This window comes from Nannobrachium achirus (genome assembly GCF_963921795.1).
Source record: "Nannobrachium achirus genome assembly, chromosome: 13".
NCBI lineage: Eukaryota > Metazoa > Chordata > Actinopteri > Myctophiformes > Myctophidae > Nannobrachium > Nannobrachium achirus.
In genome coordinates, this window is record NC_137833.1 from 49,157,418 (window position 1) to 49,229,506 (window position 72,089).

At 42.6% G+C, this 72,089-nt stretch overlaps 3 protein-coding genes across 3 annotated transcripts in view; 2 read left to right on the top strand and 1 right to left on the bottom strand.

The window, feature by feature from the left end:
* Window positions 1-32,000: 32,000 nt before the first annotated feature.
* Window positions 32,001-46,994, top strand: comtd1 (catechol-O-methyltransferase domain containing 1). Its single transcript, XM_080740551.1, has 7 exons — window positions 32,001-32,160; window positions 33,551-33,669; window positions 37,003-37,108; window positions 37,980-38,098; window positions 43,487-43,541; window positions 45,279-45,412; window positions 46,102-46,994. Exons 1-7 carry the CDS (start codon window positions 32,106-32,108, stop codon window positions 46,252-46,254), a joined length of 741 nt encoding a protein of 246 aa, XP_080596677.1. The 5' UTR covers window positions 32,001-32,105; the 3' UTR covers window positions 46,255-46,994.
* A 152-nt stretch (window positions 46,995-47,146) lies between these two features.
* ifit8 (interferon-induced protein with tetratricopeptide repeats 8) lies at window positions 47,147-53,855 on the top strand. Its single transcript, XM_080740552.1, has 5 exons — window positions 47,147-47,422; window positions 48,124-48,591; window positions 50,121-50,424; window positions 51,256-51,483; window positions 53,386-53,855. Exons 1-5 carry the CDS (start codon window positions 47,418-47,420, stop codon window positions 53,731-53,733), a joined length of 1,353 nt encoding a protein of 450 aa, XP_080596678.1. The 5' UTR covers window positions 47,147-47,417; the 3' UTR covers window positions 53,734-53,855.
* Window positions 53,856-65,247: 11,392 nt separating this feature from the next.
* vdac2 (voltage-dependent anion channel 2) overlaps window positions 65,248-72,089 on the bottom strand; it is a 9,715-nt gene continuing 2,873 nt past the window's right edge. The window contains exons 5-9 of the mRNA XM_080740992.1: window positions 71,624-71,676; window positions 69,201-69,428; window positions 68,942-69,092; window positions 67,814-67,871; window positions 65,248-66,294 (exon numbers count right to left, since the gene is read on the bottom strand). Coding sequence (XP_080597118.1) covers window positions 66,203-66,294; window positions 67,814-67,871; window positions 68,942-69,092; window positions 69,201-69,428; window positions 71,624-71,676 — 582 coding nt within the window. The 3' untranslated portion in view covers window positions 65,248-66,202. The remainder of the gene's footprint in view (window positions 66,295-67,813; window positions 67,872-68,941; window positions 69,093-69,200; window positions 69,429-71,623; window positions 71,677-72,089) is intronic.

Sequence of the window (72,089 nt, forward strand, 5' to 3'; positions counted from 1 at the left end):
TTCTCATTATCCAGTGTCCGGGACACTTTGACATTTCGCCAGTCAATCTTTCTGTCCCTGGAGTGGGGCAGATTCTCGTCTCGTGCATTAGTTATCAGATCAAAACATCATGGCATTGACTTTTAACACTGAGAATGATATCTATACCATGTTAAACAACAATAACATATTGTACTATCAATTCCCTCCTGAGATAGCATTTGAAGTGTTAAATGTCAAGGCAGCATAAACAACAAGGGAAGAAAACATGGGTTAAACTTTTTTTTTTAAGGTATTAGAAACAGAACATAATAATTGAACAATTTAAGTCAAAAACATTTCGATAGTTTTTGAAGAGTAGAGTCAAAAGAACTGTATATTTCCAAAGGTATTTAAATCAGAATATCATAATTGAACTTTGTTTTTGTTTTTGTTTTTTAAGTAGAGGTAAAAGATTTTTATTGTCTTAATTATTAATTATTATATATATGTATTTTACAAAGGTTCAATGTGTCGAAGATTGATTGGAAATTATCCATGTCAAGCAAGATAAAAACACATCAGCATCACGCTCCCGGGTGGTTATTACAATTTGGGGCCGATTTTAGTCAAAACAAGACGAACTTGACTCTTTACCATAATTTAGGTTAAAGACAAAAGCATTCAAAATGTATTTAGACAGCATCCGAAAATCAGCCGTTTGGCGGTCATAATTCGTACACCTCCGAGGTTACCTTTAGGTAATCAGTGGTCTTAATTGTCCCTGCAGGTTGGGGACATTTATAGTGAGGTGTCAAACCGGAGCCGCCTTAAAGCCAACTGTCTATTCCTCCTTACTGGCTTTTGTCCGAGTCAAGGTCTTAAAGAAAACTTTACAGCGGGAAAACGTGTGTGATGCAGTTTCATACTCACGAAATACATATGGATTTTTCAATCATCCTTTTTGACATTTCCACTTTGGACAGACATGCAGTGAAGTATGTGTCTGTCAACTCATTCTCAATTATCATCTCAAAATATCTTTATCTGTAAGACAAGGGAAAAGACAGGGACAAATCAATCCATAATGTAAGGCAATAAGGTATTTATATATAGAAATTAAATTGAAATGTTTAGATACATCACCAAAAGAGGACACAAGTTGTGTCAGTTTGTTCTGTTAGGGGAAACAGATTAACCCTGTTGAGGATTGGAATCAACTTCAATAAGGTGAAATATATTTAAATGGGATGAAATGAAAACAAAATGAAATATGAAAATATGAAATCAGAAAATGAAATATGAATTCAGAAAATGAAAATATGAAAGAAATAAAATTAAATGAAAAAATATTAATTCTAAATATTAATTCTCCAAACACATTCCCTCCCGTTTGCCACAGCCAAAAATATTGGGTGTGACAAAAATTGTTTTGTTGATGTTTGGAGGCAATATGGTTAAATGAGAAACAGATGGTCCAGAGGTACAGTAAACCTTGTGGATGGACAGTGATTCTGCTCACTGTCAGAGTTAGTGAGCTTCCAGGCCTGTGAGGGGGGAAGTGTATCATAACAAGATAAGGTTTTCCCAAAACAATAGTTAGCGAGGCCTGCTGAAAGGCTCTCTACTGAAAGTGTCCCAGAGAGAGAGACTTTAAAGAAGTAAAATAATAATAATAAAAATACATAACATAATCATAATGTCATTTTTTTTTTCCATAATGTGTAATCCCGTATAAGCCCAGTAGGGTTGTAATAATTGTGGAATTTGACTGAACGGGTTTGAATGGAGCCCAGCCATCTAAATTGTTTTTGGAACCGTCTCAGCCTGCTTTTACTCAAGTAAAGAGGATAAAGTATTACCAAAAATAAACCAACATGAGAAATTAAAGGTTGAGTAAAGCAGGGCTAGGCCTCTTCCATCCTTAACCCATACTGCAGTTTATGTGTTAAGAATGGTAAAAGTAAATGTTTTTGGTTCATGTCCATAAGGTGTGGTTTGAAAGAACAAGGTTCAGTTGTTACACAGGAAATAGTGTTTTTCACGACAAAACAGGAGGACAGGAGAAAACTGGTTAAAATAAAATTGAAATAAAACAGTCAGTCAGTCAGTCACTGATAATCAGTCAGTTAAGTTGGTAGCGAGTTAGTGGAGTTAGTTCCACTATACCTGTTCTGCCATGTCATTAGTCCGTCCTGTCCCCTAAAATAAAATAAAGCCCACCTGTCATTGATGGGAAGAAAAAAATTATTAAGACATAGAAACATTCAAATAAACCCAAGCGTTGGTTGTTATCAGTACGAGTGTAGTCATAACAAGGGCGAATGAGATCCCCTTTGAGAGAGAGAGGGAGAGACAGTCATATGTGTAAATAATTCCTAGTTTTGCAAACCAGGCATGTGAGTTAGAACACCAACAGAGGGAGAAAAACCCAAGACAGATTCAAATAAGACAGATTCAAATATAACCCCAGCACATTGTTATCAAGCCCTGTATTAGAATGTAAACAGTAGATTATACAGAACAAGAGCGAATGAAACCCATTTTTGAGAGAGAAAGAGAGAGCAAGGTCACACAGAAACTGAATCGGCTCGTGGCCTCTCAAGGTAAAAATAAGAAAAATGAAATAAAAAACAATTCCAGCAATCCCCTCATAGTTTTTTTCCAAAATAAAACAATAATAAACCAAAATGTAAGCATCGGTCAAGCGAGCGCGGGCAAGCAGCAAGCAAGCAGCATAAGCCAAGCACATATTGTACCATATTGTACACAGAAGTAGCACCGCTCACTTTATACTTGGTTTGATTTTCTTGCTTTCATAATAGACAAACCGAAATGTAACCAGGGGAGGAAAATTGGATTAGAGATGATTAGACAGAGATAGATTATCAAAAACATTTAACACACAGGTTTGTCAGTCAGAACTTGATTTTTCTTTTTTTTTTCTTTCCAGAAGTCGTTCTTGGTCAAAAGTAAACAAAATATATAGTACCATTATCTCGGGGCGTCCCAAGGGTCAAGAGTGTTTGTTCTTTTCAGGACATTGTAATCCATGAAAGTCACGTAGCAGATCGACAAGCTCACAACGCGCCCCATCGCGTTGTGAGTGAAAGGCCAGCCAGGTTCGGCTGGGGGGGGGGGGGGCTCTGTCAAGCCCTTCAGCATCTTGAAAACATTGCTTGCGTCCTCTGTTCCTTCCTGATGAGGTTCGAACATCCAGTGGCAAATAATGTCCGATTTCTCCACAGCTCCGCACATATCCATTGACATGTTCCAGGAAAAGTTTTAGGCAGTGTTGATAACTGGGAGTCCCCGATGATCTTCCAGAATGACTTGAGGTCCGGGTTAAAAAGAGGTTCCGGGTTTAGATTGTAACCTTTCATCCGTGTGGGTCCAGGTTTTACACGATAAAAACACTGCTTCTCGGAGCAGGGGGCTTTTTTAGCTTGAATGGTCATGTTTCTTAAAATGTTCTTGGGAGCGCTGAGATAAAAAGCTCCTTTATTCAACATCTCAGAGTCGCCTGAGATGGAAATAAAAAATAAATAAAATAAGATAAGACTGAGACGAAAACGAAGACGTGTAAGCGTAAAGCATGAAGATTTCCGTCAGAACGTTCGGTTCTGGAACATAAAGTGAAATCTCCTAATTAAAATAACCACGCTATTTCTTATGTGATTAAGTGGCTCTAATCAGCCGTATTGGGTTATCGTACTGGCCGAAGAGACATTCCTTCAGAACAAAATATGTTCTGGCCCCAAATAAAAAGATTTCGTCTCAGAACTTCTTGAAACAGCCGTTCTAGAGCATAAAATGAAATCTATATTGAAGTCTCGTACTGATACAAACCCAACCTTAGACAAGCAATCTCCGTGGCCAAACGGCTGCTATGTCCTCAAAACATGTAACAAAAAGCGACAAAAACAATAGACTACAAAACATTAAACAATAAAAACGCAGCTGTGTTAAGAGCTAGCTAGACTCTTAAGACAGCAGGTATAAACGTATGACCTGGGTTCTGTTGAATTAGGACAGTGTGTGAGAATGAAGCCCGCCTCTCAAGTCTCTGTGAGAGAAACTGTCTGTGTCCGGTCCCTGGTGTGGAACGCTGTGCCAGAGCCAACCCTGGCTGCCTCCATTTCGGCTTTCTTCAGACCGTTGTGAGATTTTATCGATATGTTGATGTGGGAGAGAGTCATCATATCCGAATTCCTTTCTCCATATGGGCAAAAATGGTGCAATTGTGGGGCACCTAGAAACAACCGGTTTCATTTCCTCATTGTCTATCTTAGCCATTAAAGCTGTTATCAGTTCATTCCCCAAGCTTTGGAGAGAGGCTTCAAGCTCAAAAATGGTGCAATTGTTCCATTTGTAAAAAGGTTGTTTAGATTTCGGCAGGTGTTTTCTGCCTCCCTGTGCTCGGGGCGTCCCAAGGTAATTTCTCCTCGCGCAGGAGGAAAAAACGTGTGGGAGATAGTCCTTTCCGTGGGAGTCAGGGGAAACGTCTGATAATATCCCCGGCTGGTTGTTAACTGGTTCTAGCAGCGGAAGAGACCAATATCTCCTCGGAGCTAATCCGGCAATCGAATGGACCATTTGATGGAATTTTGGATCATATTCCATATGGATAAACAGTTTTCCCCAATCATAATAAAATACTCCACACAATGAATGAGACCACACCGGAGAATATGCGTTTTTGTGTTGAAGTTTAGTCAGAGTTCAAAGTACTGTACAAGTACAGTATAGAGCATTTTCTCACCCATAGTTTCTCTGAGTACAAAGCATAATGATTCCACATATATAGTTGAATGTGTACAGCATAAAATACATTAGTCACATTATGATTGGACGTTTTAAACATAACAATGGATCATGAGATGGTGTTGTGACTGAGTCTCGTGAACTCAGAAGCAAGGATGTAGAATGTTTTGGTTTCTCATTATCCAGTGTCCGGGACACTTTGACATTTCGCCAGTCAATCTTTCTGTCCCTGGAGTGGGGCAGATTCTCGTCTCGTGCATTAGTTATCAGATCAAAACATCATGGCATTGACTTTTAACACTGAGAATGATATCTATACCATGTTAAACAACAATAACATATTGTACTATCAATCATATAGTTTTGTTTTGGATCAGTTTAAACTTTTCCTGAAAACATAAAAAAAATGACTTAGGCCATTAGTTTATTAAGGTGACAATACTATTTCTTTGAGTCCTATCCCAGCCGGCCCATGTGGTCAGACAGCAGAGCAACACTCTCCTCTTCCTGTCACAGCGCCCCCTGTTGCCCCGGAATACATTGGTGCATGCATGAGAGAACAGTGCTTCTCAAACTCTTTCATGTTGAGGTCCCCCAAATTGATGTATACATCCCCGCCATTAGAAATATGTTTGCCAGACACCCCCCATTTGTATTGTTACAATGTTTAGAAAATGTTATAATTTTTTAACACATTTTGCTGGGGACCCCCTGGAACCCTCTGTAGTACGAGAACCATCGGCATAGAGCAGTGGTTCTCAAAGTGGATTCCAGGGACATGGTGGGTTCCTTTATGGGGGTCTAAATTGACCCATGCAAGTCTGTAACTCTGACAGTGTACAAATGGAACCAAATGGACCCTATAAAGGGTCCATTTGGTTCCATTTGTACACTGTCAGAGTTAAGGAGAGACCTTGAAATTTGAATGTTTGAGAAACACTGGCATAGAGCACAGGGTGTGTGTGCGTGCACACACACACACGTGCACGCGTGTGTGTCTGTCTGTGTGCATGGCGCGGGGGAGGTGGGGAGGGGTGAGAATAATTACTCACTGCTGCCGAGTGACACCCTTAATTAATGAAACTCCTTTGCCTTTAAGTTTTAAAGGCAAACGCAATATTGCGCCCATCACTTTCAGAGCCGTGCCCTGTCCGCGCGCTGGGATAATGTGTTGTAACAACGTGTTACCACAACTTGGTAACTAGACGCAGCAGCTGACTACAGATGAGTGAGCAATGTGCCAATAAAGTGAGGATGGCGGGGAGAAAGAAAAAAAAGAGAGAGAAGCAGGCAGCACTCGGGAGACGAATGAGAGTATTAACGGCAGCGTATGTGTCTTCACAATTAATAAATTCCACTTCGTCGAGCGGTAATCTAATTATGAATTATGCATTATGTCTGCCAGGAGTCATTTGTGCACTTTATTAGCTAAATTGGGGGAAAAGACTCCATGCGCGTCACTGCAGATCTAAAAGGGCACTTTTTGCTGCGCTGGTTTGTGAAGAGCACCGAAGGAGTTACTGACCATATTAACTAATCCTATTTCAAATGCCACAAAAAAAAAAAAGAAGAAGAAGTAAAAAAGAAAAGAAAATGTAATTATGATTTAGTAATTGACAAATTAAGCCTGGGGAAGCTTAACATTATTTTTTTCTATTTTTTTTTGGCAATGACCGTGAGCCATAAAATGTGTTTTTCAAACAGCTGCGTGTCTAAAAGAGGTAATTACCTTCTCGGTAAACATGCATAAAACTTAAGCAAACACAGCCAGCAGCCGGCCGCAGATTAGGGCTAGATGGAGATGTCATTCCCCTTCCTCACAAGCCCACATCTGGCAGATCAATCAGGGATAATACCGCTGGCCTTGGCTCCTCTTAATAAAACAAAATAAAAAGTCTCAGAACAGGGACCTGCAGAGAATGTTAGAGAGGCAGGGTCTGACATTTCTAAAAGGGCCTTTTGGTGAAAATATCGAAAATAGCAGACCTCCAAGCTCACAACGCGTCGCAGCGCGACGCGTTGTGAGCTTGGAGGTCGGCTATTTTCGTTACTTGATACCACGCTAAACTAAGCTTAATCAAGTGAATACTGGAGATGTGGTTTACGGCATGTATTTCTATACGGAGAGGGCAATTCTTTCAACATAAGATGCTGCATTCAAGTTCAGGAGAGTTTGGACAAGGCAATTCTCTTGAATGCTCCGTTCAGGTATGACTTGGAAAGAGGGCATAATTTGCATTTCTTTCACCATAGTGAATACTGCATTCATGGTTCTGGAGAGGGCACTTTTTACAGACGGATAAAAAGGCAGGGGCTCAAGCCCCCTTTGATGTCTATGTGTGCCTGTCTCGGAATGAATTATTTTCTCTGTGCCGAAGTGTACCGTTAACAACTTGACCGGCGTCCGGGTGTTCACACTCAAACTCGGAAAGGAAGTATGCAAAGGAACAGATCCACAAGAATCCGACGCGGCAAAACTTGCACATCTTACAGTAACTATTTATTGCGTGGAGAGAGAGAGAGAGAGTGAAAAAAAACATGTCAGAATGGGAAGCGACTGTAACTTTTTTCAGTACTTGTTTCGGGGGAAGTCTTTCTTGAAAGACGTGACATTATCTTGAAACGAGTGAAGGGAAAAGTAACTGGAAACAAGTGAAGGGTAGGGTAGACACACCGGTGCTTCAAGGAACACACTTCTCTCTTTCTCCCCAGCGAGAAAGGTGACAATTCCAGACTTATTAGACAGACTTCACGGAGCCAACCCTCTGTCATTATATTAAGAGAGAGAGAGAGAGAGAGAGAGAGACCACAGGCTTCAAGTTGAGTGAAACTTTATATTTCCCCTATGTCTGCACTCTTTTCAACACACACTAATGACCTCAATGAGCACCAGAGAGAAATAGAAGGGGGAAAGTGAGAGTGAGAGGTATGTTGCGGTAACCAAATGTAATGCGCAAAATGTGTAACGTGATTATTCGAGAGGGTGACCAACATAGGCCCTCGATGTGCAGGGGCGTCACAAGTGGGACAGAGTTACTAGGGCCAAGGTGGAGGTGCCTGGAATTATATTATGCTTTATCTATTGAAAAATAGCAGATATACTAGCTCACAGCGTGGCACCGAGTGCCGCCTTACGAGCGGCACAGAGTGCCGCGCTGCGAGCTTGTAGATCTGCTATTTTTTCAAAGTCGTGAAAATGTCTGCAAATCTTTTAATATACTGTATGTATTTTTTAAGCAAACATTAGTAACTCAAATTTTGCTCCTGGTCCGTGGCCAAATACATATCATTTTGGGGGTCCTTCACGTGAAAAAGTTTGAGCACCACTGACTTAGAAAGAAACGTAGGTTTTTCAAAAAAACCTTAGAAGGATTTGAAGGATTGAAGATATTCACAATTTTTCAAAAATAGCAGATCTACAAGCTCGCAGCGCGGCACTCGGTGCCGCGCTGTGAGCTTGTATATCGGCTATTTTTCAATGGTTAAAGCACAAAGTGAATCCTTGTACCCATGCAGGGCCCAGAATTTGGTGCGACACCCCTGTGGATGCGAATCACCAGACACATTAAGAGACTCCTGCCCCTGGTCACAGAGTGAAAGGACCAGCTGCTGCCAATTGCTCCACTCCACGACCCGCGGTGGACAAACAGTGTTGATTTCGTCGACTAAAACCGTGGTTTTCAACCTTTTTGCATATTATCAAGGTCCATTATTTATTCGTCGTTTGAGCCACGGACCACCCTTTGATGAGAGACCAAAACTTTGCATTTTTTTCGTATCAATTTTTTTCCACAATTCCATCCTGTATGGATGTGGTGCCATAAGAGAGATAAACAGACGAACGTTGGTCAAAATAACCATTCTTCTAGATTGTGTAGACTTCTTGTAAATTAAGTAATGCAGATAATTAACAAGAATTTAATACACTCTCAAGAATTATAGATCTATAAGGGTCCATTTGGTTACCAACTCTCCATCATTTAGCTGGGGACCACCTGGAACCCCCTCAAGGACCACTGATGGTCCCCGGACCGCTGGTTGAAAACCAATGGGCTAAAACTATGGGGAAACTGACTGAAACTAAATAAAAACAGAGTAACTGAAGTTTTCAAATTAATTGTAGTGGAGTAAAATTGCCTCTGAGATGTAATGGAGTAGAAGTAAAAGTACTGAAAATGGGAAAAAGTAAGGTACAAATAGCTCAAAACTGTACTGTAAGTACAGTACTTGAGTCAAAGTACTTAGTTACTTTACACCAGGGTCCACAGGTTGAACATATTACTATAGTGAAAAACAGCACAAGTTCCAACGCTGTCTGATGAAAGACAGACACAACCTGACACACCCAGGTGCATGCGTTTGTGTGTCCACCAGTGTGTGTGTGTGTGTGTGTGTGTGTGTGTGTGTGCGTGCGTGCGTGCGTGCGTGCGTGCGTGCGTGCGTGCGTGCGTGTGCGAATGTGTCCTCGGCTCGCACACATAATGTTTATGCACATACATGTACACACACACATCATTATCGCATTTGCACTCGCTTGCGCGCACATGTGCACAAATGTGTCTTCGAGCGCACGTGCACATAATGTGTTGTGATTGCGTTTGTGCGTGCGTGCAGAGGTGCACATGTGAGCCTAGCTGCCAGGGCCCTCATTCCCTTTGTGTTAAGGTGTGTGTGTGTGTGTGTGTGTGTGTGTGTGTGTGTGTGTGTGTGTGTGTGTGTGTGTGTGTGTGTGTGTGTGTGTGTGTGTGTGTGTGTGTGTGTGTGTGTGTCGTTTCTCTGTCAGTGACAGTGTTTCACATGGTGGTGGCATCATCATACCTTGCCTCGGAAACAAAGCTAAAATGTCTCTGGTAAATATATCCTCTCCCCTGTGCCTTTTTGGGGTTGTGTGAATGTCACAGATTGGTCGCTGCCGTCACCATATCGACATGATCACGAAAAAAAAAAGTTCCAAAACCAATGTTTACCAGAAAAAAACAAAGTAACCTTTAAAGCAGGGTTCTTCAATGTTTTTCAGGCCAAGGACCCCTTAGTTGAGAGAGAGATAGTTTCATTGTTTGACAGCACAATCATCAGTGTATTTTGGATTCATGTCAATTTGTGTCTTCAGATATTTAACCACTTTAACTGTCAATACTTAATAAACTTTACCTTTCACTCTGTACTTAGTCTGCTCTTTGTCTCCTCTACACCAAAGCTCTTTGCCAAAAATAGCTGATTTACAAGCTCACAACGCCTCGCGCTGCGAGGCGTTGTGAGCTTGTAGATCTGCTATTTTTGGCTAAAGTTCTCAGAATATGGACGCTAGGGTTCAAGTGGTTAATATAAAAAAGGAGGGAAAAAAAGTTTCTATCACTCAAAGATTTTGAGGGCCCCCTGTAGTAACTCTGTGGACCCCCTAGGTGTCCCAGACCACCTGTTGAAGACCCCTGCTTTAAAGCCAAGGAGAATACAGATTATTGGCACCAATATTATCTGAAATAATCAGTGACGAGTTGTGTCTAATGAAAGAATTAACGTTCAAATATGTGTTGCAACTTGCAAGCGGTACGGAATCAACGGCAAGGCCTCTGCCTGCGCGCAGTCGATCATCTGAATACTGAAGTTGTAACTGTGAAAGTACTGATTCCTTCAAAATGTCTTTTCAAACTTTATGACTGTTCTCTCTCTGTGCCCTGACCAAAAACAGAACACGGGCGACAGGTGCCAGTTTAAGACATGCCTCTCTTTATGTGCGAATCTCCTCAATTTCCCCTGACATTGAGAGAGAGAGAGAGACAGACAGACAGAGAGACAGGGACAGGGACAGAGAAAGACAGACAGAGAGAGAGAGAGAGAGAGAGGGAGGGAGGGAGACAGACACAGAGAGAGAGAGAGAAAGAGATGGGGAGTATGTTTTAGGAGGATGGCTGTCAAACAGTCACTGTCAGTGGTGACAGTGTTTGATGCAGTGGTGTGGGCGCGGGTCTGTCTGCCTGCCTGCCTGCCTGCCTGCCTGTCTGTCTGTCTGTCTGTCTGTCTGGCAGTGTGACTGCTATCAAAGACACACTCACAGCAGAGACAGGCGCCGGGGCGGAAAACAGGGGGAGATCCACACATTCTCTCATTTACACCTGGCAATATGAAGTTTGTGAAATGTGGATGAATTTCGATGAATCCCATCATTCTCAAACACCGGCCTTGAAGTAATAAACATGTTATATGGTGACGTGACAGCGCGGGGAGTGCAACGCACATCGCTGCTGAAACACTTAACTCGGGTCATTGGGTTAGGTTTAACCACCTTTTAGCTTTTCTTAAAGAACATATTAGATCTACAGTGCAAGTTCACAACGCATCACATGGTGAGTTTGTAGATGTGAGGGTTCATGTGGGTGACTGTTCGAGAGTCGAACAGCAATTCGGGTGGACCAAGGGTCAGAAAGATCACGAATATGTCAACCTGCGGGTCTGAGAGGGCAAGCAGTGTTCGGGCGATTGCATGCATAGGCTTCCTCGATTGGCAAACCAAAAACCGTCGGCGTCATGTCTTGGCGAAGCGACAAGTCACATTTGTGTCGCTAAGCCAGTATAGATCCCCGATTGGCCAACCCGCCCCATCGGCGAAACTGATTCACTCCACTTCATTTCAAAGGTGGACAAGTTGCGGTGAAGTTGCTCACCAGAAGTACACTGTGGCCTACTTCCGCATTTTTGTTTCCCAAAAGTGGAAGATTCATACCTCTATTTGGAAGACTCAGGATACTCAGCATATGACAGTCTGTCTTTATTAATCATTCTTTATCATCTTTAATAAAAACATCTGTATCAATTAATCAATCATTTACCACTATGGAATGTAGCGATATTAATCCTTACAATAAATGGAGGGTCTGGCAAATCAAAAGCAGAGTGAAGCTGAAAAAAAGAAATCATTTTATAGGCCAAATACATTTGCAATGGTCATCATCACAATCAATTTGACAGGGTTATATTGAAAGAAAATACTGTAGTATCAGTCATCTTTATGTATGGTCTGGTTGAGGATCATACAGAGTGTCATGGCTTGGTTTCCTGCCTTTCATCTCGTCTATAGGACATAAAGATCCCCGGGATAGAAAGACAGACAGACAGACAGACAGACAGCAGTGGCCCACCGTTCCCACGCCACACCCCTGCACTGATCCAGAGATGGATCAGTCTGACTGTGTCCAGATGACCAGATCACCCCCTGGACGCTGGAAGAGCAGAGAAATGGGGGGATTTCTCTAGTCTTTCCATTACCCCATAATGGACCTCCTGGACCATGCCCTGGGCCCAGGCCCGTGCACACAGACATCAAAGGGGGCTTGAGCCCCTGCCCTTTTATCCATCTGTAAAAAGTGCCCTCTCAAGACTAGGGATGCGGTATCGGTACTCGTGGTATCGGTACTCGACCCGATACAACCCTATTTTGCTGTACTCGTACTCGCCAGATACTTCTCACGGCAGCGCCCGATACTCTGCTGGGGCGTCACAAGGGGGAGAAAAGTGGGACTGAGTTACTAGGGCTCAAGGTGAAAGCCAGGGCCTTAATTATTTTATACTTTTGCTATTGAAAAATAGCAGATATGCAAGCTCACAGTGCCGCACTGCGAACGAGGCACCAGTGCTCCAACGATACAGCTGCGACCACTTAAAGGCATCAGCATCACGGCATGCCTTGTTGCGCTAAACTTACCTCTAAAGTTGAATCTCTTTCATATATCCTTCACCACCTCACGCAAATTGCAAAGTATAGGCTACTGTAGGTAAGTTAAACTTCCCACTAGAAAGCTGTGTGTGTGTGTTTGTTTGTTTGTTTGTCTCTGTCGCTCTTGTCTTGCAAGCTCGCTCTCTCGGTGAAGTGTGTGTCTGTCTGCAGGGACGTGCAGAGAAATTTTAGAGAGGCAGGGGCTGATATTTCTAGAAGGCCTTTTGGTGGACAATTCTTTTGAATGCAGCCTTCAGTTATGGTATGGAAAGGGCCCGGGGACATTTGCATTTTTTACCATAGTAAAAAAATGCATTCATGGACACTTTTTACAGACTGATCTGGGAGGGGCTCAAGCCCCCGTTGATGTCAAATTGTCAATGTGTGTACGTGCCTGCCTGCCAGTGTAGCACAGCTGAAAAAAGAGATTGATTGAAGAGAATAGAGATTCTGTGGGCTTCGCCACCTAGTGGTGGAAGAAATTACCTCTGGGAACTCAGATTGCTGTGGGCTAAATCAATGAATGCATTTCTGAGAATACCAGAAAAAAATAATAATTTGACATTATGTTATAGTTGCGGAAATTGGATAATATATTTTTTTAGAGGAAAAAAAAAAGCGTAATTTAAATACATTTTGTATTATTAATTGTACTCGTATCGGTACTCGGTATCGGCGAGTACTCAACATGAAGTACTTGTACTCGTACTCGGTCAGCAAAAAAGTGGTATCGGGACATCCCTACTCAAGACCATGAATGTGTTTACTATGGTGAAAGAAATGCAAATGCCCTCTTTCCATGCCATACCTGAAGGAAAGAATTGCCTTCTCTGTGTAGAAATCAAGCATCGAAAATAGACAACCTCAAAGCTCACAACGCGTCGCGGTGGAGGTCGGCTATTTTCGATATTTTCACCAAAAGGCCCTTTTAAAAATTTCTAACATTCTCTGCACGTCCCTGCCTGGGCCAGTGGTGGAAGGTAACTATAAGTACATTTACTTAAGTACAACTTTGAGTATTTAAATCTTTTACTACAATTGTTTGGCAGCTTTAGTTACTAGTTACTTTACAGATTTTGATTATTAAGACAAATCATACATTAACCAACTACGTTAGCCATATTTTGTATTTCAGCTATTTGAAAATTGCAGATCTACAAGCTCACAACGTGTTGCAGAGCGACGAGTTGAGAGCTATATTAGCGAATTTATGCAACGCTACAGCGACGGCAGATGACAACAGCAACCGGAAATGATCAGCGCTCGATAGATCAACCTGCCGCTGTAGCAGCCGTCTGTACAACGCCAGTGGGTCCCTTTCCACGTTGCACCTAAAACGTCTGCTCCATAGACGTGTTGCCATGGGAACCAAAGTGTTCGGTGAAAGAGGTGGGACCCCGTCGTCGACGGCTCTTTGCTTAATGATTTGGACCGCAACGGCGATTGCGTCATAGCAGCCGTATAGTCCCGCCTCACATCGCGGGAGTAGAAACAGGCTCCTTAAATTCCCCACTGTTGTGGTATTGGTACTTTTACTTATAGTAAGGAGAACATAAGAAAATCTGCAAAGTAAATCGTTACCAAGAAACTTCTTCACCAATGTGTTTCTAAAGGTGTGTACTAATGTGTACTAAAAGTTTGAAATTCAACTCCCGGAGGAAACCTCATAAAAAAAATTATTTGTGTTTGTGTCCCATTAACTTTACTATACAGGAAAAAAATACAAAAAATAAATCTGCTTTAAGTAACATGTGAGGGGTCAAACTAGGGGTTTTTCATGATGCTGAATCCATTGCAAGCATTTGTTTTGCACGAAAAACATTCCATGGGCTACAAATGGCCCCCACAAAACGGTGAAAAGTGATGATTCGTCACTAAACCATCGTTTTGTGGTTCCGATTTTAGCCCAAGGAATGTTTTTCGTGCAAAACAACATCATGAAAAACCCCTAGTTTGACCCCTCACATGCTACTTAAAGCAGATTTTTTTTTTTTTTTTCCTGTAAATTAGTAAATGAATGGGACACAAACACAAATCAGTTTTTTTATGAGGTTTCCCCCGGGAGTTGAATTTCAACCTTTTAGTACATATTATTACACACCTTTAGAAACACATTTGGTGAAGAAATTTCTTGGTAACGATTTACTTCGCAGATTGGTCAAATATCTTATAAAATCCCCTTACTATTAAGTAAAACATGCGAGTATACTTTTTTCCCACCACCGCCCTGGGCTGCTCCCTCCGTCCTGTCTGGCAGGTAAACATAGTGCACACGCTCTGATCAGCCAACCCAGATGGGATCCACACATGTCTGTCTGTCTGTCTGGATGTCTGTCTGTCTGTCTGTCAGCTGAGGACACACAGCTGACTGCACACAGACACATCCTCTCTCTCTCGGTGCTCATCGTTTTGGCTTTGGAAAAAACTGCACTAAACTATGGAAGTTCATCATGCATAAAACATTAAAGATGTACATCCAAAAGGGCCGCGGGGCTGTCTGTTTATTGGCACTCGCGGCTCCATAAAGCATTTCCGTCCCCCGCGGGTTGATGAGACGCACAAAAGCTCTGCTAGGACTGTTGGGTGACGTTTAACGCGGGGAATATAAAACCATAAAACACAATAATAAACATAAGCGGAGCAAATAAATCGGATTCATAATAACCCCGAGGTGGGATTTATGTAAGTGAAGATAGAGTCTTTGTGGTAAATGATGGCGTGAGCTGCATCAAGGCACCACCGAGACACTAATATAGTCTTATAAACACACCAGCAGCAGCCGGTAAGTAGCTTCATCTCTCCTCTTCGGCTGGCCTAAGTGCTTAAGTAATGTATTGCTTTCATAAGAGCGTGCAACTTCGCAGCGTCCTCCTCCTCCTTCGGTTCGGAGACGTTGTCTAAATCCTTTGGGCAGCGTGATTAAATCCATTCAGAACGGGTATACATTGTGTATTATTATTTTATGTTTTAACTATTGAAAAATAGCAGATATACAGGGGACGGAAATGGGGACGTGAAAATTAGAATTTTGACCCGATTCTAGTGTCTTTTGAATCCTTCTAAGGTTTTTTGAAAAACCCATGTTTCTTATGTCAGCAATCTGGCCAGCCATCGTCAAAGAAAAGGTCCTTTTTCACTTAACTGGAGCTCAGTTAGTCTGTTCTTGAGAGACTACTATGTCAGTGGTTTTCAAACCTTTTCAAGTGAAGGACCCACAAAAGGACATGTATTTGGCCACGGACCCCCATCTCAAAATATTTAGTTCCAGGGACCACCCAGAAGCAAAATTTGAGTTACAAACGTTAGCTTTAAAAATACATAAGATTTGCACACATTTTCACAACTTTTTCCAAAAATAGCAGATCTACATGCTCGCAGCGCGGCACTCGGTGCCGCGCTGTGAGCTTGTATATCTGCTATTTTTCAATTGTTAAAGCGGTCAATAATCCTAGGCCTAAATGGGTTAAGAATAAAATACAGAGAGAGCACGTTTCGCCGCGGAAAAATGCATTCAAATCACGGCGTGAAAAGTGCTGCAACCGTGTCTTTGCAGAAGTGTTGCCGCCACAGAGGGCTCCCGCGACGAAGGCCCAGGACCTCCCGAGGCATCCATCACGAACGCACGCCGTCCCCTCGGCTCACAGGCTAATGTATCACCTCTAGATTACAGTAATATCTGCCTGATGGATGCTTTTCTCTTTTTTTTCCTGAGCAGAGAAACTTGCCCGCATCCCAGACAGGAGCCTCAATCACAGGCGAGCGGTGGTGAGGAGGAGATGCGGCCCATGCACCTGGAGGACCATTACTGTTCCACCTCTGTTCTCCTGTACTATACTGTACACTACCTCCGTCTAGTAGTTCGTGCATTCATGCCTCTTTCACCGACTGTGTGCTGTGTGTGTGTGTGTGTGTGTGTGTGTGTGTGTGTGTGTGTGTGTGTGTGTGTGTGTGTGTGTGTGTGTGTGTGTGTGTGTGGAACGTGCATGATCAAGTTTTCATGTTTTTTTTGTGTGTGTGTGTGTGTGCAGATTTAGTGTAAGACTAGTCGATCTAGTGGAACCATTTGCGCGTATAAGCCTGTATATGCATTTATGATATTATGTGTGGAGTACAGTATGTCCGCCATCATTTGTCTTTGTATTTGTATGTTGTTTTTATGTTGCTATGGACCAAGTGTCCTTAAGAAAGTTTGATTGATTAATTGATTGATGGATCTAGGAGCTTCGATGTGATTGTTTTGCCGTTTAATTAATTTGGGGGGAAAGTGGAAGTGAAAGTGGTTTAATGTGAGTGTAGGTTTCATACATGGTGAACCAAAGAAAAGAGCTTGGGCCCGATTCATCAAGCACTTTACAGCCAAATTACGCACATATTTTGATCTTACCGTCATTTAGGACAATTCCCAAGTTGGGGTCAGATCCAGCAATGTTTTATTTGGTGGGGAGACAGAAATATAAGACAGATTTAGTCACTTTATTTACACTATATTTACGACCAGATTGATGAATTGGGGCCCAATGTGTCTAAATAATGACTACACGGGATCCATTGGAACACAGGTACTTTCCTCTTTTTTTTGGACACATAAAAATACACACACATGCCGTCGTTGTCGGGTGGAAAGCTTGTATGTCCAAAACCGTTCGTTTTGTATTTATCATCTAAAAAATTAACTAAACTAGTGAAAACACGAGGCGTTGTGTGCTTGTAGATCGGCTGTTTTCACTATTTTTGTGCGACGGCCTTGTATAATGAAGCAGGGCTTTACTTTGCGAAAGAACATATACATTTGAAACTTGGAGATACGAGGTTTCCACCCGACAACGACGATGCAGTGCAAGGTTTCCAGCAGACAGTGACGATGCATTCTAGTCACAGGTCTCTCTCTCTCTCTCCACTGGGAGGCTGTGCGTCCGGCCCCATCCCGGGGCGATGCCATGCAGGCAGACAGGCCTCTGGTCAACTTTACTGCCTTCATGTGTCCTGATGAATGGCTGCACGGCTGCCTTATCAGGTCCCCCTGCCTGGCAGCTTCAAGAGGCTCCCTGGAGCCCTGCACTGCCTGCAGCCACTGCTGGAAAGTAACTACCGGAGGTACATTTATTTAAGTACTGGACTTAAAGGACAACTTTAGTTTTTTACAACAAGGGTTCATATTTTAGATAGTAATTAAAGAATATAATAGATGAGTATTAAAATTATTTCATTTACTTCTTTCTATTGTTTTAGAGATTCTTATTTCAGTGGTTGGGGGCATGGGTACAAGTGGCTAAATATGTCATTTTACACAGAATAAGCCCATTCCCAAGATACAACGCAACCTTTCATGGTTGGATGTGACTTATGGGGGCTAGAGGTGTTACTGTAAATAGCAATAAAGAAACTGCTGGCTTATTGTGTCTAAAAAGACATATTTAGCCACTTGTATGCATGCCCCAATGCGTACGCATGCCCCACATTTTAACACGGTAAACGCGATAAAACAATAGAACGAAGCAAATGAAAACATTTTAATACTCACTTTTTCTTTTCTCTAATTACAATCTAAAATATGAACCCTTGTTGTAAAAAAAAAACAAAGTTATCCTTTAAGTATGATTTTGATGTATTTGTACTAGGGATGCCCCGATCAGGGTTTTTTTGCTCCCGATCCGATACCGATCAAATATTATTGCTTCCGATTCGATCCCGATCTTTCCCGATCCGATCTTTTGGCAAGGCATTAAGAAGAAAAAAAAAATTCTATTCATTCTATCACTTGGTTCTCAACCTTTTCAGGCCGTGACCCCCAAAATAATCATATTTTAACTGGGGACCCCCGACCCTGAAGAGTTGAGGAAGTATATTTTGTATAACACGGTTCTATTGTGAAAATAGCAGATCTACATGCTCACAACGCCTCGCAACGCGAGGAGTTGTGAGCATGTAGATCGGCTATTTTCACAATTTCTGGCTGTAATATTTGACAATTTGGCCAATGTTTAATTTGTCATTTTAGAGGTATTAAAAAGTCCTTAATTTTTCACTTTCGAAATGTGCAGATACCCTCTATACACTTAAACTTTATGTTGATTTGTTTACTGTTGAGAGAGAAAACAATGTTGCACATTAAGTTAATCATCTGGGGACCCCCCAAAAATAATTTGAGGACCCCCCTGGGGGTCCCGACCCACAGGTTGAGAACCACTGAGCTAGTTGACAGTGCAGAGAGACATAATTGCCTTCCTTTGATCCATTAGCAAGGGGCCAATTACTACTTATTGGCATCAGCTGCCAGCTGTACACAGAGTCTGACACAATCACCTTCCCTCTGCAGTGCTCTGTCTGTCTCATTTCTCCAAAAGCCCTTGAATATGATTGAAAATGATTAAGGATTACTGTGATTATGGTAAGCTTACGTTTCATATCGCATTCACCTTACCTGTAACTTTCAGTACTCCCAGAAAATATTTTTTTGAAAAAAAAAAAAAAAAAAAAAAAAAAACTTTTTTTTCCCCGATTTTTTTCCCCCGATCTCCGATCTTATAAAAACGGCCATATCGGCGGCCGATCCGATCACGTGATCGGGATCGGGCAACACTAATTTGTACTCACAACGTCGCTGCGCGACGCATTGTGAGCTTGTAGATCTGCAATTGTCAAAAGATTTTTATACATTTGAAAACTTGAAATGGGACATTCTGCATAATGAGTACTTGTACGTTTAGCACTATAAGTACAGTTTGATACCAATACTTTTGTACTTTTACTTTGAATTTGTGACTTTTACTTTAAGACTTTTAAGTAAAACATTTGCGTTCTCACACACACACACACACACACACACACACACACACACACACACACACACACACACACACACACACACACACACACACACACACACACACACACACACACACACACACACACACACACACACACACACACACACACACACACACACACACACACACAGTGGTGGAAAAAGTATCAATACTGCAATTTAGAAGTCCATGAATTCAATTACTCAATTCCTTGAGTAAAAGTACAAAAGTATTGGTATCAAAATGTACTTAAAAGTACCAAAAGTAGAAGGTAAACTCATTATGCAGAAATGTTTCAAATGTCAAAAAATAAATAAATAAATACTAATAAAGTAAAAATACCTCAAAACTGTACTTCAGTACATGACTCGAGTACATGTTACTTTACACCACAGCCTCTGTCTGCATGTTGCTCTCTCTCTCATCATTGCTCTCCACACACAAACACACGCCGTGCACAGTGTTACACACCCAGACACTCAGGTACCAACCCAGGTACAGTGTGTACAACTCACAAAACTACACGATGAGCACAGGAAAACATGAGGGAAAAAAAAAAAAAAAGAGGCAGAAAAACCCAATGCACCGGCTATAAGCGCAGCAGCATACAAAACTCTGCAGAGCACCAAATTTGCACACACATACAGCGAGCGTGCAACACACACAACACAAACAGACGCAAGTCAGCTAGCAAATCCATCATCTTTATTTCCCCCCGATGTGCTCCCATTTTTCTCGCGGCTTGCACGGAGCTCAGAAAAATATTTATTTTCCGCTGATATATAAATATATATTTTTTCTTTTCCTTTTTCTGAGAGAGAGGGGAAACACAAAAGAAAATCACACCTCTCTCTTTCTCCCTGGCTCATGCCAAAATAATCAATGCTTTCCAGAGGGGGGAGAGACTTGGTGGTGCGACGTAGCGTTGGAGGAGGGGGGGAAAGGAGGAGAGGCAAGGAGGATGTAGACAGCCCTGCAGGGGCTCTAGGTTGTAGATAATAAGTGAGGAGCAGTCCTCGGGTATGTTTTACAGCTATCAGAACTCATCATATTTGACATGCATTCTGGTGTTTACACAGTCTCTCTCTCTCCGCCGTAAAATCCTCTCCGGCTATATAGAAGAGGAATGGGGGGGGGACGGGGGGACGGGAGACGAGTGCACACACACAGGGGCGTCACAAGGGGGGGGGAAAGTGGGACTGAGTTACTAGGGCCCAAGGAGGTGGAGGGGGCCTGGAATTATTTTGTGCTTTAGCTATTGAAAAATAGCAGATGTACAAGCTCACAGCGCGGCACCGAGTGCCGCGCTGCGAGCTTGTAGATCTGCTATTTTTGAAAAGTCGTGAAAATGTGTGCTAATCTTTGAATATATGTATTTTTTTAAGCGAACGTTTGTAACTCAAATTTTGCTTCTCGGGGGGTCCCTGGAGCTAAATATTTAGAGATGGGGGTCCGTGGCCAAATACATAGCATTTTGGGGGTCCTTCACATGAAAAGGTTTGAGCACCACTGACATAGAAACATAGGTTTAAAAAAAAGAACTTAGAAAGGATTTGAAACATTCAAAGACTTCATGATTTTTCAAAAATAGCAGATCTACAAGCTCGCTGTGAGCTTGTATATCTGCTATTTTTCAATAGTTAAAGCACAAAACAATGCGTAATAATGCGTTCCCAGTTCCACCTATGAAGAACATTCATGGGGGGCCCGCAGTCAATCCTTGTACCCAGGGCCCAGAATTTGGTGCGACGCCCCTGCACGCAAACACTCGAAAAGGGAAGCTGGTCGTTTGCCTTCACTTTCTCCCCCCCTCTCTTTCTCTCCCTCTCTGTTCCGTGTCCCATCTCTTATCTGCGGCACAATTGGTGGTGTTAGCACCTGTCAGCTGACTGACTTCTTGTTCCCAGTGGCTTATGAAAAAATCATAGCTGTTGGGCTTCAGAGGATGCCTTTTCCCATCAATACGAATTCACCATGGTCTTCATGCAACATTAGGCCAGGGCCCCCGTTTTCGTACGGAGTAAGCCGCACGCTTTTCTCCATCTCCGATGCGCGAGAAAGGAAAATGAAAAAAGGGAAAAAGAGTCCTTTTTAGAATGTTACGTTCGATCACGGGGCGGAACCGAGGAGTCGCCCACGGAAAGGGACCAAAAACATGTTTTGGTCGCTTTGTTTGCCGCGTTCCAAAAAGCACATTGCTTATCGGTTCCCCAGGTATTGTGAATTTGCGATGGCTCTGCTGTGGGTTTGTGTGATTAGGTACATCCTCTTCCAGCTGCGGAACATATAATGCAATAAATATGCACACGCTGCTATTCTTGCTATAGCATCCCAAACGACACATGAACACCTCCAGAAGCATAGTTCTGTTGCACATGATTTCTTGGGGCCGGGGGATGTCAAGTACATGTACTGTATTTCATGTGAAGAAGCTGAATCAACCGAAACCAAGTGAAGGTGTTAGTGGTTCAGCAATCATATTGTCACTGTCGGACAGATACCTTCCATCTCCAAATTTCAAATTTGTATGTTTTTCCGTAAAGTAATGCCCTGGTTCATCACACAAGACTATTGCAGATCTTGTAGATCGGCTATTTTCACTAGTTTAGATCATTTTTAAAACGATAAATACAAAACGATCGGTTTTGGACATACAAGGATTCCACCCGACAACGACGATATAGGACTATATATTTATAGGAATAAAAAAAAAAACCCAGTCCAGGCCATGACCATGTTGACTGTTTCAAATCCTCCATGGTGCCTCTGGCTTGACATGGCTTTCCATTTAGTCGGGGGCTCCTGTTCAGTATGGAGCGGAACTGGGTGGAACCGCCATCCCTATGAAACTCCATGTGTACGAGACGCGGTTGTTTACACCTTCCCCGAGACCAAACAATAAGGGTTTAGCAGTGACTACACACATGGGGGGAATGGCATTAAGGACTTAATTGAGGAAATCTAAATAAAGGAAAAACAGAAAAACTTGGTCCGTCGTTCCCCTAAAAAGAAAAACGAGAACCTACAATTGCAAAACAATGGAGTGCTGTCAGTCTCTCTGACGCAGCATCGGATCCAGCCAGCTAATAATAATACAATGTCATTGTGGAAAAAAAAAAAAAACACAAGCTCTCTCGTGCCGTTACAGTGTGTCTAGTGGGGCTGGGGGGGGGGGCCTTGTACTCTCTCCCTCTCTCATCTCTCCCAGCCCTTTGAAAACACGTTGAAAGTCAATTATCTACACCACTTCTCCCTGACATCATTGTGCTAATACAAGCTGCTTTTGACCTTATGTTTGTGTGTGTGTGTGTGTGTGTGGATAGGAGCGCGGCGGTGTCTCACCCTGATTGGATTAACTTCAGATGCGGTGCGTGTCTGGCTCTATTACACTGGATGCTCTGTGATATCTAACCCCCCCGAGCCAAACCTCGTCCCCTGCAGCCAGCCCTCGACGTGCCACTGGCCGACCCCCACCCCCACCTCCCCTCCTCTACACTTTCCTGAAGGCTACCATCCCCTCACGACACCCTTCACACGTACTCGCGTACGCAGCACTGTCGGAGACACACAGGGGCGTCACGCCAAATTCTGGGCCCTGGTTACAAGGATTCACTGCGGGGGCCCCCCATGAATGTAAACTATTGAAAAATAGCAGATATACAAGCTCACAGAGCGGCGCCGAGTGCCGCGCTGCGAGCTTGTATATCTGCTATTTTTGAAAAATCGTGAAAATGTGTGCAAGAAACCTATGTTTCCATGTCAGTGGTGCTCAAACTTTTTCATGTCGACCCCCAAGATGATATGTATTTGGCCACGGAACCCCCCCATCTCAAAATATTTCGTTCCAGGGACCCCCCAGAAGCAAAATTTGAGTTGCAAATGTTCGCTTAAAAAAATACATGTATTCAAAGATTTTCACACATTTTCACGACTTTTCAAAAATAGCAGATCTACAAGCTCGCAGCGCGGCACTCGGTGCCGCGCTGTGAGCTTGTATATCTGCTATTTTTCAATAGCTAAAGTTACTAGGGCCCCTCCACCTTGGGCCCTAGTAACTCAGTCCCACTTTCCCCCCCTTTGTGACGCCCCTGGAGACACACACACACACACACACACACACACAACCCGTCCCCAAGGCTGCCAACAGTCATACACCATGTGTTTTCTCGTCATTGACGCGGTGCCTGGAGGAAGCCTCCATCTCTCCGCATCTCCTCCACCCAGCAGCCTCCGTCTCTCTCTCTCTCTCTCCATGCACCCTCCTCCACCCTCCGGCCCCGGGTCCGGAGGGGTCATCATATCTCAGAGAGAGAACATACTGTATAATTGACTCTATTAACATAGTCCCATTGACCCTATGGGGTCATACGTTAACGTTATCATTAGTGCTCGCCGTGTGGCCGCCGCCGGCCTTTGTGCGGCGCGAGAGTGACGGAGATGCGACAAATTTCAACAATAGAATTTCTATTGTCACATCACAGGTTTACAGTTGTAAAATAAGTGAAATAATTTTTTTGTGCAAGCTCCACATGAGTATAGATCAGGGTTCTTCAACGTTTTTAGGCCAAGGACCCCATTTTTTGACAGCACGATTAAGAGTGTATTTTGGATTCATGTTAATGTGTGTTTTCAGATATTTAACCACTTGAACAGTCAATACTTTGCCGAAAATAGCTGATCTACAATCTCACAACGCCTCGCGCTGCGAGGCGTTGTGAGCTTGTAGATCTGCTATTTTTGGCTAAAGTTCTCAGAATATGGACGCTAGGGTTCAAGTGGTTAATATAAGAAAGGGCGAAAAAACAAGTTCCTAGCAGATTTGGAGGACCCCCTGAAGTAACTCTGAGGACCCGCTAGGGGTCCTGGACCCCCTGTTGAAGCCCCCTGGTTTAGATATAAGGCTAAAAAAAAGGGTCTGTCCTCATTGTGGGCTGGCCAAAACTCCAGGCAAAAGGGGAGACAACATGTTTTCAGACGAGGAGATAAGATGGTTGAAAGGTATTTCTGATATTGCTGAGGCCACCCCGCAAGACAGGGCATATTTTTACCTTTGTGTGAAGACTACTCCAGACTGACAGCCACTGTCAGGAGTTGAGGCTACCTTGAAATTAGTCGAAAGATCAAAATGACGTACAGTTGACATTCCTTCCCGCTATTTTGTCATGTCGACATCGTCGCGCAACAAAGTGTGAATTAGCCTGATTTTATATTAGTTGTGTGGCAGGTGTCGCGTATACCCAAAATAGACGATCTACAAGTTCACGCAACTTCTGCAGAGCCACACGCCAGTGTCACAGGGAAGACAGCGGCTGTCTCGCTGCCTTCAAAATCCAGGGTTCAGCCGCTAATTGTTTCTGAGGATATGACATTTTGTATTTTTTTCTATCTCTCTCTTCCTCGTGGCGTTGACGTCTCGTCGTATATATATCACCCAAGGTTTTGCACCGTGGCTTCCCGTGCCCCACAGGAAACCCTTTTGATCCTTTCTGAGGACTGTCGACGCATCGCTGCGACTGTATGGAAATTGAGATCTGTATTTATCTCCGCGCCGAGGCTAAATAGAACAGATGTCTGAGCGATTTGAAAGTCAAACAACCGCCTCTGCCAATCAAGCCTAATTCAATTTTTTCTCTCTCCTGCCATGCCCTGTTCTGTTCAGCGGGAGTAGTATACAAAGCGGGGATGATAATAAATTGGATTGGCTTATCCCATCCCGTTCACCTCCGAAATATAAGCACTATAGTCCAACACAGCAGACGATAAATCCAGATTTCCATGATTGAAAAATTGGGTTTTATAGGAGATATTCCGCTATACATGTACCAGTATATCCTAGTGGCCTAGATATCGTCTCTGTGTGTGTGTGTGTGTGTGTGTGTGTGTGTGTGTGTGTGTGTGTGTGTGTGTGTGTGTGTGTGTGTGTGTGTGTGTGTGAGAGAGAGACACAGAGAGAGAATATCGTCACTGTCGGGCAGAAACCTTGTATCTCCAAGTTTCAAATGTGTAAAGCCCTGGTTCATCACATAAGACTATTGCACAATATATATATATATATATATATATATATATATATATATATATATATATATATATACCGCACCGCCTCGCGGTGCGAGGCGTTGTGTGCTTGTAGATCGGCTATTTTCACTAGTTTAGATCATTTTTACAACCATAAATACAAAACGATCGGTTTTGGACATACAAGGATTCCACCCGACAACGACGATATCATGCAGACTTTCCCAGGAATGAACAAGCCTTCATTTTGGTCCTGCACAGCTACAGTATAAACCGTAAACGTGGTGAGTTTGGTCGAATCAGTGTCAGTGCGGGGCTCCAGCCGGGCAACGTTTGAAATACAGCCGTGCACGGACGCGTCTTTGCAGGAGGAGCCCCCCGAAACAGACGTGTCAATTTGGTTTAGGGAGCTTGTCACGCGGGAGGACAAATCGCACACAGTGCCAATCCAATGACAAGACAGGTCTTGTCAATTTTCTTGACGCGGCCGGGGCTCTCCGGCGCGGTTAGCATCACTCAGTGGTGGAAAAAGTAACGTTATCTTTTTACTTAAGTAAAAGTATAAACACTGCAGTGCAATGTAGAAATACTCTGTTACGAGGAAAAGTCTCGCATTCCGAATTTACAAGAGTAAAAGTACAAATGTATCGGTATCAAAATGTACTTAAAGCACCAAAAGTAGAAAGTGCTCATTTATTCAGGATGTTCTATTTCACAAGTTTTCAATTTATGAAAAAATCTTTAGAAAATAGCAGATCCACAAGCTCACAATGTGACACATTGTGATCTTGTAGATCTGCTATTTTCAAATTGGCCGGAATGTATATAGGGCTGATGTGGTTAATGTATGTTTTGTAATAATAATCAAAAAAGTAACTAGTAAAGCTTTCAAATAATTGCGGTGAATTAAAAGTATAACATTTACCTCTGAGACGGAGTGGAGTAGAAGTAAAAGTATTGAAAATGGGGAACACCTAATAATATAAATACCGCAGATTTGTACTTGAGTACAAGTACTTAGTAACACTAGGACCTAAATATGTGACTGCAGACGTGAGGCCCCACTGGCTGCTGTCGTTACCGCGACGCATAACAAGCAGGCAACCTGGTGACAAACACAATAACAATGTCACCACCCATGTGGTACCGCGGGAGCGGCACACGCGCGAACCCTCGAGTACCGACGATGGCTCAGGTCCCTCTAAAACAGTATCTATAATATCTATAATCATATTTTAACTGGGGACCCCCCACCCCGACAAGCACTAAGAGTTATACAAAATTCCATTTTGTTTAACACGGTTCTATTGTGAAAATAGACGATCTACATGCTCACAACGCCTCGCAACGCGAGGCGTTGTGAGCATGTAGAACGGCTATTTTCACAATTTCTTCCTCTAATATTTGACAATTTGGCCAATGTTTAATTTGTCATTTTAGAGGTATTTAAAAGTTCTTAAATTGTCACTTTAAAAACGTGCAGATACTGTACCCTCTATACACTTACTGTATGTTGGTCATACAAACATGTTAACATACTGTATGTTGGTCTGCTTACTGTTGAGTGAGAAATGAATGTTAACATTAAGCTAAACATCTAGGGACCCCCCAAAATAATTTGGGGACCCCTCTGGGGGTCCCGACCCCTACGTTGAGAACCACTGTTCTGGGTATGGTAGAACTTTATTTGTCCCCAAAGGTGCAGTTGATTGTACTGCATTGACATAATAGAAACTGTAAAAAAGAAACCAAGACATTAACATGCCACAAAATACAAGAAGGCCATGGTGGTAGCATGTGAAGACCTTGTTTTGTTGTGTGCCATGGAGACAACTGCTGGCTCGGGAAAGGCAAAAGATTAGCTTGACAATACTGCCACTTGCTGGTCAATGGCTGCTATTGAACGACAACCTCAAGGGAAAATGCTACAGTGGAAGTGTTTCTTCATGATAATTGTGCATAAAGCCCAACTCATTTATCTGATCCAGATATGATGATTTAGTTCATTTCAAAACTTGTGTTTTTCACTTTATATTTGAAATGCTGACAACAAAGCTGACAGAAGTATATAGGCCTATATGCTAGGAAGGCTACTTATATTTAATCTATGGATAAGATATAAAAGCTTCTTGCAGACTGGCAATCCTAGTTTTGGTTCTGTGTGCATACGTGGATGCGTGCGTGCGTGCGTGCGTGAGCGTGCGCGAGAAAGTTCCCTGCTGTACTCAAAACAGGAACCTCAATCATCAAAACAGGAACCTCTTGAATTATTTCGTTTCATACTGTATCATCAGTTGTATGTGCCTTTCAGTTTTGTTTTCTCGTCGCCAGCGCCGCACAGACTTTACCTCAGAGAGAGAGAGAGCGTGTGTGTGTGTGTGTGTGTGTGCGTGTGTGTGTGTGTGTGTGTGTGTTTGTGTGTGTGAACGCGTATCATTGCGTCGCTCTGACAGTCAAGGCCGGGAGGAGGAAGAGGATAGTGCATGCAGATGGCAACAAACATTTTTTCATCCCTTAAACAGACACAAAAAGCAGCCGAGGGACCGGGGCCTGTCTGTAGGACGCGCCGAGGAAGAGCAGGTACTTGGCACGAGTAGCAGAAACAATTAGCGTCACGTAAGCAGAGGCCCCCGAAGCAGCAGGGAGGAGGGAGGGAGCGAGCGAGAGAGAGAGAGAGAGAGAGAGAGAGAGAGAGAGAGAGAGAATGGTGGCAGGGGCGTCACACAAGGGGTAGGAAAGTGGGACTGAGTTACCAGGGCCCAAAGTGTAGGGGCCCTAGTAACTTTAGCTATTGAAAAATAGCAGATATACAAGCTCACAGCACGAAAAGTCGTGAAAATGCGCGCAAATCTTTGAATATATGTATTTTTTTTAGTGAACATTTGTAACTCAAATTTTGCTTCTGGAGGGTCCCTGGAACTAAATATTTTGAGATGGGGGGTCCTTCACATGAAAAAGTTTGAGCATCACTGACATGGAAACATAGGTTTCTTGGCACACATTTTCACGATTTTTCAAAAATAGCAGATCTACAAGCTCGCAGCGCGGCACTCGGTGCCGCGCTGTGAGCTTGCATATCTGCTATTTTTCAATAGTTAACATTCATGGGGGGCCCGCAGTGAATCCTTGTACCCAGGGCCCAGAATTTGGTGTGACGCCCCTGAATGGTGGCATCTTATTTTCACAGAGACGACCAAAGCGGAGACGCCTGCACACTCTGAAGCCTAATTTATACTCTGTAGTGACAACAAGAGCTGATCTTCAAGCAACGCGTCGCGATTAAGCTTATAGGGATACTGTAGTTCACCCCCAAAATGACTTTTTATTTCTATCGATTACTCACCCCATGGAGAATCTTTGTGTATCCATAGGGAACAAAGCAGGCGCTTTGTGTCTCCATAGGGAACCACTGCTGGTCATGAACTTATTGGCTTAGGAATGTGAGAAAAACTAAACTATATCCATGAATTCAAGTCTCCATGGGGAGAGTATGTAATCGAGGAAGTGAAAAAAAAAAGTTTTTTTTTGGGTTAACACCTTGACGTCCGAAATAGAATGGTGGTTGGTAGATTAGCCGTGACATTTCTATTATTGTATTGTGATCTGAGACATAATATTATGTTTATAAACATGACCCCGCAGCCCCTCCATCTTGAACAGCGCCGCTGTTTTTTCTTTTTTTTTCCCCCCCAGGCCAGTAACTCACCATGATTTTCTCGATTTCCGTTGGGATAGAATGGGGGTTTTGGCCGATCGTCGATGTCCCCGTGCGTTTCGCGTGCGCGATCCTTTCACGTAAATGTCCCCGCAAATAGTCCATGTGTGACTGAAGAACAGAACTGAAAAGTTTCGCTAGCATAGCCCCAAGCATGGCTGCAGGAGGAGCTCGAGTGTGTAGACAGTAAACGGATGGGTGGAAGGTGCCTTGGAGAAGGAGAGGCGCTGACGTCACCTCTGCTTCATGCACGGTCTGCATGAGCTATCAGTGCACGAGTGGTGACTAGGGAAGGTTAGACGATCGCCGATTTTCGGATCAAAAGCTTTTATTCCGGTTTTAAAGACAAAGTCCGGGAATGTACGACGTGGCTGAGAGTCCCTGGGGGGATGTGCGATATAGTACGGTTTTAACATTAAGGGGCTCCCCTTGGCTTAGAAGGTGTTAACTATTTCTTTGAGGCATCGTCTTCCCTTCCTCAATTCATACACAGTCACTTAGTATATCGTCGTTGTCGGGTGGAATCCTTATCCGTATGTCCAGAACCGATTGTTTTGTATTTATCGTTTTAAAAATGATCTAAACTAGTGAAAATAGCCGATCTACAAGCACACAGCGCTGCGAGGCGTAGTGTGCTTGCTTGTAGATCAGCTATTTTCACTAGTTTTGTGCAATAGTCTTGTGTGATGAACCAGGGCTTTACTTTAGGGAGAAACTTTGAGATACGAGGTTTCTGCCCAACAGTGACGATATGTATGTCATGTGTGTGTGTAGATTTTATTTTGTGTTTTCATGGCTGTTTCTTTTTTACTTGTAATTGTAGGCAGTGGGGTTTTGTTTGTATCCACACATACTTGATTCACCACTCACACCGTATGCACTTAATTGACACTCTACACTACAGGCTCAAAATATGTCGCATTGTGATATGAAGTATTTTTTAAAAGAAAGTACTCCAGTACTTCAATGTGTGTTTGTTTGTTGTCTTTTGACAGTAGGCTGATGAAATTGAAAGATCATGTAATGGTGTAGAAGTGAATATGAGTATTGTTGAACGCCAAATATATCAGCCCGACTTGTGAAATCCTGTAACTCTTCATAACATAGCATGTAACAAGAATTCTCCTATAGTATTGTACAAAAAACTGAAATGTGCGAAGAAAATTCACAAATTTTGGTTTTGTTTGCTGTCCAAACAAAGCCATATAGACACCAGTTGGGACATTTCAAAATCTGGAATATCCACTCCTGTGAACGGACTAATGTAAATCACCATGTGATCCAAGTCTGCCTTATCTCTCTTGTGTTGTTAACTTGTATGTGCTCTATCAGCACAGCTTGACTCGACTCGATGTTATCATGCACTGGCCAATTAAAGTAAGGAATGGTTTAACCACTAAATTATCTGGAGTTTAATTCATACGCTTCCAAAACAGTGCAAAATAGCAGATCTACAAAACTCACAATGTGTCACCCCACTCGCATAGTTGGCCAAGACACTCTATTCTCACTGTTGTAAGGCAAAGTATAAAATAGGGTGTACGTGCTTAAAGGTACATTAATGTACATTATAGTATGTCATTGAGAAATGAAACTTTTTTTGTAATTCTCTCAATCACCCCTACACGCATGAATTATGGTTTTCCAAGTTATTGTTCCTTTGTTATTTTAAATAAAAAGTGGTTAATAATGGTCACAAGGTTGATATTAGCAACAGGCCAGGTCTCACAGCTGCGTGTGGATACAGCTTGCTATCATCTATTGGAATTCACATGAGGAAAGCGTTCTTAGGAAACTTTCATATTTCACAATGTACTCATGGTGTGCATTGATTACTTGCACAATATCGGAGAGCCAGAACATTCCACACTGATCAAAGCATTGGCTAAATAAAGTGTTCTTGGTTGCACAATAGATGTCAGTGTAGATTTGTGTTTTCTGAAGACATATTATTGCAGAATTATGAATTATAATTTAAAAGGACTTGTGCAAACAACACGACACTACTGCAACAACAACAACTCTTCCTTGTATGGAGAGATCAGCTCAATTTAACCAATTCTAGATCATTCATTCACAGTGAAAAAATAAATAATAAACACATTAAAGGCAGGTGCCTCTTATAGAAAATAGACGATTCACAAGCTGTGCCATGTTGTGAACTTGTAGATGGGGTATTGTGCGGTGTGGAATACAACAAAGACATATACTGTATATCAGGGATCTTCAACGTTTTCAGGCCAAGGACCCTTTAGTAGAGAGAGAGATGAAGCAGGGACCCCCATAACCTTTTCATAGATTCCATATAGTTTCATAGTTTGAAAGCACAATCATCGTGTATTTTGGATCCATGTCAATCTGTGTTTTCATATATTCAACCACTTGAACCGTCAATAAAAAAACTTGGCCTTTCACTCTGCACTTAGTCTGCACTTTTTTCCCTCTACACCAAACCCCTTTGCCGAAAATAGCCGATCTACAAACTCACAACACCTCGTAGCGCGAGGCGTTGTGAGCTTGTAGATCTGCTGTTTTTGGCTAAAGTTCTCAGGATGTGGATGCTAGGGTTCAAGTGGTTAATATAAAGATTTGGAGGACCCCCTGTAGTAACTCGGAGGACCCCCTAGGGGTCCCGGACCCCCTGTTGAAGACCCCTGATATATACTATGCATAAACCCGGATTGGTAATACAGAAAATACCTCCATTATTGAATAATTATTCCATAGAAATAATGAAAGCACCAGCTACATATCATGAGAATCACATCTATGTCAAACTGTTTCCATTCATTATGCAGCATTGTTGTGCGACACAACTATTGGGGAATAGAAATGGTGAATCATTTCATGATATTAATGTGAGACCTAGGTTCCTTGAGCGGGGTTCCAAATGGACCCTTACAGTTTTGTAACTCTGAGAGTGTACAAATGTAACCAAGTGGATCCGTTTGGGTCCTGTACAGTGCACATTGCTCCCAGACGTTCAGTCAAAACAAACAAAGATTGGACTTTCCTACTGTACCTTCCTTGTATAAATACAACTGGCAGTTTGATTTAAGCTTCAAAGGGCAGATAGATAGATTTTAGGTTTCAAGCATTCTCTAAGCAAAGTATATACTTGATCGTACAAAATATGGCTGCAGATATAAAAATGTTGTTCTGCATTGGACTTGTTTTCACATTAACAGGTAAGTGGTCTCATGTTGAAGGTCTCATCAAGGATCTTATATTTTGCTTACGCTGTTTACTGCAAGTTCAAAATTCACTTGAACTAAACAGTGGGAGCGTAATACAAGCGGTGTGGACTACTGGACTTTATTGTTTTCTTCTTTGTGTATATCTTTTGTTTGTCCTGCAAGACACTAGATACTGTACTACAGTGCAGTGGTTCTCAAAGTGTGGTCCGGGGACCCCAAGATGTCCTTGAGGGGGTTCCAGGGGGTCCACAGCCAAATGGGAAACCGTTAACCACGCTGATTCTGCTATACTTGGGCAATATGAAAATAGGACAAGCTCACAACATGTTACAACGAAACCTGTTGTTGGTGAGCTTGTAGATGTCTTTGTATACTGTTTTCGAAACATTTGAAAAATTGAGGAAAAACTCAAATCTTCTCTTATGGGGCACCAGGCACAAAATATTTTCAGAAAGGGGTCTGCGGCCATTTGGCCAAATACATATGAATTTGGGTCCTTGACATGAAAATGTTTTTCGAGCTGCTGCTACGGTGGATGCATGCATACTGTACATGCACTATGTCTCTTAAACCACTTGTTCTCAAAGTGGGTACCCCCAGGGGTCCTTGAGTGAGTTCCAAGGGGTCCCCAGATAAATGACTGATAGTTAGGAACCAAATTAATGGACCCTTATTTGGCTGTAACTCAGTTATGGTGGTCCATGGTCTAATGTAGGGGTTCTCAAAGTGTGGTCCAGGGACCCCTAGGGCCCATACACAACAGCTAATTTCTAAAGAAATATTGATACTCTTTGAAAATGTTTGAACATTTTTAAGATTTTTAACACCACAAATCTTGTATGGGGGTCCTTGGCACAACAGTTTTTCAGGTGGAGGGGGGGGGGGGGTCTGTGGCCAAAAACAAAATTAATTTAGGAGTGCTTGACATGAAAATATTTGAGAAGCTCCATCTTAAACCAGTGGCTCTCAACCTTTTCAGGCTGTGACCCCCAAAGTAATCATATTTTAACTGGCGACCGCCACGAGCACTAAGAGTTGAGGAATTACATTTTGTATAACACGGTTCGAGGCGTTGTGAGCATGTAGATCGGCTATTTTCACAATTTCTGCCTCTAATATTTGACAATTTGGTTTAATTTAGAAATGTGTAGATACCTTCTATACAAAACGTTATGTTGGTCTGTTTACTGTTGAGTGAGAAAACAATATTGCACATTAAGTTAATCATCTGGGGACCCCCCAAAATGGTCCTCAACCCACAGGTTGAGGACCACTGTCTTAAACAACAGGTGTCTTACCTGGTAATGTAGAACAAAGGCATCAGTGGGGGCAGTGGTGAAGGTAATGGTCGCTGTGTGGTTGTGCTCTCTTTGTGGGTCAGGCGTGGGCAGGTCTGGCCTCATCGGGAAGAGCCACAGCGGAGGCAAAGATGACCCGGTGCTGCAGTACGTGGTCAACAACTCCCTGAGAGAGCATCCCGTCCTGACCAAACTGAAACAGGTGAGAATGGACATGAACAATGGCAACATTCAGAGCCCTTTGCTACCGCGGATAAGACAAGTGGTGGAAAAAAGTACTCAAATGTTTTAGGACAACTTCAGTTTTTTACAACAAGGGTTCATATTTTAGATTGTAATTAGAGAAAAGAAAAAATGAGTGTTAAAATGTTTTCATTTACTACTTTCTATTATTATTTTTTTTGCCATTTTAGTATTTTGATTTCAGTGGGTGGAGGCATGCGTACAAGTGGCTATGTATTTTTAAACACAATAAGCCGGCAATTTACTATTTACACCAGCCCCCATAAGTCACATCTGCTCATGAAAGATTGCGGTGAATCTTGGGAATGGGCTTCATAATCAGAAGCCCCAACCTGGGGGCATGCATGCAAATCAAAATAATTAAAATCACTAAAATGCCGGAAAGAAGTAAATGAAAACATTTTAACACTCATCTTTTCTTTTCTCTAATGACTATCTAAAATATGAACCCTTGTTGTAAAGAAACTATTAAGTGAAAGTATCAACACTGCAATGTAGAAATACTCTGTTACAATTGGTCTGGAATTCAAAATGTACTTGAATAAAAGTACAAAAGTAGTCTATGGGTATCAAAAATGAAGTACCAAAAGTAGAAAGTACTCATGCAGAATGTCCCATTTCACAAGTTTCCAACTGGGTATTAAAAATAAATCCTTATAGATCGGCTATTTTCAAATGGCAGAAATGTATAAAAGGCTGAAGTGGTTAATGTATGTATGTTTTGTAATAATAATCAAAATCTACAAAGTAACTAGTTACTAACATTTTTAACTAATTGTAGTGGAGTAAAAAGTAGGCCTACAATAAGTATAAGCATTGGAAATAGGAAATACCTCAATGTTGTACTTTAATTTTTCTCTAGTACTTTAATTACACCACTGGAGTGTCGTTTGGTGGGTAGCAATAGGCTCTATGCATATACGCCATTTTGTTCTACTTCCGGGTGTCTTTCGACTTCCTTCACAGGTGTTACTGATGATACTAATGAAGGGTCTGTTTGATTTATTGTACAGTGGTTCTTTAATTTCAAGGACCCCCATAACTCTGTACAAATGGAATCAACAAATGGAATCAAATGGACCCTTGTTGGTCCATTTGCTTCCATTTGTACACTGTCAAGAGTTACACACCTGTATGGGGACATTTGGAACCCACTCAAGGACACTTTGAGACCCACTGGTGTAGCAGAGTGTTTCCAGTGAGCCAACATGCGCAATATCAGCACCCTGACTCTGTTTGACCAGAATGGAACAGACCCTTCATTAGTATCATCGGTAACACCTGTGAAGGAAGTCGAAAGACACCCGGAAGTAGAACAAAATGGCGTATATGCATAGAGCCTATTGCCACGCCCTAGCATTCACATTTAACCAGAAATTCAGTTCAAAGCTTAATTTAGCTGAGCCTGGGAGGGACAAATAATTAGTATGACACTCTTCATGAAATCCCTCTATTGGGCATGTTATTATAAGTAAATAGGTCTATATATATATATATATATATATATATATATATATCATTTTAGCAGATCTACAAACTCGTCAACATTTTTTAAGTGGTTAAATTATTGGAGCTTTCTCTATCTCTATCTGCTCTCTATGGCTTGGATTGCCTGGGTAACAGTTATTCTGGGTTTAAGTGTTGCACATTTTCACCACTGGAGTGCAGCACAGTGCCATTGTAAGCTATAGTAGCCCAGTAGGCTACATTGACGTTCGTAGTTGGATGCAATTTTTATGTCTGTAACTTTATCTGTGTTCTACTTCTTAATCAATTATACACTAATTAAGGTTGCATTCCAAATGTCAGGGTGCTAAAATGGCTGATATAGGCCTATATATGTAGGCCTATATTATAAGATAGGCCTAGCCTACTACAACTAAATCACTACCAATGCCCTCGAGTCATTGCACATTGTAGCACTGCACTGTGTAGCCTAGCTAGCCTACTACTCACCCAATAATGAATTGTTTCGAGTCGACTATCTATGAAAACTTTCCCCGGTGAACACACATGGGCAGCTGGGTGTAGGGGCACACAAAGACAGGTGTGATTAATTAGGCATAGTTTTGAGGAAAATGACATTTTTGCCAATAAGTCAGCTCCTTGTGAGACTGCAGTCCACCTCTGGTAAAATGATCTAAAATCGCCTGGAAAGGCGGTTCCCGCCCCTTTTATGGTAGTGTTAAACACACACACACACACACACACACACACACACACACACACACACACAAAAACAACAAGACAGTAGCCTAGACACTAGTGTTTAATAATCATAATAATTATCGTTTGGATCAGTTTAAACATTTTCCTGAAAACCTTAAAAAATGACTTAGGCCATTAGTTTATTAAAGATATTGTAAACAAATTGGGCCCCTTTCTTACTTCCTTCACAGGTGTTACCAATGATAGGCGGTTTATGGCTCTCTTCCATTCTGGTCAAACAGAGTCAGGGTGCTGTCTGATATTGTGCATGTTGGCTCACTGGAAACACTCTGCTACACCAGTCAGTGGGTCTCTAAAGTGTCCTTGAGGGGGTTTCAAATGGCCCCAGTCTTGTAACTCTGAGAGTGTACGAATGGAACCAAATGGACCGGTACAGGTCCATTTGGTTCCATTTGTACACTCTCAGAGTTATGGTGGTCCATGGTCCTTGAAATCAAAATGTTTAAGAACCACTGTGCTACACTAAATGGAACAGTCTTAATCAGAATCATTGGTAACACCTGTGAAAGAAGGAGGCCACAATTTCTTTACAATAGAGGGTATGCGTGTGTCATCGTCATCATACCCGGAAGTTATGCGAGAGCGCCTTGGTTTACGAGGCTAGGAGCGCCTACTGAGAGGCAAAAAACTACTTTCTGGAATTCTGGCCTAGACAGCCCATACATCCAAACAGAAAAGTCCTATCTGATTGCATTAAATCACTTCATTCACTTCATGCATGCGCATACCCTCTATATGGCTGCTGTGCACAGAGCTGTGTTAAGCAGGTCGAGTTGGCAAAGAAATTTAAATTGTTTAGCCCTATAATTTAGGCTACTGACACAGGTTTTGTGGCAATTTGTGGCAATTGTAGAAATATGAGTCCTTAAATGTCAAAACAATAAATAACAAATAAACAGGAAGATTATGACACTAGTTTGGCAGGCAGAAAGGCAGATCCATGAGTTTCATGAATCTGTCTCATTTCTCACTGGTGTAATTTGAGATGGTCTGCAGAACCACCTATAATTGGGATTATTGGGCCTATTATAAACCTGTCTCTTGCTATGTTGTTCCATTTCAGAGAACGCTTGAGGACGAATGGAGTAGAATGCTTGTTGCCAGTGAACAAGCCCAGCTTATGGCAAATCTCATGAAACTGATCAATGCCAGTAAAGCCATCGAAATAGGTGAGAATATATACGCCAAACGCCATGAGCTCAACATGAAACGATATGGAGGAAAGGTAACCTCGCCTACCAGTCTTTCTGGGGGAAAGCCTGTTGTTCGTTCACAACAGACCGTTTGGTTTCCGCCTAAAGCGCGGAAACCACTAGAAGAAGCGGCGTTGCTTTGATTTAGTTCCCCTTGTCTGTTTCCCCAATCACTATTAAAATGCTCGAGAAGCCTAGTGCAGTCTTGCCAGTCGCTATGAGTTGGACTAAAAGATCACATACCAAACGAATTTATCGAAAGCAAAACTACGCCGCATCAAGGAGTTTATTAGGTAGGCCCTAAAACTATGTCCTTGGGTGCAGGGGAATATTTTGGGTTAAAACTGAATCCGGTTGATAGTTCCGGCCAAAGTGTAGTCCGTCTAGGACTACAACATGACGTAAAGTGGTTTCCGCTCCCGACCGGATCAAACCTCGTAAAGTGAAGTGATCCCAGACTAGAGGAAAGGTACCCCGGAGGAAATTCAAATACCGTATTTTCCGGACTATAAGGCGCACTTAAAAGCCTTTAATTTTCTCAAAAAACTACAGTGCGCCTTATAGTCCAGTGCGCCTTATATATGGATCATTCATTGACATTGACATTCCCTTTAGCACAGCTCCATCTGTTTGATGCATAACGCAACGGTAGCGTCTATTATGTGCGCCTTATAGTCAGGTGCGCCTTATATATGAAAACAGTTTGAAAATAGACCATTCATTGACAGTGCGCCTTATAGTCAGGTGCGCCTTATAGTCCAGAAAATACTGTACTTCAAATGCCACACAGCTTTTACATGATAAAATAACAATCAGTGAGTGAACTAAATGTGTTTGTATGCTGCAGGGATGTACACTGGATATAATGCACTAAACATGGCACTGGCCATGCCAGAAAATGGACGTGTTGTGGCCTGTGAAATAGAAGAAACATATGTGGACATCGCCAAACCATTCTTTAAAGAGGTGACAACTTTTTTTTTTTTTTTTTTTTTAATTCATAGTATATATTGATATGTCGCAATATGTATGTTCTCTTTTTCAGTGGTTCTCAAAGTATGGGAAATGATTTTGGGTTCAGGTTAAAAAAAAGAGCAGTGTAACAACATGGCAGCCTAAGCAAATCAAATTAATAACAGGTGTGTTATATTTATGTGTGCATAGACAGTAGTTAGCAGTATTGTCAATGCATTATCACACCTAAATCTTACACAAATGCCCCAGTATAAAGTATATGATTATAGCAGCATTGCATCGCTTACATCGCAGTGTGCTATTTATGAGGTCAGTCTTTTTCAGCATGCTATGTTTTGCAGTATTCCTGTCAGTGTAAGGTAACTAATCATGTAGTCAAGTACTGTACTTAAGTACATTTCTTACGTATTTTTACTTTACTGGAGTATTTCCAATTTTCAGTACTTTTACTTCTACTCCACTGCATCTCAGAGGCAACTCTTATAAGATTATAACCGCCGACCCGATATGCCCATTTGTAGGCATATATAGACTAGAGATCCAGTTGTCCATTCCGCTGATCCAACCGATATGCCCATACTGTATAGGCATATGGGCAAATGGCTATATGTTGATGACATCAGGGATCTCAATAAATTGACAGTGTAAACAGTTTGATAGTATTTTCAGTCAGCTAGATAAGAAGACACATCAGTGTGTCCACACTGGAGAAAAACCCTTTGTCTGTAAATAGTGTGACAAGGGTTTCAGTCAGTTGAATCACCTGAAGACACACCAGCGTGTCCATACTGGAGAAACCCCCTTTGTGTGTAAACAGTGTGACAAGGGTTTCAGTCAGTTAGGGACTCTGAAGAGGCACCAGCGTATCCACAGTGGAGAAAAACCTTTCTGTTATAAACAGTGTGAAAAGGGTTTCAGTCTGTTAGGCGCCGTACAGACATTTGCGTGAAACATCTTCTCCGTATCGTCTGAGAATGGCCACTGGGAGCGCCGTACTAATGCATTGTCAATGGAAGGTTGTTTGGTGTTTTGTCGTTGCCGTGTCTCTTGGCCAAAAGACAGGCTGCGGTTGAGCTAGAGACACGGCAACGACAAAAAACCAAACAACCTTCCATTGACAATGCATTAGTACGGCGCACCCAGTGGCCATTCTCAGACGATACGGAGAAGATGTTTCACGCATATGTGTGAGTCGAGTGCATCTCTCCACTCCGACATGTCTCCTTTCCGACATGTCTCCATTCCGACACTAACCCTATCTCTAACCCTAACCCTAAACCTTAGGCCCATGGGAGTGTCGCCACTCCGACAATAAGAAGTCAATTTCGGAGTGGCGACATGTCGGAATGGAGAGAGCCTCCCGTGTGAGTCCAGCCTTAAGTAACCTGAAGAGGCACCAGCATGTCCACACCACATAAGAGCTCCAATCAGTTAACATATTCTGATGACAAACCATCATCTCCACACTTCACTAACTGAGTTGTCCACCAGATGGTGCTGACCACTCAGGCCAAGCTTAAGCAGAACAAAACAGGATGATACAGGCGGCTCACCTTATGCACAACTCTAGTTTTCTAGGTTGGCAGTCTCTCGAGCCAGACAACTCTTCCACAGAGTTCGAACGCTACACATTCTGTTACTTCACCTGAAGGTTTCAAACAGAAGATGAGCTGCTTGTCATTTCTAAAATCTTTAGATTTTATATGTTTGAATTTTTGTTTCGGCTTTGTAGCAAGCTAGGTAGGTTTCGACTGCTTTAACTTATTTACACCACTGAAAAGTTGAAATGATGGCGTGGGGAAGTTGTAGTTTCCAGTGCTACCATTTTGAGGAGGAAGCATTTGAAAAATCTTTTCCTTTCTCATAAATGACATTTCTCAGCTTACTTCTGGGTTGGGTCGTTCTGTCTGTGAATTATCAGTTATCTCCATACATGGACTTCGCGCTCATACGGACACTCATACGTAGGGACCTACACACAAAGCCAGACAAAGGAGCGGTTAGTACCACTCAAAAAATAAAATGCTAAACCTGCACTTACGCAGGAAACCGGGTTCAAATCCGGGGATAGAAGAGGTTACATAGTGCTGTTTTAATAATAATAATAATAATCACAATCTGCAAAGTAACTAGTGACTAAAGTTTTCTAAATATCTGTCATGGAATAAAAAGTACAATACCAGTAAGATGCCTCAGGGCGACAAGTTTTAGGGCGAGGTTGCGCCATGTCTTGGCCATCTGGCCAAAGGGATTTGGTTCCCCTGGCATCACAGGGATCTCCATATCTCCATATATGGGCATAAAAGGGATGTGTCAGGGGAACCACAGTGTCAGGCATTACCAGCTGTGCCGGTTCTGACAGTAAACTGCGGCTTACGGTCGCAATTAGCCTCTGAGATGTATAGTGTGGTAAAGGATAAAGTATTCAAAAAATGGAAATACTAAAAGTACCTTCAGAATTGTACTTCGGTGCAGTACTGGAGTAAATGTATTCGGTTACCTTTCCACCGCTGTCACGAGCAGAGACAGACTGATTGTTTTCTGTCAAAGTAAATCCATGGAGGAGAACAGGATGTATCGTCGCTGTCGGGCAGAGACCTTGTATCTCCACGTTAAAGATTTTTAAACTAATAAAGCTCCAACATCATGGCTTTGTCCGGGACTAAGCGTCCAAGACAAAGCGCCCTGATGCGTGGCCTACATCTGGCCTACATCATCTTGGCACAAAGCGCTCAAAGTTTGTTGTACGCCCAGGGTCACATTGGCCAAGCTTCGGGGAACTCATAAATAGCACTGCTCACTTCACACTAGGTGTGATTCTTTTACAGTTTACAGTTTACAGTTTAGGGATTTAGCAGACGCTTTTAATCCAAAGCGACTTACAATAAGCAAATAAACATCACAATAATAAACAAGATTAAGTGTCAGTACATCAACAGCAACATAACAAATGTAAATGAATATATATATCTAGAAAACAAAAAACAAAAAAACGATATAATCCGTAAAAAAAGGTTTCTAAAAACCTAAAAACAAATGCTAACTAGCTTCATGTATGGTCATTGATTTTTCCAGTAGTGCTAAGGGTTTAGGTGGAGTCTGAAAAGGTGAGTCTTTTAATAGCCAACTCTAAAATCTAAAATGACAGATGCTTTCCTGGTTTTAATGGGTTAAAATAGTAGATTTGCTATTTTAATCTCTAGAAAATAACAAGAAAATTACTATTTTTGGACATACGAGGTTACTACCCAAGAGTGACGTACGTACTATCTACGAGCTGTCAGTCTGTGTAACTGCTGGGGGCGGGGGGTGTTATCTGGTCAGGAGACTGTGTCAGGTAAAGATGCAGAGCCAAGCAGCAGCAGCAGGATCAATGCTCATCTACGCCCGTTGCCTATAAACGTCCTCATCAGTGTTGGCACATTTTGCAAGAGAAACAAGCAGTCAGGTCTACAAAAACGAGCCCAAAAGAAGGACAGTGGTTCTCAACGTGTGGGTCAAGACTCCCAGGGGGTCCCCACATTATTTTGGGGGGTCCCCAGATGATTAGCTTAGTGTGAAACATTGTTTTTTTACAGTAAACAAATTAACACAAAGTTTAAGTGTATAGAGGGTATCTGCACATTTCTAAAGTGACAATTTAAGACATTTCAATACCTCTAAGATGACAAAATGTTCAAATATTAGAGACAAAAATTTTGAAAATAGCCGATCTACATGTTGCGAGGCGTTGTGAGCATGTAGATCTGCTATTTTCACAATAGAACCGTGTTATACAAAATGTAATTCCTCAACTCTTAGTGCTCGTCAGGATGGTGGGGTCCCCAGCTAAAATATGATTATCTTGGGGCCTGAAAAGGTTGAGAACCACTGCAGTAGGAGGAACGCACACAGTGCAGAGTTCGAGTTACGTGGGTGCCAGTGGGGTCTTAGCTCCCATAGTTAAAGTCTGGGACCCCATAGTCAACAACCCCCTTTGGGGTCTCTTTTTTTCTAAGTGTGTTTTTTTTTTTTTTTTTCTCGTTTTTTTTTATTTTTTATGTTCCATTGGAAGAATTTATATTATTTATGTTAACTAGATATACTAAATAAACATGTTAGACAGTAAGACTGAACAATGACATCACACCGTTTAATCCTACTATTCATTTTATTATTATAAATCAGGCGCATTTAATGTGGGGTGTGAGTCTTCCTTTACCGTCCGGGTTATAACACACTCGCTGCAATGGTTCCTACCTTTCCCCCAGGGCCGAGGAGGCCCTGGATGCAGACCTACCCAGCTGCGTGGTCTCGCCATGGCCTGGGCATAGGCTAAGCTAGGAACCACAGCATCGAGTCTTTGCACTTCTAGCCACGGCCCGGACGGCAAAGGAAGGCGGACACGCCGGACAGCAACAAAAGACAAAACAACCAAACAAAACAACGCTGTCTTAGCAAGACTGTAGCCTTAGTGTGCCTGTGCCCGTGACAATGTTTTTTTTAGTAAATAAATATGAACCCGACCCGCCTTGTTTTGAGAAAGAAAAATACCCATTTTAGCCGACTTTATGCTACCAGAACGGGAACTTTTGGCTGGATGGCTCAGAGCTCAGATCATCAGATGGAGGAATTGGGAACTGGAGGCTGAGCAATAATGGTGAGTTAATATGAACAGAAAAGACTGCCTGGAGTTGTCAACATAGCCAATGTGAAGCCCGAATTAATATTGTGAAAGGAAAAATATGATTTAATATAGGAAATACCCGTTTTAGCCGACTTTATATCCGCGAAATACCCGATTTAATATGATTTAATATAGGAAAGTACCCGTTTTAGGCGACTTTATATCCGCAATTACCCGCCGATTTTTTTTCGCCGCCGCCGCTATTCTGGCGGCGCCTTCGGCGCCGCCAGAATAGGGCTCCCATAGCTCTGTGGGAATAACTCGATCACTGACACAGTGCACACACATACACGCACACACACTCTATTTGAAAATAGCCGATCTACAAGCTCACAATTTGGGCTGTCCTTGACATGGACATTTTGAGAACCGCTGATTTTAAACAACATTTAGGACCAACGACACATTAGAAACAGGCCTTTCACAGAAGACTTTGCTGAACAAAAACAAGCCGCACCCTGACAAGCACTTGGGATTGCATGGGGTTGAGGCATAGAATTGTGTAGGACTCGATTCCACAGCTAAATATTGTGAAAATAGCCGTTCTACAAGCCAAAGTCGATTATAATAAGCGGACTTGGCAACACTGGACTCCTCTTTGAATGCCATTAGAAGCTGTGAACGCCTAAAAAAAGAAATACACACACACCACAAATGTCTTCTTCTTTTTACCACTCTGTTCCTTAATTTATTTTTTTCTCTGCTGCAATTAGGCTGGAGTCGAGGGTAGGATTGATGTCCGGCTGCAAGCAGCTACGAAAACACTGAGTAAGTGCCTTTATTTTACAAATGCTGATCATTAAAGTCAGTGTGAATGACATTTTGTGGCTAAAACAAAAGAAGAAACAGAATAAATTAAACACGGCTAATCTTTGCTATACAGCAGTGGTTCTCAGTTCTCCCCCCCCCCCCCCCCCACCACTTACCTTACCCCCTTGGTGCTCACTTCTCGCCTGTTTAGGGGAGAAGTGATAACTACCTCCTTCTCTGGCCTCCTGAAAGGTGAGTTTTCAGGGCAGTTTTGAAGGATGCCAGCGAGCTACATGTTTTAAGGGAGGTAGTCAAGGAATTCCACACCTGGGTGGCAGTGTTGTAGAACGAGAATGTACCCATATTTGTCTTATGGGTTTGTGTTATCAGATCATTGTGTGGATCATCATTAAGGGTCCTGCTTAACCTTCCCTATCAGACTCACCTCTCACCGCTACTCACCAGTTAAGAGTGGGGTGGCTCAGAGTAGATGACAGAGTACAGCAACTTGCAATGGGCCTGGTGTACAAGATACACTACACCACTATGATACCCAAGTACCTGTCAAAATACTTTATAAATGTTAAGGATGTCCATAATTACAACACCAGAGGCAGTGCCACAGATCACTTTCAACCCAGAGTCAAAAACAACAAAGGGTCAAACTCGTTCTTCTGCTATACCACCAAAATGTGGAAAGCCTTACCGAAGGCCATAAAGGAGTGTGGATCCCTAGCATCCTTTAAAATGCCCTGAAAAACCACTTACAGGCAGCAGCCGTTAGCAACTGCAAATAAACAAACCCAGCCCAGCCCTACCCTCCCCTGCCCCTTCTTTGTATACTTACTGTTTGATTAGACTTACTGTTTTCTTTTTTTTTTGTTCTTTCATTTTATTTTATTTACATATCTACTGCATAGTACTGTGTTCTATTCGTCTGTCATTCAATGTTATATGAGATACTTAAATGGTTTCCTGTGGAAATAAGCTTAGTCTTTTCTAGGATCTCCTTTTAGTAGACCTTGTACCAGTGAACTGTACCATCATGAAACTGTACCTTTTCCTATGCAAACCTCTAATAAAGTCTTCAATCAATCAATCAATTGAATCCAGTCAGGAGAGACTACCCATTTATCAGCTTCAATTTTGTGTTTCAGTTCCAATGTTGTCAGCTAATGTATTTGCGTCATCACTGCCCATTTCTCTATGACCCTGTATCAGTTCTCTCTCCTGATTAGAAAGGTGTTATCCTGACCTTAGAATGCACTTTCTGTTTACTAAAGAGCTGGAGAGACAGGAGCCCCATTTCCATGGTAGGGCCGACCCAGAACTAGAACCGGAACCTTTCAGAACCAAGAACTTTCAAGAACCGCTTACGTTTCCATATAGAACTAACTGGGAAGGTGAGCACCAGCGTTGATGGCCCCGCCCATAGGTTCCCAGAACTCAAGTTTAGTTCTACCTCAGGAGCAGGACCGAGAAAAGGTTCCAGGAACCTCGTCTGAAACCGGGCCGTGTGCAATGGAAACAAAACCAGAACCAAAAAAACAGGTTCAGGTTCCTGAAAGTTCTGGCTCCACCTTGCAGTGGAAAGAGGGCTCGAGACTCCTGTTACTGAACAGTCTATACCAACAAGTACTATCAGATTATATAGAGAGTTATTTAACATTTATTTCAACAAAAAGATCACTTACCTTTAACAAAACACACAGTAATAATGCCCTTTTGTCATTTCATGTGTCTCTCGTTCATCAGGGGAACTCATCGAAGCCGGAGAGGCTGGGACTTACGACTTTGTCTTTATAGATGCTGACAAAGCAAACTATGACACCTACTATGAGAAGTCTCTTGAGCTTATAAGAAAGGGGGGCATCATTGCTATTGACAATGTAAGTGAACCCATCATCCATTCACACCTATAGATCCAGTTTAGCCTCCGATCGTATTGTTAACATTGCAACACATTCTGTCACATCTGTGTAGACAGATTGTTTGTATGGTAATACATTTTCAAACATTTTCAAAAGTAGTGAATATAGTGAAAATAGTAGATCTGCAAGCTCCCAACGCGCATTATGTGACACATTATGAGCTAGTAGATCGGCTAATCATTCTTGCACGTCACTGTCGTACGACGACATATAAACATCTTAGTGGTTAATCATATAAAAATAAAAAACACACCTCACGATTAGTCGATCAATCGACCAAGTAATGGATTGGATAATCCCCCCGCCCCCCCAAAAAAAAGATGTATAATTGGAGAGCCCTGCATCTGTGTTGCCTGAAAATGTTAATCGTCACTGTCGGGCAGAAACCCCGTATCTCCCAAGTTTTACATCTGTACGTTGTTTTCGTAAAGTGAAGACCTGCTTCGCCATACAAGACTGTCGCCCAAAACCAGTGAAAATAGCAGATCTACAAGCACACAACGCCTCGCGACGCGAGGCATTGTTTGCTTATAGATCTGCTATTTTCACTCTTTTAAATCATTTTTGAAAATGACAAATATAAAATGAACGGCTTCCACCCGACAACAACGTAACACAACCCTTGGTCACTTTGTCTCTGTTCCAAGGTGTTGTGGAGCGGTAAGGTGGTGAACCCCGCCCCCGACGACCTGACGTCCCAGACTCTGGACAGACTCAACAAGAAGCTCCACAAGGACCAGAGGATTGACCTGAGCATGCTGACCGTCGGCGACGGACTAACGCTGGCCTTTAAGCGCTGAATGCAACCGCAGAATGTTGATAACTCAATGATAAATACAGCATGTTGTCCCAAATAATACATTAAATCTGACAAATCACTGGTTCTCAAACGTTTCTATGCCATTGCCAAGGACCCCCAAATGAAAATATTTTGTGCCAGGGACCCCCCGTAAAGATTTGTCTTATATATTCCACATTTTTATATGTTTTTTGAAAAGTAGATCTGCTATTTTCAAATAGCCTAGTATATACTATTGGGTTAAAGTGGTTAACATGATTTGGATGCTATATTAATAATTCATCTGGGGACCCCCTGAAACCCTGGAGAAGGAAGGAAAGTCTGCAACTGTTCTTAGCTCCCAGTAGGAAAATATTTATTATTAGAGCATGACAACGTCAGACCTGATGAAGACCCACATGGGTCGAAACGTTGTCATTTTCTATTAATAAATATCTTTCTACTGGGAGCTACCGGGACTTCCTTTCCTTCTCCATCTGTGCGTATTATTGTTCACATTTTAGTTGGGATGTGCATGCATGCTTTCCTTTGGACCCCCTGGAACCGCTCCCTCAAGGACCCATGGGGGTCCCCGGACCCCACTTTGAGAACCACAATCATCAGTGAATTATGAATATTCTCTGAGAACATAATGTAAAAGTATAGTGTAGTGGCATAAATGACAACAGATCATGTGACATGAACAGAAACAGAAATGACTGTCTGATTGTTCTTCTGAGAATCAATAAAAACAATGGTTCACATGATGTGTCTGTGAGTCACTATATTTCAACAACAGATAAACAGTAGACTACAGTGACTCAGTAATCATCGGAGATACTGCACATTACAAAATAATATACATTTCTTCAACTGCATCAGCTTATTACCAATCCTCAAAAGGAGATAAGAATGTGCTGTATGACATAATGCAGGCCACTTCGCATGTGGGACAGAGTAGAGACCGAGGTTGACTTATCACTGACTGCTCTAAGTTTCATTTTCCAAATCACTCTCGGTTATATAGAAAGTGAAAGTTATCAGACGGGTTATATAAGCCCCTGTCCCGCTGTCCTGAACTGATATCATATCAGGGTAATACAATTTGCCGAAAGCCAGCAGACTAAGTTCTCTTTTTAGCCAGACAGGTGTATTTCTTTTTTAAATTAAAAAGCACACTTTAATATGAGGTAAGTTCTGTAAGAGATGATCAAATTATGTTTGTGTGTGCATTTGTACTTATAAATCGTATAGTTGTGCATGATTCTTGTTCAGTTAATTACCATTTTTGGACATTTTAATATAGCTATATGACAGAAATGTATAAAAAGAAATGTCTCAGAACTGTGTTATAAGAATTGTATGATATGCCATTAGAATTGTGCTTTTACAGTAAAAAACTAAAACAACCACAGCCTTTATTTTTGTCTTAAGATTAGATTTCCTTAAAATCTTAAAAAGAACTGTATAGCATTCATATCTGTTATTGCAACAGCACTTTAAGGCAGTGGTTCCCAAACTTTTAGCCCGTGACCCAAAGGAGAAATTAGACTTTTGCCCGGGACCCAAACTAGTGAAAATAGCAGATCTACAATCTCACAACAGCTCAGATCAGTTATTTTCACTACTTTTTAAACATACTGTATATTTTCTAATTCATGGAATTTCTTTAATAGATTTTTCTTTTATTTATTCATAAACTTACTTAGAATAATCTTATTTTTTTATCATGAAAGATTTAGCTTTTTTTTGGTAATGTTTTTTATTTTTTAATGTTTTGAAATGTAAGAAACCAAAAATTAAGGGACCCATACAAATGTCACCCAGTGTTTGGGAAGCTGTGCTTGAACTCTATTCAAAGCAATAGGATTTCCTTCCAAAACATTTTCAGCGACTCTGACGGCGACTCAGGCATCCTGGAAAACAGGTTGCAGAAGCTCGAGTGCCATTTCACCTGGGGCTTACACCAGGAGGATGCTGACCTCAACTTCCTGGAGGTCAAACTCCGAGAAACCCTGGACACAGTCCGGCGGGTGGGGGACGAGGGGAACGTGTGGAGACACAGCTTCAACCTGCTGGCCTACGCCAAACACCTGAGAGGCGACGACGCCGCGGCGCTGGAGAGCTTCGAAGAGGCAGAACGACACAGCGAGCATGACGGGAATCTGTGCGTCGTCTATGGAAATCTAGCCTGGCTGCGTTATCTCCAGGGAGACGAGGCACAGTCAGCTGCATACGTAGAGAAAATAGAAAAGATCCATCAGAAGTCCCCTACAGGATCCATTTCGGCCCTGCCGAGAGAGATATGCAGTGAAAAGGCCTGGTCCTTCCTCAAGTTCTCCAAAAAGCACTACATGAGGTAGACTGACACAACGATTTATGTGACAAGTCAGTAGCAGCCTATTTGATGGTGGTGACTCAGTTAAAGGATAATTCATGTAGACACTTTTTATGGTGTGGCTCTGTAAGAGACAAGCCGTCTAGAAATAACCTTGTGAGTCTGTCTGTCTGTCAAATCTCACAAACTGCTGGGCCAATCAGTGCCTAATTCTTCTGCAGGCTACCAATAGAGAGAGAGGGGGCGTGTGTGAGGGAGAGAGAGAGAGAGAGAGAGAGAGAGAGACAGAGACAGACAGAGTGAGAGAAAGCTTGACCAGAGAGAGATGGATGGGGAAGGAGAGATGGAGGGCGAGCTCAATCAGCAAGTGGGACAGAGGGGGAGAGAGAGCCTGAATCACTCACACGGTTTTTGTGGGTTCACTGGGTTGTGTGTGTTTCGTTTCTATTCCCTACTGACTGCCAGTGTGACTGAGTTCTTATTGTCATAGTGTAGTCCTCTTTGTCTTTGTTTTTCTCTTGTCTCTTTCTTTTCTCTTTATTCGCACAGCGCACCAGGCCAGAGTAATAACTGGAACCTAAGAATCTCGGAACGTATGAACAATAACCCAGCAAATGCTGACAGTAAAAAGTGCCCTCTCCAGACCATGAATGCATTTTTTACAGTGGCGAAAGAAATGCCCTCTTTCCATGCCATAACTGAAGGCAGCGTTCAAGAGAATTCCCTTGTCCAGACTCTCCCGAACTTGAATGCAGCGTCTTATGTTGGAAGAATTGCCATATCTGTGTAGAAATCCAAGCCCTACGCTACATCTCCAGAAATGACTTGATTATGCTTATTTCAGTGTGGTATCACACACCGAAAATAGCCGACCTCCAAGCTCACAACGCGTCGCAGCGCAACGCTTTGTGAGCTTGGAGGTCTGCTATTTTCTATATTTCCACCCAAAAGGCCCCTTTAGAAGTTTCAGCCCCTGCCTCTCTAAAATTCTCTGCACGTCAGACCATATATCAGGGTTCTGACTGAACACAAAAAATAACTCAGGATTGTGTTGATCGTGTCCCAAACAACAATAAAATAAGATAGGGTTGTCCCAGGGGTGAAGTGGCCCTTTAATACCTCTGAAATGACAAATTAAACATTGGCCAAATTGTCAAATATTAGAGGCAGACATTGTGAAAATAGCAGATCTACATGCTCACAACGCCTCGCAACGCGAGGCATTGTGAGCATGTAGATCGGCTATTTTCACAATAGAACCGTGTTATACAAAATTCCTCAACTTAGTGCTCGTCAGGGTGCCTGGGTCCCCAAGGTTGAGAACCACTGGCATACACTACCTGTCTTTAGGCATTGCGTATAGGAGTAAGCAACTTGTTATTGAGCGGAATTATGGTTATAATATAGTCTTGGAAATTGGGTTAAATATTCTGGAAAGGTTTTGGAAAAGTTTTGGAAATTCATTGGTAAAAATGTGTGGGAACCCTGATATATACATTAGCCTTAATGTTGTAATGACCTATCTATCCCCTTTTGGTGTCTTCTATAAGAGCCAAGGAGTGTTTCAGTGAAGCTGTTCAGAGGGAGCCCGGGGATCCAGAGTGGAACCTGGGCTACGCCTTCTCCCTCTTCCGACTGGAGGGCCTGGAGACCCGGCAGGATTGGAGGCTCCCGTATGAAGACTCTCCTGCCGTGTGGCAGCTGAAGAAGGCTCTGGAGCTGCAGCCAGACAGCGCCATCATACGGGTCTACTTGGGCCAGAAGTGCTACAAGAACCGGAGGAACGCCGAGGCATGGAGCCACATGAGGAAAGCCCTGAGCTTGGCCCCGAACAACCTCAGCGTGGTGTTGCAGGTTTATATACAGTATATTGTTGCTGTCGAGGCAGAAAGCTCCTATATGGGCCACTTCCATATTCAAACTCTTTGTCTAAATTAATAAATGAATGCCCTAGTTGATCATGCTACAAACGACAGTGTGTCACACAAAAGTATAAAAAATAGCAGATCCATAGGCATGGATGCCTGGCGGCGGTTCGGTTCGGTTCCCGATCTGGACGACCTTTGCCGCATGTCACTCCCCATCTCTCCCCACAGTCTACTGTCCTATCCAATAAAGGCATAAAAGCCCAAAAACGAATCTTAAAAAAAAAAAAAAAAAATAGCAGATCCACAAGCTCGAAGCGGTGCGGAAAGCAAGGTGTTTTGTGCTTGTAGATCTGCTACTTTTGCATCGTTTTTATTTTTTTCCTTTTTTTTTTACATGACCTCACCTTTCCCACCGGATCGTAGTAACTTCTGTGTTCGCCGAAGCAGTTCCGTGTGTGACGCACACGGACCTGCTTCGGCGGTGTCTCACGTGGCTCAAGGTCACATGAGACGGCGTGCCTCCGTCGTCATCACAGAAAACAAGTGTTCCTTCCGCACGCGTCTCCTACGGATTCAATAATAGATTCCAGGAGGACAGCACAACAAACGTTGCGGCAAGGCGACTTGCTTGGATATTATTACAAAAAGCCCTATTTTGTACTCTGTACCAAACTAGCCAACTTTTACTTTTGGTACTTGACGCTAAAGCAAAACATTCATATCTTTTGAATACAGGACTTTTAATTGTGACAGTCTACACCGTGATGTCGTACTGTACAGTACTTCTTCCACAAATGTGTTGTTTGGGTTTCTTGAGGTGTCGAGGTTCATGAAGAAAGAGCGGCATTTCGACGAAGCCCTGGCGGCGCTGAAGACGATGCTGACCGGCGCCCCGAACTCCTCCCGTCTCCACCACGAGTTGGCCAACATCTACCGCTGGAAGGCCAGTCACCGTGGGAACCCACACGACCCGCCGTTGCTGCAGCGCTGCATCCACCACCTGGAGGAGGGAGCACGCCTCAATCCCACCTACATCTACCCACAGGTCAGACGCCAAGCCACGTCGCTTTGTTTTGGTTCCCCGTTTGTTTCCCCAATTCCTATCTCAGGGGTCTTCAACGTTTTCAGGCCAAGGACCCCTTAGTTGAGAGAGAGATGAAGCAGGGACCCCCATAACCTTTTCATAGATTCCATGTAGTTTCATCGTTTGACAGCACGATCATCAGTGTATTTTGGATTCATGTCAATTTGTGTTTTCAGATATTTAACCACTTGAACCGTCAATACTTGATACTTGATCTTTCACTCTGTACTTAGTCTGCTCTTTTTCCCCTCTACACCAAAGCTCTTTGCCAAAAATAGCCGATCTACAAGCTCACAACGCCTCGCAGCACGAGGCGTTGTGAGCTTGTAGATCTGCTATTTTTGGCTAAAGTTCTCAGAATATGGATAGAATATGGACGGTTCAAGTGGTTAATATAAAAAAGGAGAAAAAAGGTTTCTATCACTCAAAGATTTGGAGGACCCCCTGTAGAAACTCCGGGGACCCCCTAGGGGTCACGGACCCCCTGTTGAAGACCCCTGCCCTATCTAAATGCTCCGGCCAAAGTGTAGTCCACTCCCGACCGGATCAAAAGCCCGAAATTGGAAGTGATCCCAGGCTACTCGAACCCGATGTGGTTTATGGGGTTTAAAGGGGAAGACCATCCATTTTCAATATTGAACTATGTCATTAATATACCTTAGAGAAGTTGTGTGGAAATTAAAAAGAAGTTCTCCCTCTTCTGTGTTGCCTAGAACTGGAGGACTGATTTTTGGGTTTTTATTGTAAAGTACAATGTGTGATGTCATCAAGTTGTAATTTGCAATACAAACCCCAAAATCAATCCTCCAGTTCTAGGCAACACAGAAGGGGGGGAACTTTTTTTTCTATTTCCACACAACTCCTCTAAGGTATATTAATGACATAGTTCAATATTGAAAATGGGTGGTCTTCCCCTTTAAGTACTGTAAATACGTTTTTGCTTCTTTCTGTCCATTCTTGAACGAAAATGGTTGTGCTTCATTATTGTTTTGATGATGTGTGTGGAGTATGAGGTTTTCTGTGTTTTTTATTTGTTCAAGATGAATAAATATCAATCAAGATCAAAGTCATCAAACCCCACATGGTTGAGCGAAGTCCCTCAGGGCTCTATACTAGTGTAATTTCTGTTTGTTTTTTTATCGTGAGGAAAGCTTTTGCTGAAAATAGCCGATCGAAAAGCAGCTCACTCACAACAAGATGCAGGCGCGTTGTGAGCTTGTCGATGTGCCCACTGAAATGCGGTTTATTTTTAGCTCTTAAATATACACTTTTGGGGAATTTCTTGTCTGGAAACAGACATACACACATAGGGCTGTCACGATAATGACATTTTACATGACGATTCATTTTCAAATAATTGCGATTAACGATTTAATTGTGTCGTTGTCAATTACATTTCTGTTTGGCTTTTAGGCTTTGAAGTTGCACATGGCAATCATGACACATAACTTAAATATACAAAGAAATTACTGACATATTTGACACATTTATACTTAAAAAAGAACATTGAGAGTGGAAATAGCCGATCTACAAGCTCACAACTGTAGATCTGCTATTTCCACTACTTTTTGAAAGTGTTTGTAACTATATTAACATTTCTCAACATGGAAACGATTATGACGATTATGCAAAATAATTGCGATTACCTCAAATGTCACGATTAGACGATTATGTAATAATTGTGACAGCCCTATACATACACAGGATCATTATCAAGCAGTGTGTATTCCAGTGACACTATAGGCTTTCAGACGATGAAAGAATTACCCACAAAATGGATCCAATATCACCACCACGTGTTGACACCGACACAACCACATATCACTTTCTACAACACGTGTTCCTCCTCCTATCTTTAACCAGATCGAGCTGGCCGCACGCTACGCCGAGGCGAAGGACGCGAGAAAGGCCGAGGACACGTTCCGGGAGCTGTGGGCCCGCTCGGACCTGAGACCCCAGGACAGGCAGGCCTGGCACCGCATGTACGGAGACTTCCACATGTACCGGCTGGGCTCGGAGAGAGCCGCCGTGGGACACTACATGGACGGGATGAGGCTGGGGGACGTGTCCACCGAGTGGCAGCAGTGCAAGGCCAGGCTGCTCAGGGTGCTGAGCGGCAGCCGGGGCAGGGACCACGATGACCCCTATGACATCAGAGCGTTCATCCACTCCTTCAACAAAGACGTCAGAAAAAAATCCGCCACAGAGTAATCTGTCTTGTGAATGGCTTTTTTTTGTCCTTTTTTTAAACAATGATGCCTGATGTGATTCATAAATACACACATTTGCAAAACATAGCCTATACACAAACTTGCGCGCACACTTGTGCACACGCACACACACACGCACACACACACACACACACACACACACACACACACACACACACACACACACACACACACACACACACACACACACACACACACACGCACACACACACACACACACACACACACACACACAATATATATATAATTTAATATATATTTTATTTATAGTAAAACGGTGTGTTTTGCTAGTTTTTTTGCCTTAGGACAACATTATGCAGTTAGACTTGATAGGCCCCTGGGCCTTTTACTATTGAATAAATTACCCTATAGCAATCCCTAATATGGGGCGAATATTTGCCGAAAATAGCCAGAGCTACAAGCTCGTGTGTTGCAATGCATTGTGAGCTAGATTGGCTATTTTCAGCGAAGAGGTTTGGTGTAGAGAGCAGAGGCATTCAGGAAAAACTAGAGGGTGACCGCTTAAAAATAGCAAAACATTGCAGATCTACAAGCTCACCGCGTGTCACTGTGACACAGCAATTAGAATGCTCAATAAGAGCTAAGAATGGAACCACTGCCATTGCATGCTGGACTGCTCTTTTTTACATACATTCATGACTCTTAGATTATTAGGCCGCAATCAGACATACGCGTGAGACATCTTCTCCGTATCGTTTGAGAATGAGGGGAGAGTGGGAAGTCCAATGCATTTTCTATCTAAGTCACGTGGTTTCATGTCATTGCTGTGTCTCTTGCTCAACAGAAGGCTGTCTTTTGGCCAAGAGACAAGGCAACGACAAAAAACCACGTGACCTTCATTGACAAAGAATTGGATCTCCCCTCCTTTCCTCATTCTCAGACGATACGGACACGATATAGCTCTCGCAACTGTCTGTAGCGCGCCTTATGCACATAAGCCTCTTTTAACTGCATTGATGGGCCAGCACAATTAAGAATTTCAACTATGTTACTTGTAATGTGAAAATAAAGTTCTATTTTTTTAAATACAAAATGCATTTTTTTTTATGTTTTCCTATAATGACATGCCCAAAATTGGGACACCGGGCTGAAGAAGGTTCATGAATGAATAGTTACAGACAAGAACATTTCATGTGTGCATCACATGTCACATGTAGATGGATGGGTGTGGATTCAGTGCTGATCTAATATCAGATGAATCTGTACAAATGTTCTGAGGTGGAAAGAATAACAGAATTTGAGGATAAATGTGAATGGGGCGGTGACAATTCCCATCCCCTGGGACCACAAAGGACACCCCTGCCTTAGAGGAGAGGAAAAGAGGGGGCCAAGTACAGGTTCAACAAAGTGTATAGGATTTAATGTCACTTTACCTGGAGGAATGGGATATATTATTATTGAATATATTAAGGTCCCACAAGCTCCCCAAACAATTTGATTGATTAATGTTTTCACCCAAAAATAAAAAGGTTGTACCACTAATGTCAAATGAATTTAAAGTTAAAGCCACATTTATGTACACCAATGTGTACAAAACATGTCATATAGCATACTACATACAGCCTACTGACACAATTGTCAACCAGAACAAATAAAAAATGTAGGGAATAGCCTATACACCAAAGCCTGATGTCCACATAGCTTTTTTTCTATGAGAGTAAAGTGACATTCCAGCATTGTGGCTAAAAGTGGCAACAAGCCTGCAAGAGGCAATATTTACTTGTGCAAGGATGAGTTCCTGTTAAAGCAAAACGAATACTGGTTTTATGTAATAAAATTGTATGGGCTAAAATGCTATCAAATAATACGTATTATAAACAATATAATATAAAAGGCAGCCACAGCCTATATAACTGGAAAATGCAACCTATATTATTTTATCTGCATTCTGCAATGTATTGACATTAGAGAGCAATAACTTTATATAGTCTACATCTTAATATGAGACCCACTTCAATGTAACAACAACGTTATAAGCCTACTCCTGTAAGATTCTCATATTCAAACCTGCACGGGGGGGAGATTCACTCGCACCTATAGGCTGCTACGTCACTGCTGGCTGCGACAAAACCGTAATGTGTTAACCAACGGCTGATCCTAGGCATTTTCAGCACCGTGGACAGTTCCCGTTTCTGCATAGCGGGCAAGACAGCAGCGGCGAGTATATAAGAGGGCTGGAGGGCATCCTCTTGGCAACAACAACCCATCAGCCGAGGAGGAGGATGGATCAGCACAGGTTACCGCATAGAACACCTCGAGCCGAGGGCTCCCCATACAGACTGAGACAAGGCAGCGATGCCGCCGCGACCGTGAGGAGGAAGGAGCTCAATCTGAGGGCATCCGACAGGAGCCCAGACATGATGACCGCGACCACCGTGTTGTTCTCGGGGAAAACGAACGAGAAAGAGATGCTCCACGGTCTGAACGACCGCTTCGCCGGCTTCATCGAGAAGGTGCGTCACTTGGAGCGCCAGAATCACCTGCTGGAGAGCGAGATCGCGGAGATGAAGGAGAGGAGGGCTCGCTCCCCTTCCCTGGAGGAGGAGTACGGCGCCGAGCTGGAGGAGCTGAGGAAGCTGCTCCGGGACATCGCGCAGCAGAAGCTCCAGATCGAACTGGAGCACGAGAACCTGGAGGAGGAGCTGGCACAGTTGAGGGCGAAATACGAGAAGGAGGCGAGCCACAGATCGGACGCCGAGAGCGGCATCGCGATGCTGAAGAGAGACATCGGCGACGCGTACCAGGCTAAAGTACAGCTGGACAAGAAAGCCCAGGGTCTCGTGGACGAGATGGAGCTCCTGAAGAAGAGCCACGAGGCGGAGGTGTCGCGGATGCTGGCGCAGGTGGAGGAGGCGCAGCAGGTGAACGTCGGAGCGGCAGCGGCGCGCGTCGACTTTGGCAAGGCTGACCTCACTGCGGCACTCCGGGACATCCGCGCGCAGCTCGAAGGTCACGCCGCCTCGGACCTCCGGCAGGCGGATGAAACTTTCCGCTCGCAGTTCGCCAAGTTGACCGAGGCCACCGAGAGCCGGCGGGAGGCGATGAAGGCGAGCCAGCGGGAGGTGCAGGAGTGCAGGAGGCACCTGCAGGCCAAGAGCGTCGAGCTGGACTGCAACACAGGCACGAGGGACGCGCTGGAGCGGCAGCTCCGAGAGGTCGAGGACCGTCACGGTGAAGACATTCTTCATTATCAGGTAAGAGTCAGTGGTGGGAAAAACTAGGCTACTCACATTTTTGACTTAAGTAAAAGTATCAATACTACAGAAATGTAGAAATACTCTCTGTTACAAAGTCCGGAATTCAAACTTTACTTGAGTAAAAGTACAAAAGTATTGGCATTAAAATGTAGCCTACTTCAATGTACCAAAAGTAAAAGTACGTTACTCTCCTACTCATTATGCACAAAGTCCCATTTCAAGTTATGTAGCCTATAAATCTTAGCCTATAAATCTTTTGAAAATAGCTGATCTACAAGCTCACAATGCAGTTGCATTGCGAGGCATTGTGTGCTTGTAGATTGGCTATTTTTAAATATCCGAAATGGTTGAAGTGGTTATTAGTGGTATGTTTTGTAATAATAATCAAAATCTACAAAGTAACTAATAACTAGCCTATAGTTTTCATATAGTGGAGTAAAGTGCAATATTTAGCTTTGAGATGTAGTGGAGTAGAAGTATTGGAAATTGGAACTACTCAAGTAAAGTACAAATACCTCAAAATATAGCCTACTTAAGTAAATATACTTAGTCTACAGTACTTACACCACTGGTAAGAATATGCTTTTAGTGTCACCTGCATAGCCGCATGAGAGGTGAGGGAGCTTGGCTCCCCCATGTTCTCCCCCCAAAGGAAACTATTGCACCTGTCCTATTTGAAGATGAACCTAGAGCTATTTATGAAACCTGTATATCTCACCGATGCAACAGTCTTGAGTGTTTACTTGACATGACATTTCTGTTAACTTTTAATTGCCAGAAAGAAAGAAAAAAATAAGATATATAAGAAAAGCAGATAGCATGAATGCATGGTGTGGGCTAAAGACAACTGAAACAGCTTCAGCAGGGATGTGAAGTAATCAGAGAGATTGTCATAAAAAAAGACCAATATGCGTAATACATTTTTTTTTTACTGCATGAGTTTTCCTTTGTTTAGCCTATACTTAGACCTACACATCTCTTCAGTAGAGAACTCACCCCTATCTATTACACTATTCTTCTTCTGACCATCTTTATTGATTTATGTTATGCTGCCAATTCGGTGATAATTATATTCTCACAGGTTGCTTTAAACTCTTTTTACAAGTTTGTATTTTTTTAAATAGTTTAACACTGTATGGCCAATAACATAAAATAAAGGGATCCCAGATTATAATGTCTTCTACAATGTTTAAATATTTGTGGTTTTCAGTTGTAAATTCTTGGTACAATAATTGGTGTGAGAGGATGGGATAATAATACTGTGTAATAACTATGTCTTTTTTTGTGCTCTGCTTCAGGACACCATCAAAGAGCTGGAGAACGAACTCATAAGTGCCAAATTTGACATGTCTGCTCATCTGCGGGAATACCAGGACTTACTAAATGTCAAGATGGAGTTGGACGTGGAGATACTTTCATACAGGTAAAGCTCCATCTTATGTATAATGTTTGACTGTGTGTCAGAAATGGGCTTCTATTGGAAACAATTGTCATAGCTTGATCACTTAAGTTAACCACATTTACTCTGGTGTCCAAAAGCATATTTCATATTCCATTTTTTAAACATTTAAAAAAGTAGCGTAAATAGCCGATCTACATGCTCAAAACACGTTGTGATGCGACATGTTGTGAAGCTTGTACTGTAGATTGGCTATTATTCATTGTATGACAAAGTACTATATATATATATATATATATATATATATATATGACCTTTTAAACCTTATACATATCTGCCCGGAGTCCCCCAGGGATCCATACTGCTGTTTTCCCTCAACACTAAACACATATACCTTAGCTGAAAAGAGCCGATCTACAATCTCACAACACGTCGCATAGTGACGTGTGCGAGCTTGTAGATCTGCCATGTTCACCCCCAAATGTTCACCCCAGAATAGGGGACCCTACAGGGTTCAAGTGCGTTAATAAAAAACAAATTCTCTTCCCCTCACATGCAGAAAACTCCTGGAAGGCGAAGAGACCCGCCTGTCCACCATCTCAGGCACCCCCGTCTCCATGCCTTACATCTACCGCCAGTCCCCCGTCTACACGCTCCCCTGCCTACGGCCCTCCCCTGGCAGGAGGGCCGAGCCCCAGTACAAGTTCGTGGAGGAGATCATCACGGAGACCACCAGGGAGATCGAGATGTCAGAGTTCGAGGAGTCGGGGTCGGACGAGGCGGTGGACGGCGGAGCCGAGGAGGGGTGTGATAAAGCCGAGAGAGAGAGCAGCGAGGAGGAGGAAGCGGAGGACAATCAGAGTGATAGATACGGTCCAGACCGAGACGGTGAGCCGGCGTCTGATAGCCAGCAGAACCTGGTAGAGTCGGCCGAACGCTCAGAGCAGGGAGACGATGATAAGGTTGAAAAAGAGACCCCTGTGGAGGGAGAAGGCAGTGAGGCGGTTGACAAAGCTATGGGGGAATCCCGGGACCCGGAGGCAGCCGAGAGCACAGAGAACGATGATAGGCCCGAGGCTGAAAACGTTCATAGCGAGGAGGCTCCTGGCGTGCCTGAAAATGAGCCATGTGACTCGGTAGCAAACGTAAACGGGCAGAAAGCAAGTGATGTGCCAATGCCGCCGACAGTTCAAAAAGACGTGGCTGCCAAAGCAGAGGATTCAAAGATAGAGGAGTCAGAAGAGGTCAAAAAGACAGAATCCGAGGTTGACAAAAAGGTCAGTGCTTTGAAAAAGAGCGAGGAATCAGATGTGAGAGACGATATTGACGCAGCACAAGCAATGGTGCTTAAGGACGAGTCCAGTGCCAAAGGTCCCACAGACTCAGGTGATGTTCAGGAGTCGAGCGATGTTGGTAAACCGCAGGTTGAGGCTCCCTCCTTGCCTGCAGAAACAACGGAGAAAACCACTGACTTGACTGTAGCGCTGAGCGTGCCTCTGGCAGAGGACACGGTTCAGCCAGAGAAGCAAAACAAAGAAACTCCAAGCGTAGTACCCAGGGGTGAGGAAAAGGAGGATAGGATTACAGAATCAATGGCACTCGGTAGAGCAGATACTGTCAAGTCTGATATTGGCCACGAAGTGCCAAAAAGCGTTGAGAATACTACAGATGACGCTGATAAAGCAAAAGATAAAAGTCCATCTGTTAAATCTGAGCCTCCTAAACTAGAGGTTCAAAAGCCAAACACTGGTGATAAAGCCCAAACCGTGGATACCACATTTACAAAGGAAAAGATAGCTGTTACTGCAGAGGCCAAAGACGCCCAACAGGGAGCAGCAGATGGCAGCAAAACTCAGGAGCCAGCAAACGCTGTAGATGACACTGATTTAGAAAAGGTTAAACACACAGCTGCCAAATCTGACAAGACAGAGCCTCCTAAACTGGATGGTAAAAAGTCAATCAGTGAGGATAAAACTCAAACTGTGGAACCCATATTTCCTATGGAAAAGATAGCTGTTACTGTAGACTCTCAACCAGAGAGCAGCACAACTCAGGAGCCATCAAACGCTATAGATGACAAAGATGTAGAAAAAGATAAGCGTACAGTAGCTGAATCTGACATGACTGAGCCTCCTAAACTAGAGGATACAAAGCCAAACACTGGCGATAAAACCCAAACTGTGGATGCCACAATTCCAAAGGAAAAGATAGCTGTTACTGCAGAGACCAAAGGCCCTCAACAGGGGGCGCCAGATAGCGGCAAAACTCTGAAGCCATCTAATGCTAAACTAGAGGATGAAAAGTCAGACAGTGGGGATAAAACCCAAACTGTAGAGCCCATATTTCCAAAGGAAAAGATAGCAGTTACTGAAGAGAGCAAAGACTCTCAACAGGGGGTGCCAGACAGCAGCAAAACCCAGCCATCAAACACTGATTTAGAAAAAGTTAAATCTAAAGCTGCTGAATCTGACATGACTGAGCCTCCTAAACCGGCTGGTGAAAAGTCAATCAGTGGGGACAAAACTCATGAACCCACAGTTCCTAAGGAAAAGATAGCGATTACTGTAGAGAACAAAGACTCTCACCCAGATAGCAGGGCAACTCAGGAGCCATCAAACACTGATTTAGAAAAAGTTAAACATACAGCTGCTGAATCTGACATGACTGAGCCTCCTAAACTGGATGGTGAAAAGTCAATCAGTGCTGACAAAATTCCTACAGTAGAACCCATACTTCCTAAGGAAAAGATAGCTGTAGACAATAAAGACTCTAAACAGGATGTGACAGAGAGCAGCAAGGAGCCATCAAACGCAGATTTAGAAAAAGTTAAACGTACAGCTGCTAAATCTGACATGACAGAGCCTCCTAAACTGGATGGTGAAAAGTCAATCAGTGCTGACAAAATTCCTACAGTACAACCCATACTTCCTAAGGAAAAGATAGCAGTTACTGTAGACAATAAAGACTCTAAACAGGATGTGACTGAAAGCAGCAAAACGCAGAAACCATCAGGCGCTACAGATGATTCTGATTTAGAAAAAGTTAAACGTACAGCTGCTGAATCTGAAATGACAGAGTCTCCTAAACTGGACAGTGAAAAGTCAGGCAGTGGGGATAAAGCTCCTACAGTAGAACCTATACTTCCCAAGGAAAAGATAACCATTACTGTAGAGAGCAAAGACTCTAAACAGGATGTGACAGAGAGCAGCAAAACACAGGAGCCATCAAACGCCGATTTAGAAAAAGTTAAACATACAGCTGCTAAATCTGACATGACAGAGTCTCCTAAACTGGAGGGTGAAAAGTCAATCAGTGTGGATAAAACCCAAACTGTGGAACCCATATTTCCCAAGGAAAGGATAGCCGTTACTGTAGAGAACAAAGACTCTCAACCAGATAGCAGGACAACTCAGGTGCCATCAAACGCTATAGATGACAAAGATGTAGAAAAGGTTAAAGGTACAGCTGCTGAATTTGACATGACTGAGCCTCCTAAATTGGACAGTGAAAAGTCAATCAGCACAGCTCCTACAGTAGAACCCATAGTTCCTAAGGAGAAGATAGCCGTTACTGTAGAGAGCAAAGACTCTCAACCAGATAGCAGGACAACTCAGGAGCCATCAAAAGCCGATTTAGAAAAAGTTAAACGTACAGCTGCTGAATCTGACGTGACTGAGCCTCCTAAACTGGAGGGTGAAAAGTCAGTCAGTGTGGATAAAGCTCCTACAGTAGATCCTATACTTCCCAAGGAAAAGATAGCCGTTACCGTAGAGAGCAAATACGCTAAACAGGATGTGACAGAGAGTAGCACAACTCAGGAGTCATCAAAAGCCGATTTAGAAAAAGTTAAAAGTACAGCTGCTAAATCTGACATGACAGAGTCTCCTAAACTGGACAATGAGAAGTCAGTCAGTGTGGATAAAACTCCTACAGTAGATCCTATACTTCCCAAGGAAAAGATAACCGTTACTGTAGAAAGCAAAGAATCTAAACAGGATGTGACAGAGAGCAGCAAAACACAGAAGCCATCAGGCGCTACAGCTGATTCTGATTTAGAAAAAGTTAAACATACAGCTGCTAAATCTGACATGACAGAGTCTCCTAAACTGGAGGGTGAAAAGTTAATCAGTGAGGATAAAACCCCAACTGTGGAACCCATATTTCCTAAGGAAAAGATAGCCGTTACTGTAGAGAACAAAGACGCAAAGCAGCCAGATGGCAGCAAATCCCCGGAGCCACCCAAGGTCCCAGAGAAAATAAACAATGCTAAAGAGAAAGAGGAGAAGCTGAAGGATTCTGCGAAAACCAAAGATTCAGGGAAAACAACAGAAAAAGAAACAGAACCCATAGAAATATGTGAAACTAAGACACCGTCCCAGAAAGAGCCCGGCATTTCAACCGTGAGTGTGACGGCAAAGACAGTTGATGGCCTGATGTCAGAGGCTGCAAAGCCTGAAACAGAGAATGGCTTTTCTAATGGGATTGGGGGGATTAAAGCTGAGGATAATGAGCCCATGAAAGTAGTACCACAGGGCGAGGCCGGTAAAGAGAAGACTCACACTTCCATTTAGACTGACCATGTGACAGCATGGCTATCACTAGCACAAAATGTGTATTGCAATAGCTTGGCCATAGAAGAAATATTAAACATGTTACTGTGCATCATATTCTTGTTGATGCTGAACTGATACTGAATGCAACATGACGAGAAGCTGATTTTTGCAATATCTATTTTTCTCTGCTCCACTTATGAATGTGAATCCTGAATGTGCTAAATAAATGCAATTTAAAAGACACCCATGAGTCTGTGTACTAACTACTAACTACATTACATGTATTTGTACAGATCAATGATAACTACAATGGCATGAAGACAGTACAGTAGCCTACTGTATAAAACCAGTGGCAACACTGTACTGCAGTGTTTCTCAACCTCTTGAGGCCGTGACCCCCCAAAATAATCATATTTGAACAGGGGACCCCACAACCTGACAAGCACTTGGAATGTAGGAGTTGAGGCATTACATTTAGTTTGACTGTACCATAGATAAATAGTGAAAATAGCTGATCTGCAAGCATTTATTTGACAATTTGGCCAAAGTTTGACCAGTTTTTATAGTAGTTTGTTAATTACTTTTGATGTATTTTTTGTTATTAAAAGTTCTTAAACGACCTCAAATTTCCACTTCACTGTCATCTTACTGAGGGACCCCCTGGGGGTCTGGACCCATATGTTGAGAACCACTTATCTATTAGTTCCAGGAAACCATCAGGCATGATAGTGTATAATTTATCTATTCACATAATGTACTTCCTTCATTAAACCACCTTTTCAACAGTTCTCCCTTGTTGCCACCAACCTATAGCGCCTATCAGTTGTGTTGCCTTACCGGTTTTAGACATGATGACCGAGTCTTTATTTAGTCTGTATCAGCAGCCAGTAAGGTGACCCTGTGTTCAAAGACTACATCATCCATCAAACGTTATGAAACAAATTGACAGCCTGCTGCCGACACATAAAAGCACTGACCTTCAGCCTAGAACGTCATGTGTAATCATATGTATGACAAGGCTGAGCACAAAGTAAAAGGTGTGGCTTAAGCCAGTGGTTCTCAACCTTTTCAGGCCACGACCCCTAAAATAATCATATTTTTTAATCATATTTGGCCACCGTTTAATTTGTCATTTTAAGAGGCAATCTGGCTAGCCATCGTCACGAAAAGGGACCGCCCACTTGTCCCTTTTCTGTCAATGGCGTAGCCATCATTGACTCTTGTCTCGAGAGATTGTTTTAGAGGTATTAAAAAAGTCCTTAAATTGTCACTTTAGAAATGTGCAGATACCCTCTATACACCTAAACTTTATGTTGGTTTGTTTACCGTTGAGTGAGAAAACAATGTTTCACATTAAGTTAATCACCTGGGGGGGTCCCGACCCACAGGTTGAGAACCACTATATTCAAATATAGGCGTCTGGGTGGGGCAGAGATAAAGTTCACCACTGTGGAGCCTTGGGTTTGAGTCCTCTACGGTGCCTCTGGCTTGGCGAGGAGCACCAAAGAGCACAATCGACTTGCATGGTGTCTGGATCGAATGCAAGGCACGGAACTGGAAAGGATGTTCCCCGCGTTACACCCTCCAAGTGAAACACCTCACTGTCAGGTGAAACAAAGTGGTTGGTGACGTTTATTGTAGCAGACATGGTTGTCTACACCAGGGGTTCTCAACCTTTTCAGTCTGCGACGCCCCAAAACGATCATATTTAATCTGGGGAACCCCAACAAGCATTTGGGATTGTAGGAGTTGAGGCATTACATTTGTTTGACTCTGTTCCACATAAAGATTTTGTAAAAAATACCTCATGTACATGCTCACAGCACCATTGTGACTTGTAGATGTCACTTTTCTTCCAAGTTTAGGTAATATTTGCACTATTATAACACTTTTACTAATTCATTTAAGTATTAAATAGGTCCTTAAATCTTCATTTTAGATACCCTGTACACACATATACTGTTTTGTTTTTCTGGGGACCCTGACAAAATAATATGGGGACCCAACCCACTGGTTTATACTGGTCTATACCCTCCCCTAGACCCAACCACTAGGGCTGAGCAGTGGCAGGGACTACATGGGGGAATTGGCTTGAGAAACAAAAAAATAATAAAATAAAGTATTTGACAGAAGCAATGTCCAAAGTATTGTCTGGCAGAAAAATCTAAGTTTGCAGTCAGGTCATGATAATGATTGCATGACCCATGACAAAATGACTTTCTTGCACAGTAAAACATTAGCTTGTACAGCAGGTCTTGGAAACCGTTAAGATCTGAGCAGGCCATTTTCCATGTGGGCATCATTGCAAAACGTACACACCTTTCTGGAGTTCAAAGACTTTATTGAAAAGTTATACATACACATAAGGACCTCCTTCCTTCCCTGCGAGCACCGGCTTCGCTTCCCAGTGACATGGCAGCTTGACCACGAGTGCACACATGCAACTTTTAGACATCGTCTGCAAAATTATCCAGTTTGGCATTACTGTGAACCTTACGCCCCTCCCCCGTTTTGTCTATGTAGAAAACATAACATCGAAAGCCTGCTTGGTCGGCCGATAATACAGGTTTTCCCCAAACCTACAGAGGGTTAAACCACCCAAAAACTGTCCAGTTTAAGGGAGGGCCACGTGTACAGCTTTGAAAGAAAGATCTCAAACCCCGATGGCCGACGCAAAAGCAAAACAGAAACAGGGCTTTTAAAAAGGAACTAAACAGAACAACCGATCTTTAGGCTTGTCCTTGTGTGCATGAAGAAAAATAATAAGGTACGACAGTATTTTAAATAATAGTGGAAGAAGTCTAGCGTATTTGACAAGAGGAATATCAGATTCATCATAATGGTAAAATCAGAAAAGAGGCATGACCAAACTCAAACATACATAACCATACAACATAACAGATGTCTCACTTTTTTTTTTTAACATTGTCAGGCACTGACAGAAGCCACACAGAGTTGACCACACTGGAAGAAATGATTCGTAGTGGGTTTCATTGTCACGGCAGTGCTGAACGGGTGAACAATGTGAAGGTTTACGAATAGCAGCCACCGAGTGTCTCTTGAATGGATTACATCTACAAAGCAAAAACAAAATAAACATAGACCGTCGATACGAGCACCGGTTAAAGGGTACTCAAAGCAATGACAGAGTTTGTTGTTGTAGCCTTTGAACAGATCCCTTCAAGATTCATCCCCTTTGCTGGTTTGAGTTGGAAATACAAGATTTAAGGCCTGATTCTTCTGATATTCCCTCGTCCCCTTCATTGTTGCCGGGAGGACTTATGCCTCCAGTTCCAGCCCCAGGCCCAGCTTGTGGCCTCCTGCGTTGATGCTCTTTCCGTCCACCAGGGCGGACAGGGTGAGTTTCACACCTGCACAGGTGAGAGGCAGTATGAGTATCCATCGCAATTACAAACACAGAATGACACTTTATCAAACCAAATGGATTAACTAAAACAATTTTGCATCTAGAACTAAAACTGGAGCTGGTAAACACTACAGTAAAAGTATTTATGTTTGTGAAGTAATAAGAGTGTGCATTTGTCTCCCTAATAAAAAATTTAATCTGGGTGGAGTCATTCTCAGAGTTTGCACTATAGCGTGAAATACAGCAGATGAGGTTTAAGTGGATGTGTGGGAGGCCTCCAGAGTTAAGCGAGAAGCATTTAGAGCATGTCCAAACATTCCTATCAAACCTATGATATTCATTCTGAAATTGGTACCTAGCAACCTACAACTGTGTTCAATTGCAAACACTGACAACACAGGCTGTCTTAGAGTGGGGATGAACCATGTCTGCGGCTAAACGCACACATTTCAATCTACTTTTACTTGCAAGTTTCACTTCCAGCCACAAGGGGGAAAAGGAGGCCATAACGTCAGCAGCCCATTCATTTCTTTCTCAATTAGGATTTTTTTTGTTCACGTTTTCTCCCCAGTCTATGCAAATGTCCCCCCATGTGTATAGTACTCGTCACCGTCAATCCCTACTCTGTCTGGCCTTGGGGAGGGTGCAGACAACCACATTTAGTCCGCAACCATCTCTTTCCACCTGACAGTGAAGAGTTTCATCAGGAGGGCCAACGTGTGCAGAGGAACGCACGATAGCTCCCAGTTCCACTCCCCGCTGAATAGGTGCTCCGACGAACTTGGATGAGTTTTTACCCATACTGTACAGCGACAGAACACTCTCCCCTACCGGATAACTAGCCCATTCCCCCATCGCTTTGTTCGATTGGCTCTGGGGGAGGTTTGGACTGGAAACACATGATCTGCTGCTGAGCGACTCAAACAAAGCTACGGGAAAATACACTTAACAGAAAAACTGGTATGCCATGTTCTTAAAACCTGGTACTACAGTATGCACAGAGCCCACTGTGTTAGTTGGAACACTTGGCCAAGACGGTGGCACTGTGGAGGCATTGAAAATGGTGGAGAGCAGGTATTTTACACAAGTGCCACCAATGTATTGCTTTACTTTTGACAGGATAAGAGACAAGAGACTGAGAGGTGAGACGTCCAGCACGCCAACAGCTCTGATCATTTATAAATTCAGTCATACGACTTACATTCCATATGACTTCCATTCCTTGAACCCTTCCCTTAAATTAAAACAAGTAGCTAGCTGGCCTCCTTCAAAACTGCCCTAAAAATTCACCTTTCAGGAGGCCAGAGGCGGAGGTTGTTATTCTCCCATAGACAGGCGAGAAGTGATCACCCCGCCTTACCTTACCCCCACTTTTCCCCCCTACTCTGTACATAGTGTTTTATACTTGCAATGATATTTGAATGTTTGTGCCATTTTATATGTTGATGAATTGAATACCAAGGACCTCCAACGGAAACAAGATAATATTCAATCAATTCAGTCAGTCACACATAACAGCTTACCTGGTCTAAGTGTCTGGGTGTAGCCAACACCAACAAGGCTAGTGTTGTTAACTTTAGCCTGTGGAAAAGGGAAAAAAAAGAATATGAACTGTCATTAGTGATTTACATTTTATGTTGTATGAACTGTATGTTTGAGGACCACATCATGTATTGCATGTCTTTTCCATTAAGGATGTAATAATTCACTCAACCCACAATTCGTCACATTTCCTCAAGCCAAAAATAAAAAAAAATGCATTTCATCTACCTTTCCATTAGCCATAACCTATCAGGTTATGGCTAATATATACTGTCCAGAAAAAGAGCCTGAAAGTTTGCTCACAGATTATTGTATGTAGTTGACCAGCCTCTTGTCACACATACAACTGCTAGATTAAAACTTGGTGCTTAGAATTCAGTACCGTTTCCATAGTATGTGTAAAGTAATTGACAGCATGCATGAAGAGACGATTAGTTGAACACGCAAACGTCCAGTGAGAACACACCTTGAGTGTACTAATGAAACCAAATGGACCGGCAAGGATCCATTTGTACACACACTCCTAATTTAATGACCACTGAGGATTTTACAATGTACATTAGGGTCCACTTGGCAAGGATGGTGAGGGAGACCTTTTCTTACTGAACATAGTTAATGTTATTGTCCCCCCCCCAAAAAAAAGACAAGTTAATGAATTTCACAGCGCTCTCCACAGACAACCCAGTTTGAGATTCTAACTATCAAGCAATCAGTCCCAGTAATTAACCAAGTATTAAACTGGCTACCTTTTGAACGCTTTCCATAGACTCAAATGACGTTGCGATTGTGGTTTTGGTGCATTCATGTTGGTGCACGTTGGACAAAACCCTGGCAGCTGGCAGCTCAGTGTAAACACTTGCATCTCAGTAAGAAATGGAAATGTACTTTTGACGTGCAAGCCAAACAGTTTGTGATGGGTTGTGCGTTCATTTCTGCGGTTTGATAAACATTTCCTCTATCCCGGTCCAAGATTGTTTTGTCGCCCAGCTATCCATCTATGTAAATAACCACCTCTTTGGCTAAGGCAATCGTTGGGTTTCCAAGGCCACACACACAAATTTGGCCCCCACTTTGAAAACCAGGACTAGACTGTAGGATGCAGTACTTACACTGATGGCAGCATCCTTGTCCAGCTGGTATTTGGCTGCGATGCCAAAGCGTGTGCTGTTGCTGCCAGAGGTCCATGCCAGGTTTACGGCCGTCTCCAGGTTGTCGTTCACTTTCTGGTAGATGGAACCTCCGAACTCTGCACCGTCGTTGCTATAGAGATGACAGAAGGGGAGGGTTATTTTACATGACATTTGAAGAAGTGTGTTCCATAATTATTGCTGCAAAAAATGTCTAGTTTTCAATCATTGTCCGTCTTACACGCTGGTGTGCAACTGGAAGTCTCCCGTCTTGTAACCGACAGCGAAGTTGTTCTGGGTCATCTTGGATTTGGCGGTGTCGAAGGACAACTGGTAACCAGCGAGCCAGCCCTCGTAGCCGACGACAGCAGCTCCATGGATGGTGGGCCCGGCGAAGTCAAAGTCAACATCGCAGCCCAAGTTCACGTACTCGCGCTTGTAGGCAGTCTTAACCTTTCCACTCTTCTTGCTGTTGATGTAGGAGAACCGACGATTAAATACAGATCAAGCGATTGGCTGCCAATAGGCATTTCAGCAACAACACTCTTGGACACACCGACTGCATTATATGCGTTGCATGTTGCACAACCAACATTTGCTGCAAACAGACAAAAGCTGTAAGGTGAACAGTGTTCAAATAAGGTTTAGTCACCTTTAACCCGTTTTTCTGGAAAAGTTTTACACAGCCTTTCGGTTTCCTAATCGTCTTTTATCAGCTACGGTGCCATGTAATCTTTTGTTTTAAAGCCAAGCCCTTCAAATTGAAAGTGAAACTAGAATACAAAGCCACTTATTATGCCCTGCCTTTTAAGTTTTATTTAGAGCAGCTTATTATTCTAAGCCATTTTCCCCTCATACATGGGGCATACATGCATAAAGAGACAACGGCTCCATTCAAAATATGCCAGCCAAGATATGACGCATCACTTCAATGACAAACAGCGGCCAATGAGGCATCTATTTACATCTCTATGGTTCATAAAAAATATAAAATATAAAGCCTGGGACTTCTAAGTCACTTGCTGGTCTGTCGCTAGTGGTGCTCATCTGTACAACCTCACTCTGAGACAAGAAGCAGAACCAATTAATTTAATGAATGTGTGCATCCTGTCTGAGAACTTCCGACGGCCTCTTTCAAAAACAGAACAAGCATGGAGCACTGCAAACTAAAGGGAGCACTTTATTATATGAAGAACAATTCAATATAATTGATCCAACTTAAGCTATATCATATTCATTCGGGTTAATGGATAGTAAATTATGTGTACATGGCTAACTGTCTGTTCCTGCCTCCCAGCACAGTATATACAACTACAGTATATCGCCTACAAAATATCACTTTCTTTTTTAATTGAAGGAAAACAAGGGACCAGAAATGTGCTCCAGTGTCAACAGACTGAGTGCCAACTTGTCAAATGACAGACATGTAAATCAGCCACCACACATTCCCCACACTATAATGTTAATGGAATAGACAGGGTTCCAACACATCTTTACAGATTAATTTCCAAAACTTTTCCAGAATATTTAACCCGATTTCCAGGACTATATAACAATAATTCAGCTCAATAGCGAGTCGCTTACTCCTATGCTCAATGCCCAAAGACAGGTAGTGTATGCCAGTGGTTCTCAACCTTTTCACACCCCGAAATAATCATATTTGAACTGGGAACCCCAGCACCTGACGAGCACTAAGAGTAGAGGAATTTTGTATAACACGGTTTTATTGTGAAAATAGCCGATCTACATGCTCACAACACCTCTGCGAGGTGTTGTGAGCATGTAGATCGGCTATTTTCACAATTTCTGCCTCTAATATTTGGACAATTTGGACAATGTTTAATTTGTCATTTCAGAGGTATTAACAAAATCAATAACCAAAGACAATGCATAGCTATTTTTTCCAGGACCTTCCAGGACCCTTGATCAATTCCAAAACCTTTCCAATACTAGAAAAATATTTTTCTAATTTCAAAATATTTCCCCGTCTCCAAACTTTTAACCCCACCCACCATGAAAGAGGAGACCGTCCTACAGGCCCACTGTCCTCGTACGAGCTACGCTTTCAGGAATGCAAATACAATTTGATCTGGTTGCCATGGCATTCAGGGACACACCATCACTTTGGAAGAAAGTTCTAATAAATTAAATAGAACCATTGGACTGGTAATGTAATTTACTAACTAGAGAAGTTCCACTTTGACATTTATGTCATTAGTCATCCATTACTTGGCTCAACACTCAACTAGGGATGGGATAAAAAAATAGCCGATCTACAATCTTGTAGATCGGCTATTTTTTGGGAAAATGTTCCACCCCAGGATAATGGATTTGAATATCGCGATAATATCTTAAATCGTGATTTCTTTTATCACAATAATCGCGATATGATATTTTCACATCGTCCCATCTCTACACTCAACAACAATAACGTTCAGCGTGAATCAGATTGCGACTATGAGTCATGTAGGGACAGTATGCGACTGTCAGTCACGTAGGGACAGTATAGGTCTGCAATGTTATGTAGACCTGAGATGACAGGTGGATTTCATGTTGCCAGTATCAGTCATGTAGGGACAGTAAACACAGCAAGGTCTGCAGTCAGAGGACAGCCAAGAACACCTGCATTATGTAACCAAAAACACAGCTAGACAGTCATCTTACCCAGTGTTTGGCGAGAATGTTGTGTCAAAGGTCAGCTTAAGTCCCTTGGCAATCTGTCAAAACAAAATGAACATGAAGACATTTTACATTAACTCATTCTTCAGCCCTTTCAAAATGGCTGCCAAGTACCAGGCTGCCAAAAAATGTAATTTTTAGTGCACGGAATCATGCACGCCCATGCCTAGATCATGCACCATGTGTGTGCACGCTGTTCACAGCTTTCAAACAAGAAAAATCCGCTTGGAAATCTGTTCAGGCATTCATGAGATAGAAGCCATTATGTTTTCTTCAAATGTAAACAAACATGGCTGCCATGTTTGAAAGATGTGGTTGGTATGGGGGTTAAGTATACAATTTCACAATTGCGATCATGCCTACTATATTTTTGGAGGACAATTCTTTTTTTTTTTTTTTTAAAGAAAATAAAAAAAAAGAAAATAAAAAAAGAAAAGAAATAAATAAAAAT

Bases quoted from the DNA above. Each gene is read 5' to 3' on its own strand.
- ifit8 (XM_080740552.1), top strand. The intron at 48,592-50,120 runs GTAGACTGACAC...GTCTTCTATAAG, and splicing joins TCCAAAAAGCACTACATGAG to AGCCAAGGAGTGTTTCAGTG. The intron at 50,425-51,255 runs GTTTATATACAG...GGGTTTCTTGAG, and splicing joins ACCTCAGCGTGGTGTTGCAG to GTGTCGAGGTTCATGAAGAA.
- comtd1 (XM_080740551.1), top strand. From the start codon at position 32,106: ATGGCTGCAGATATAAAAATGTTGTTCTGCATTGGACTTGTTTTCACA. The intron at 37,109-37,979 runs GTGAGAATATAT...TGTATGCTGCAG, and splicing joins CAGTAAAGCCATCGAAATAG to GGATGTACACTGGATATAAT. The intron at 45,413-46,101 runs GTAAGTGAACCC...CTCTGTTCCAAG, and splicing joins GCATCATTGCTATTGACAAT to GTGTTGTGGAGCGGTAAGGT.